A 72,089-nucleotide genomic window follows, 5' to 3' on the forward strand; every position below is an offset into this window, starting at 1 on the left:
GAGTACAACACAGCACAGAAATAACAAGGCTGAGCAAAGGATCTTTAATTCCCGCTGCTGATGGCCCTGCTGAAAGGTTACTATAATTTTAACAACTTGAAACATACTTAATCTCAAATGGTATGATTGCTGCCATTTTAACAGAAAAGGCTGAGAAGGCAAGGCTCTGGGGTCCTAACGACTGACAAACAATTCCTTCCAAGGCAGTGGCATTCAGCTTTTAAAGCCTGATAAATCTCCTGCTCTATTAAATTCTGAGCCCATGGAACCTATTAATTGGTGCGTTCCTGCAGCCAGCTGCAGTTTTAATTTGACATGTATTTTATGGATCGTTCCACCTCTGTGCTTGTAAAAGACAGTAGCTTGCTGCATGCCTCAGTAGTTGGATGTTTACTGAGTCTTGTCCATAATTTGGATGAAAAATGATAACTGCTGAAAGGCAATATGTCAAAAGTCTTTGATACAAAGAAACAAGTTGCCATATTAAACTGAAGGATGTTTGTATATGATGTAGTGTTATGCTGGTTGACTTGACTCATTCAAGAATAAAATATCCTAGCCTACTAGTGAATTCAGGCCTACAACTGACTTCATCTGGAATGCTTTAATTGCAGAATTAAAAAAAAATAGGTTTAGATAAAAAAAAATGTGTTATAATTACCTGAGCAGTATGCACAAAATATTTCATGATTATTATTAAATCTCATATGCTGAAACATATTTAACATCTCATTTCAAGCATGAACTGAAATACTTAACAGTACGTGGTCTTAAATAGATCTATGCAATTGTTAGCTCCCTCTCTAATTTTCCATAAATTATGCTATACCGGAAAAGCCTCTGACTGATGGCATATTAGAGAGATGTAGTCCTAAGTAAACTAAATAACTGTTAAGGATGTCAGTCACCAGTAATGAAAATTTAAGAAATAAACATTAATATATTTACTAAGCTGTAATAAAGTATGAATTAGAAAAGCACATTACTATAATAATCCATTTCAGCATGCTTCACACTGGGTGAGATTCATAATCATGGTACCACTGTGCAGGGTAAATGCATAGAAACCAAACTCCTAGAAAAGACCTAACATGCTTCAGTCATAATGGTATAACAGGGCAGAAAAGATATACTGGTGTGCATTATCCTGGCAGGTGTTTTACAGTGAATAAACAAATCTACAATGAATAAGCTATAACAACGGTAAGCTTAGAGATGGACAGATAGCATACTACAGACACCACCAGAGGCTATAACAAATTTTAAATGACAGATATTAACAAGATAGAAACCGTTCTCTGACTTGGCAGTGTAGCCACTGAAGACAAAAGGGTGACAGCAGCAACAATGTATGTGCATGATGTTATAGCCCCCCCCCCCCCAACACACTCACATGTATAGAGAGATAACATATGTACTTGACAACTGCATAAATAAACGAACAGGAATATCTAAGTAGGGACATGCACACAAAAATATGCTTGCACGTTTCCACAAACAAATGTATAGGGAAATGTAAACAAAGGAATAAGCAAATGCAAACACACACATTCTGTCTGTCTGTCTGTCTCTCTCTCTCTCTTTCTTACACACACACACACACACACACACACACACACACACACACACACACACACACACACACACACACACATTCACGCACACATGCGCATGGCACGGGTTGCATAATAGCTGAGTCATCACACAGCTCTGCCTTTAGCCTGTTGATTTAATGTTGATTTAGTACATAAAACTCCACACTTCAATGTGAAAATAAAAATACAAGGTTTGGAAGTATGCTTGAACATGTCTGGATTGTCATTTGAAGAATAAACAAGAATAAAGGTATGGGGAAAATTCTAATCCAGATCCTGAGCTATGTGGAGGGATTGAAAACTGATATGGCTGCCTTGCAACTGGAGGTTAGGGACGCTAGTACTAAAAGCATTAGAGTAACTAAACATGTTGATCTTATGCAAACAAAAAGAAAAGAATATGATAAAAATTTAAGAAATAGTGCTGAAGCAAGCAGGGGAAGTAAAAATACTGCAAAGTACTGATGAGTTGCTAGATAAACAAACTGATGTGGAATGTCATGCCAGAAGAGAAAATGTCAAAATAACAGAACTGAGAGAGGGAATAAAAGCATGCTGTCAAGTATGTATAGGAGTTGATTGCTGGCATAACTGTCGTATGGACTGGTTACACTGTCCATACTGATCCAGTACATCATGTAAGTTATTTACCTGTGAGAGAAGACAGACCCAGAGATCTGATAGTAAAATATCATGATTACAAATTTAAGGAATAGCTAGTAAGAACAGCAGCAAAGTGAAAGTGGTAATTAATTATACCCCTTCAGGTGTAGGGTATGAAGAAAAAATAGCTCCAACTGGATGACACAGTAGCACACTGGGAGCAGCTACCCAAATGGTATACCCAGCTACATTAAAGGTAATATAGAAGAACACTTTTTTCTGAGCTAGGACAGCAGAGGAAATCATTCATATCAGCAGGTCTGCATTGCCCAGAAAAGCCAGATGGTGGTACATGGTGAGAGATAGCTGGCCAATAAATGCAAATGGAAGGCAACTCCCATATGCAGCACAATAAATGAAGATATACAGTGAGAATCAAGAAGAAATAAGAAAGAAGAGGGCAGAAAAGATGATTTGCCCTAACAACGAGGGACACAGATTCAAAAATACTAAAGGAAGGAATAGAGAGAGAGGCCCACCAAAGCACAGAGCAGGAGACGCACAAGATATTTAGGTAATATGAGAATGAATGTTGCAAATTATATGGAATGTATGGAGGATGAATATACAATGGATAGAATGGGAGGAGGACATAAATTAGTGAAACAGTGGGCAATCCCATCCAGGATCAAAATTAAGGTACAGTGGAGAATGCAAGGAGGAAATGGAGGAGGGGAGGGGACGGCAGAGAAAGAGAGAATCAGAGAAAAGGTCTATGGACTGCTGGGTAATCTTTGGTAATAAGAAAAAAAAAACATAATATTTGCTGAGGTAATTAGCTTTGTAATGAAAAGAGGAGAAAGGGAAGAGGGTTCTATGACTTATTTAAAAATGCAACACATATATGTATTTTTTCTTTTCTCTTTTTCTTACAAGAACTTTAGCACATTAGGAGGAGAAACAGGCTGTACCTGAGAAGGAGGACAGGAAATATATTGGACACTCGGGTGGGGAAAATGCATATACTGGGAGGATTTATTAGTCTGGTGAGGTGCATGACCTCATGACTTATAATTTATACTGGGAGATGTATTCAGAGGAGAAATAGGGAGGACCAGAGGAAATGACAGAAAAAGATTAGAAAGGGATGATATATATGAGTTTCAGAGAAAGAAAATAGCACAGAACAATGGAGAGGTTGAAGAAAGAATGAATAGTAGGGAGTGGAAGGAAGACTATCTCTAGAGATAAATTTTGAACATAAATATATTTCTGAATTTGTCTGGTCTAGATTTGTGGGTATGTTGTACAGAACTCTGGTAAAGAAGCAAAAAGATGAATGGTCTCAGACACCATGTTGCTATGAGTGTGGTATGGCAAATGTAGGCCAATTACAAATGCAGTGGGCATGTGTGGGCATCAAGCATCTATGTGGAATGGCTGGGAGAATCTATAGTGGAATATTTTATGAGAAGATTCTAAATTCATGGCAGTTCTGTCTGTTTGGGGTTGAGACCACAAGAAGAAAATTGACGAAGAAATTTTGAAATTTGAGTTTGCAGTGGGGGAAGTTAGGAGGAAACTAACAAGAGCATAGAAAGCATAGATTCTAGTGGAATACAAAAAAAAGGGGTGAAGGCATGGATGAATAAGGTTGAACTAGGGAATAGACAGATGGATAGATTATATATGAATGGGAGCAAATGATGACGATCACATTAAATGAGGGTACAGAAGAGGTGGAAAATGAGGAAAGAAAAAGGTAGAGATTATAAACTGATTAGCAGATAAGGTAAAAGATGATGGTAAAACAAACAAAAGAAATGGAATAATCTGAATATTAGTAGTTAAAAGAAGAATATGAAAAGTGAGAGAGAATGTTGCAAGATGGGGAAAATGATTTAGTAAAAGCATGATACAAGCAGGTGCAGCAGTAGAGTTGTTGCCTCACAGTAAGAGGTTCTCCCGTTCAATTCCTGGCTGGAGTGTGAGGAGTGCCTTCTCTGTGGAGTCTGCATGTCCTCCCTGTGGTTGGGTGGGCATTTGAAAGACATGCATAAATGGGCGTGCCTTCATTGAAGGTTGAACGTCGAGCTGGCACCTCGACGTTCATGAAAATCTACTGACAATCATTAGCGGACCAGAGTTCTGCTGTGGAGACCCCTAACCGGGAAAAGCCGAAAGACAACAACAACATGATACAAGCAAAGAGGAGGGATAATGAAGAATAATATTGAGGATTCATTAATAGTGCATGCACATTGTGCTAAAGCAAGCATGATCACCCAGCTGTGTATGACCATCCACACTGATTATCAAATAAACAAGACTGGAAGCTGTTCTACACATTGAACAACCCCTACTCAACCCCACAACACGTGCTAGCAGCCATGATAAGGTAAGGCAGTGGTCTTGTACTCAGTGTAACCAAAGGAATGTGCACAAAGCAGAGTTCATTAAATGAGCATGCATGCATGGAACAACAACAAATAAGGCAACTTGGAATACATAAAAGGTAGGGGAAGCCTAACAGTACAATGTGTACAAGAAAGGTAGCTGCAGTTGTAAATGGCATTGAGTGAATTAATGCAAATGTGGGAACTTCATTGGCATTGTCACATTACATTGGTAAAGAAACATATGGCAGTGACATCTAGAATGTTTCTCCCTGGACTGCCACTGAAAATTGACTTCATTCCAAGTTGGACTTTCCCAGTAAACAAATGTTAAATAAACAAATGTTAAATAAATAAAAGTTAGATGTTCAGAATGAAGAAAGGGAAGTTGTTTAAACAGACACATAGGTTACAAATGTTTACAAATTAACATGCCTTATATGTATCGAAGTACCGATGCAGTGGTAATATGAAAGCACATAAATAAAAAAATGGGAAAATTAACAGACACATAAACATACTGACCATACAAGATTTGATTGCGGAAACAGTAACAGTTGTGCCATCAACATGCATGTTGGGAAGGGTAGGGAATGAGATAGTTAATACATCCTATATCAGTACATTGTGCAATCTATAAGGATCTCCCTCAGAAACATGACTGTCATGTTGAACAGACAAATTCATAGAAGATTATGCTGCAATGCAATGGTACAGAGTTATAAATATAACAGAGGAGATGTAATAATGTAGGACATGTGGGGCATATCACTAAAGATATACTAACATGGAAATCCTGGAAGACACAAGTCAGATGAAAGCTGTCCAGTAACATCTGTTTGTGTGTGTGTGTGTGTGTGTGTGTGTGTGTGTGTGTGTGTGTGTGTGTGTGTGTGTGTGTGTGTGTGTGTGTGTGTGTGTGTGTGTGTGTGTGTGTCTATATGTGCACAAATATGAATGCTCAGTGTAGACCTCTGGACAGAATTAAATGTGTGAAAAGAAGACCACTCAAGATAGTTAACCCCAAAGAGAAGTAATCACACCACAAGTATGCCTGATGTCAGTATTACATAATGACAACTGTTACATGCACCAGTTAACTTTATTTTAGAGTGTAAAACAGTTGTGGCTAAGTAATCATTTTATTACGTGTGGACTTCCTGCTGTTGCCACACATGCACAGTTAATGCAGTCTGACAAAATACACATCTGAAGGCAGTATATTATCATGTTGTAAATCAAAATGCCATCTGAAATGAGCATTGTGCAATACATCTGTTATATCTTTTATCACACTGCAAAACATAACTTACAGCAGTTGCGACAGTACCATCAGGTAGTAAGTGACCTGTAGAAATTGCTAGCGATTGTATATAACAGGTGTTCACCGAACTATAACAATGTTGGTGTCCTCCATGTATCAGCCACTACCTCCATTGTGAGGCCATCAGCAGATCCATGCCGCCAGAGGCCAATTCTGAGCTATTTTACCCCAGAACAACAAATAACATTAACTGTTCCACAGCATTGATTACTTATTGTGCTTTGTGCTAACTGGGCATGGTCATAAGAAAGTACATGAATTACAGAATGAACATCACCTACACATCCCAATACTATTATAACACAGGTCCTATTATACTTTGTGAACACTGTATAGCATGGCACACATCAAGATCTGTTGAATAAGTCAGTCTTACCTATAACCATTATATTGTAAAATAAATAAATAAATAAAAGGCATACACCACTGGATTCATCTATGTATAATGTACACAAAGTTCCTCTTGATTTGTATAATAATTGATGATGTCATTAGGGAAAAAGGAGAGAGAGACTGGTTTGGGGAGAGATAACAGAAAAAATATCATAAATATCATGTAAATGTAATGTACCTCAGTCCATGCATGCTGCTATATAAATATTTAGATTTGTCACATCCATTTATGAATTTGAAGCCTAAAACATGTGTTACTGTATACATTATTCTCATCAATGCTATCCACATTATGCAAATAGTGTGACTATTATATGTATACTTTATGCACTGCAACTCATAAAACATCTGTGAGAAATGAGTAAAATGTTATTCTAACTTATTGAGTGCAGAATAATAAACTTTCAAGTAATGCTGACTAATTATTGATGCTTGGATTTAGATATACACACACATCTACATTGACTGAAAGATTGGCTAATGCAGTGTTGCAAGTGCTATTTGAGCAGGTACGTACAGTTTGCATATAGAGATCATGCATCCTCATGTCTGACTCTGTCAAGCAATTATGGACTAATGTCCATAGAATTTATAAAATAGTTTCAGAATCAATTATATTATGAAACGACTATCAGTCATACCTAAACCAGGCTTATCACTTGCTTTTCTGAGGCATTGTAGTCTCTCCTGATGCACCACCATATTTCCTTTTATCTCTACAGGAGCTGTATAGAAGAAAAAAAATTAAGAAACATAAAAAATAACGAACACCTTTTTGTGTTGGCAAGCCATGGCATTGCATTACCTGGTAATTGACCAATATACATAGCAGCTCATATGAGTTGTTGGTCTTAAAATATTCTTCCTATCAGTTAAGGAGGTCTTGCACATACCTTTTCATGGCACTGAAACGGTGACGGGATTGGTCACCAATACACGGGATGACAGTTGCACTTGTCACAGCTTTGGCCATACTATTCCAAGCTTCAAGCTTATACTGTGACATGGTATATATATTTTCTGCAGTAGCTGTCAGCTATAATGTTTAATGAGGAGTCCAAGAAATGTTGAAGTCCTCCTGTTACCACTGCTGTGCTCTAAATGGATCACTACTCTCACCATCACCTGCCATGTCTTCCAAACAATATCAGGAAAAGTGGTAGGGAATTAACACCCATCTCAGATCTCATGTCTACTGATTTGTGTACAAAAACAGGCAACCTAAACAACTACATTTGTGTAGTAGAAAGCATAGTTTTATATGTCTCATTAAGGTGTACTGAGCAGTTTTATGATGGCTGATACATGCAGTTGTAAACCAGTGGACTGCCATCCATGCATTCTTGAAAGTTCATTTCAAGATTTTTGTATGAAATTCTGTATTCATTTTGTGGAAGACTAACAAGAACTTATGACTTATATACATTGTGCAAAGTAACTACATGCCATACATAACAAACATTGAAGGTACACCCATTAATACTGCTCTGTCTGTATCTGTCCAAAGGTACCTTTTTATTGGAACACAGTTGGAAAAGTAATGTGTTTCAGTGCAAAAACTCTGTTATATTATAAACAGCATCATAGTGAACTCCTCATACCTTGACTACAATAAGCCAATAAACCATATACAAGGCGTACGAGTCAGTGACATTACTTTCTTTCTATCCAAACCACTTACTGAAGCGGACAACTGTCAACCACTTTTCCAAAACCAATGATGATGTATTAGCATACCCATAATTGTATTTTTTCAGTTTTAGAATGAACTTAGAACTTAGAATGAGAAATAGCAGTGGCCTATGGTGCTCCATGCTGAGCTTGTCACAAATAAGGAATACAGGCATATAGACATTTCTGTTCCTAAGCCATTTCAGAACCTGTGTGTGCTGGGTTAATGTTTTGTGTTTCATCATTAGAACATTTCTCATTATCATTACAGAAAAATGTTCATGATATGAATGACTAACAAGTATATCTCCACTGTCCACATATTTACAGAATGTCTAGAAGTTTAGATCATAATTTTCTTTTTTCTTCATAAAAGTTGTGTTTTGTGGCATATTGCCTAGGACCGACATGTCTACATAATAACGTAGACCTACATGTCAAACTTCATATGCTTCAGGTAAAACATGCTAATGCTAAATATATTATTCTAGCAACTTCCTAAGTGTGCAGCAGCAATGATCCTAATCTGTCCCAATTTTCAAGCCTTTTTGTACCCATTACTTTTGGTTTGGTCCAGAATTCTTGCACTTAGAGATGGAAAGGTATGATCTTGGGTGGGATACTAAGAGATGAAATAAATGGATAGGCAGGATACAGGTGTTGGATGAACATATCTATCCAGCACAGAAAGAAAACTTTAACTACTTAATACATTGCTCTATTCAAACAACTGCCAGTCTGCTTCAGCATTTTCTAGACCTGAGCATAATCTGAGAACACTATAAAGGAAGTTAGTAAAAACACAAATTTGAAGGGATAATGAGAAAATATGAAGTAAGTTCATAGGTTCAAAGGTATTTACTAGGCTAATGACCACAATATCCTTTTTCAGCCTAGTTTTGCAACCAAATCTCTGACAAGTTCTGGTACCCTTATTAAGTGTAAGTAGAGGGTTTGAGCTGAAACATTTACAGGCAGGTGCCTGGAAGATTAACCATTTACAAGTTGCCAGTGTGCATTAGAGACATAGGTGCCAAACCAAGGATGAATTTCTTGTTCCCCATCCAATTGTCCAAGTTACACTTGAACTGCGTTATGGAGGAACTCTGCTTCACATGGATGGGGAAGCCTGTTCCAGAGATGGGGTAGTCTGTGGTATACATACCTGTCTCTCCAGCAGGTACTATTTATATCATAGGCACGGTTTAAGACTATGTGTGCATCAGACTTCATAACAATGGTGAGAAATGAACCTTCCCATATGAAATAAATTAAACCCCGTGGCCTGTTAAACATATAATAATAACTGTATAATAATAGAGCTCTTAGAATTGGTTTCTGTCACATGATGGAGCTAAGCACAGCAGCATGAGAAGTACAGTGTTAATGAGGCCAAAGGTAAAATCTTCAGTTTTTGCTATAGGATGTGAACTGTTATTTATCATCAGCTAGCACCAGTACACAAGAGTTATGCAAATGCTGAGAGCAGAAATAGGGAGTTTAGTTATAGGCCGTGTGTGTGTGTGTGTGTGTGTGTGTGTGTGTGTGTGTGTGTGTGTGTGTGTGTGTGTGTGTGTGTGTGTGTGTGTGTAGTGTGTGAGTCTATTGTTTTTTCAGATTAAAGGTCTAACAATGGGTTAGCAAAACAGTAGTGAAAATGGGGAGCAAGTGGAGGGCAGGACACAGGGGAAAGAATAAAGGGATGTGCAGGATGGTAGTGGCAGAGCATCATAGCTATGCACTCCTTCATAAGCTAGCAGTGTACTTATAAAAATAATTTAAAGAACTTGGGTAGTCACAAAATAAAAGGCCTGTGACAGCAACTTAATAATATCATATGGCCAGTCTGTCTAAATCCTTTGTTTTTTTGAGAGTGAGGAATGTTCAGGAAAGTATTAAGAATAAGAGTAGTAGGTAGGTAGAGTATCTTAGGTAGCAGGTGCAGTCATATGGGACATACAGGCCAGACAGGGATGGTGATAGACACAGAAAGCTGAGGATACCATAATTTGGGATAAGGGATTTCAGAGGCACTTTCTCCTCATCCAGCTTGAGCGCAATGAAAATCTAGTCCTCACCCTCTGAATTCTCATTAGTATCTTCTGTCACATACACATTAGGCAGTGCTAGATGGGGCATTGATTGGGCTATTTGGTGCAAAATATTTTCCATTATCTCAATTTGGGCATTGAGGCCCCTTTCCATTGTCTCCTTCACCAGCCCTGTCACCTTTTGATAGGTGAGATAATCACCACCTTCACTGGCATTACTCCTGGCGGGAACCAGTGTCCTAAGTGCTGGGTGGCTGTTCTTCTTGTGGTGGTGCCACTGCAGCTATCTGTGAAGTGATGACAGTTTGAGCCCCAGTGGCTGGACTAGCTGTCCATGCAGGTAGTTATTTGCATTTCAGTAGGAATTATAGTCCAAATGTCATTATAAAAAAAGAGAAAGATATAGTGGGGGAGAGCCAACATAGACAAATATAATAACTGTCATCTAACTATAATACATCTCAGTTTATGCATTTTATCACATCAATATTTAAAGATTTTTTAGATCTACACATGAATGTAAAGCCATATATGTGTATTAAACTTCATATTTATCTTAGCAATGTTATATACATTACGGAATGAGTGTGGCTACTACATATATGCATTACATATTACAAATCATGCAGTTCAGAAGGGACACACTCAAAAGGAACTTGGCTAGATTGAAACTAAACAAACCAGAGTGCAACTGTAGTTTATTGCTTTCATTCCTTATTCTAACTTACTCAGAATTAACAGTACATTCATTTTGCAACATTTACATATACCCCAACAAATCATGTGATCCAACAGCTGACATCATTTTTCTTAAAATGATATTGGATTATTACTAATAAAACTAATTTTAAATGTTTTATATTACAAACATTAAAACTAAAAGAAGCTTCAACAGTAACAATACATAAATACCTTGTTACTTGTAATCCTTCTGCCCTTAACAAACATTTAATGTACATAGACTCATTAAGCCCATGTAACTTCTCTACAGATAATGCTATCTGCCACTTTACTTCCATACATTCTGAAACGTTGTTAACATCACCACTAAATGATCTTTTAATTACAAAACCCCAAATACAGAAGTAAAACTTTTTTAAAATTAATACAACTAATGGTATGCATTTCTAATTTATTGTTGCAGTGTTTGTTTCTATTGCTAAGGTATACTCATATATTCTCTGGGAGAAATTCCTTTTGATTTTACCCACATAGAAACCCTTGCAGGAATAACAAGTAGCCAAACATACTACTCCTTCTGCATTACAAGTAAATCTACAATTGAGTGTCAAAGTTCTATTCAACTTACTTAATTTTACACTTATAACCTAATTTATAAATCTGCAATACTTACAGGCATTGTACTTGTAGGTGCCAAAATGCGCAAATAATTTTATTTTCTCAATTATATTGTGTTCAAGAATTGATTTAATATTAGTCTTTTATGTACATAAAGTTTGAATCTTACCAATAATCTGTGATAAGTCACAATTACCAGTAATTATCTTTCAATTACTTGTAATTATGTGACTAATACTACTCATATCTTCTATAATTGGAAGTTGAAAGTCTCATAAAAATTGTTTGTGATTTGTTGTTTTCTCAATTAAATTGATATATTTTAAGAAGACTAGGCTGGAACTTAGTTCAACTGTTTTGAATTACCTCCAGAATTAAAACCCGTAACCTAAGGATATTATAACCTTGGCTAACAAACAATTTCTTTAAATCCACGGGGTGGGCCATGGCAAGACATTTTAGAATTTAAGGAATTACTATTGCAGATTAAATTACAGGCATATTTATTCCCTGGGTTAAATGAATGCTGCTCCATCAAAAGTATATTAAAATTGAGATCTTATATAGGTTGAATGATTGTTTATTCATGTATATGTACCATTTTATGGGTATTCATGTATTTTAATGAGAGGAAAGTAGGATGTTTCTTTAAGTGTTAATAAGACCTATGTTCATGTGGTGTGTTGTTTCACTATATAAATGTTTTATCTAGTTTGATTAACAGATTCTGATGAAGTCTTTGGCTATAAGCTGACGAAAGTGCTTAATCTGTGAATTAAAGGATTTTTTTAGTTCCTTGTGTCCTTTGTGTGCTATTTGGACTAACGTTTTAGTTGCTTGTTTTTTGTGTTCCTGGTTCTTGGTCATGTTGTCTGTTTCACCACCCGGTATGAGTGGCAACAGCGGGATACCACCATTATCCCAACCAGGAGGGAATGGTTCAGATATTGTACTGTTAACGCAACTCATCCAGCAACTTACCGAACAGGTGGGACAGTTGAATGTAAGACTTTCACAATTGGAGGGTTCAACGAACAATGCCGGGAGCGACAACTCCATTGGACAAACCACACCACCAATTTTGCAGAGATATTTTCATGGACAGACTACCGAGGTAAATGGCTTTGTTGGTAGCTTGAACAGAAATAATGTATCTACAAACATTAACATGGCCGAATGGCTAAAAAAGGCACTGAGTCAGAATATGGCTGGCCCGGTTACCAACAGTAGCTCTATTGGTGAACTTTTAGACCAGTTTGAACATAAAGTAATCAAATATAGAAAATTATTGATTGAAAATGAATATTTTGGAGAATGCATTAGACTTAAACTAGTGCCCAAAGGACTGAGGTACTGGAAATATCCGAATGGTTTAACTGGTGATTCCCCTATGTATCGTGAATTGCTTGAACTTTTCGACCAACAAGAGTTTGAGCTCATGGAATGATTAAACATAATTCCAAGGACTTGGACAATTTGTTTAAGTAAGTACTTGAACTTGAAAAGTGCATCAAAGGTGATGGTTCATTTGCTCAGTGTTGTGACAGCTTTTACAAGATACTTGAAAAGGCTGATTGGGTCTCACAGGAGGTGAAGGCTCGGAAGAGTAAAAAGGTGAAAAGAGACAGGCTTGATTACAACCAAGGGCATGCCTATCCTGCACCCGGTAATGGCACTAATGGGCAGAGTTCTGAAGATGAGGTTCAATGCATTTTTCGCAACAGTGATGACAATGATTGGGGAAACCATGCTGTCCCTTTAGAGCAAGCCCCAGTGAGACATTCGGAGAGAATACACAACAGGAACCCAGACAACATTGGACAGAGGCAGGAATGGAGGTGAACGGTGAACAATTTTGGGAGGAAACAGAGGCAGTAGAGGCTTTGGACTTGCAAATGCCTAAGCATGGAACTGCAGTTTCCAATATTGGACCTAACATTATTTTAAATAATAAAGGTGACTTTAAACTTTACAATTATTCAGATGTTTATATTAAAAGTGAATACAGTGATGTGCTTAGTAGGGGACTGAATTTTGTTCCCACAGTTAAAACCAAGTTTGAAGCACTAATGGTTGATTTAAAGATGTTTATGAGAAAACTTAATTTGGCCTTATTCCTTTGTGATAATAACAGGAGCTGTTATACTCGCGAATTGGTACGAAAGAACTTATTTAATCCCCCTTTGAAAATGCCTCTTGCTTTTTCTGAAAAAGTATGTGAGTTTGATTTTAAAAAATTGTTGGAACCTAGTTCCTTTAAGAGTTTAAGCAATTTAATGGATTGTGAATGGAAATTAGTTAAAGGTCTTTGTAGTGACAAGAGCATTAGGGTCATGAAGCCCGATAAGGGTGGGGGGATTGTGGTGATGTCCAAAGTTGATTATGTCAACCATATGAATGGTATGCTTCTAGAGGATAGCATGTATGATGAAGCATCTATCAATTTAGTGAATTTGTCTTATGTGCAAGTTGATTATTTGGTGAAGGATATGTTTAACCAGGGAGCTATTACTATAGATGAATATAATTGTCTTAATTGTAAATACCCCATGGTTCATTCTCTATTTGGATTACCTAAGATCCACAAGTGTGTCTCGGACCCTCCATTAAGACCCATTGTTAATGCTTTGAGGGCCAAAGTACATCCACTTGCTAAATTTATTGATGTAAAGCTGAAAAAATGCTTGGGCCTTCACTCTGAAATTTGTAAGGATTCATGGGGTTTCCTTAAAAAGATTAGGAATATGGCTTTTAAGGAAAATATTGAGTTTTTAATAATTGATGTAAATGTATTTAATGTAATTCTGCATGATATCAGTTCTGAATGGTTCCAGGCGTATATAGTAGGCACAAAACTTTTTTCCAATAATGATGTATATGTTCTTACCTCTTTGATGGATATGGTGCTGAATTGTAACTATGTGTACTTTGAAGGGCAATATTACCATCATAAATGCGGGGTGGCTATGGGGCTGCCTGCACCCCCATTTTTTCTAACATCATTATGCATGAATGGGAAAGGAGGTTTTTGGCAGAGTCTGAATATGAGCAATTTTGGACTAACTATTGTCGTTTTTTGCATGACATTTTCATTGCATTGACAGGGCCTGCTGATCGAATCACTGAGTTTATTGAATATTGTAACAATACCATGTCCTTTCTTTAATTTACTTATGTCTTTCATTCAGATGCTATTCATTATCTTGTTGTTGAAATAAGGAAGGATTATGACAACAGAAGGTATACTAGTAGTATATTTAGAAAACCTACCTACTCCAATTGTTTGTTGCATTTTAGCAGTTGCCACCCCCTATTTCCAAAAAAGAGGAATGGTTAAGGGACGATATGTTAGATTGGCCCGTATGGTAACCAATGATGATATCTTTGAATTGGAAGGGAACAAACTGGCGGAGATGTTTTCGGCACATGGCTATCCTAGTACTCATTTTACAAATGTTTAAAGAAGTTCTTTGTAAAAGGCAAGAAGGTGTCTATCAACCTATTCTTGGGGGTACCCATGACCAGATGGTGAGTCTGGGTAATGGCTATAATGTCATACAAGAAGGATTTCCAAGGGCATTTGTTACTACTTATACCCCTGACAATGAAGGTATTCGGAATATCATTACTAGGAAATGGCATATTTTTGGTTGTTTTGAGGGAATCCTAGAATGTCTGGGGAAGGAACCTAAGATGGTTTATAGGAAAGGAAGATCTATTAAGAATTTCCTTTAGAGTGAGGGGGTGAAAAACTTGGCCCTAGTTTTAGGAGAAAAGGTACTTATAAGTGTGGAACTAGCCCTCAGTGCCCTTCCATATTGGAAGGAGACTCAATTTCGATTAACAGCCAAGTATTTAAATCTTGGTTTCATTGTAATTGTAATACCAAGAGAATTGTTTATATAGCAAAGTGTAAAATGTGCCTTGGGTTTTATGTAGGAAATACCCAGAGACATTTTAGGAACCGGGTATATGAGCACTTATTGGACATAAGGAACCAGAAAAGGACCAGTGCTTTAGCCAAGTATGTGGGGCAATTCGTTGATCATAAATTTTTATTTTTTGCTGTTGAGCAGGTTATTCAAAATCCACAGGGTGGGCCATGGCAAGACATTTTTAGAATTTAAGGAATTACTATGGCAGATTAAATTACAGGCATATTTATCCTCTGGGTTAAATGAATGCTGCTCCATCAAAAGTATATTAAAACTAAGGTCTTATATAGTTTGAATGATTGTTTATTCATGTATATGTACCATTGTATGGGTGTTTATGTATTTTAATGAGAGGAAAGTAGGATGTTTCTTTAAGCGTTAATAAGACCTATGCGCAGGTGATGTGTTGTTTCACTATATAAATGTTTTATTTAGTTTGATTAAAAGATTCTGACGAAGTCTTTGGCTATAAGCTGACAAAAGCACTTAATCTGTGAATTAACGGATTTTTTTAGATCCTTGTGTCCTTTATGTGCTACTTGGACTAACGTTTTGGTTGCTAATTTCTTTAAATTGTCAGTCTCTGTCACAAAGACAGTATCTATGATAATAAGATGGCTTAGTCTAATAAATTGTCCTGTAATCATGATTGTCTTCTTAAAAGATAGATGTTCACAAATATCTCCTTTCTGTATATGTTACAGTAAAAGGATTTATTTTCATTAACCTTGTGGTGCATTTAGTTTAAAACACATTTTGAGGAATGGACCATAGAGAGTTTACAGGATGTGAGATTCTGTATAGCATATATCAGTACAAAGTACACTTGGAATAATTAGAAATATTATTTCACTGAAGCCATGCTTATACATGTTTTTCAACCTGTGTTGCTAAGCTCTTCATATTTCCTTAAATCATTATGTGGCTAATTCTACTGCCGCACGCTTTGCACATGAACTATTTGTTACATCACACACATACAAGAGTTATTTAACTGTACTATCATCAGTGCTATGACTAATGCAGTTGGTACAGATCATGCTCATCTTGTTTAGGATCCACTATACATACTTATGTTGCAACATTTATATTACATAAATTGCAAGTCTAGTTCAGGTTTAAGTACAGAAAAAAATAATAACTTTATTATTAGGTCCAAAATACAGGTATCCCTAACCTGTATCCAGACCCTGTAGTACTTGTGCTGTTTTTCAGAACATATTTCACTAACACATTGAGACAATAAGATAGTTTTATAACAAGTGAACTTACTGTATTCAGTATTTTCCAAAGCGCTGACTAAGGGATATGGCCATCAGTCTCATTTGCAGGACTGATGGCTAAGTCTTTTTGCATGCAAAATAATTTTTTTAGCTTTTGCCTTGGGAAGTAAACTGTTATTCAGTGGCAGCTACCACTGATGGGCCTTGATGTTTTGCAACTTTGAGAAGTTATCCACCCCTGGTAACTATCATATTGACTACACACCCCTTAGAGTTGACCCGGTAATCAGGGACCTAAGGACACGCATAGGTAGTAATCTAGCCTTTGACCATCACGTGTCTACAGTGGTGGGGAAATCATTCTGTGTTGTGCAACTTATAAACAAAGGTATGGGATCTTAGTCCAAGGAAGTCATTGTTCCATTGCATTCAACAGACCTATCACTGAGTACAATGCCCCCTTTGGTATGTACCTAACCAGCCATATCCAACAATTGAAACTTCCACAGAGGTTCCTCACTAAAAGAAAAAAGGGTGTAAGTAAAATGTCCTATGCAGACTACCTCAAGGCCCTATCCCTGTACTCTGTTCTCCTACAGGTTTTTGAGGGGAGATCTAAATCTATACCTGGCATACATGGCATTGTCAGACCCCACGTTGATGGATCTCCTGCATATCCTCAAAAAAAAAAAAACAGCACCAGAATTACCCATTCTAATGACTTAAACCTTGCCTGTGATATAAATAAGACCTGCTGGAGAGATAGGTATGTATCTCAGAGACTACCCTGTCGATGGAACAGGCTCCCCATCCATGTGAAGCAAGGTTCCTCATTAAACTAATTCAACTGGAACATGGACAATTGGATGGGAAACCAGAAATTCATGCCGGTTTGGCACCTATGTCTCTAATGGACACAGGTAACCTGTAAATGGTTCATCTCACAGGTCCATGCTTACACTTATCAAGAGTACCAGAATTTGTCAGAGATTTGGGATGTGTGGCTAGGCTTAAAATGGCCCTTGTGGTCATTAGCCTAGTAAACAACTATGAACCTATGCACAATGCCAAGTGTCTTGCAAAGGATGAAGCAAAAAAAAGAAAAAAAATATATATATATATCGTCAACATGATCCTGCCCTTTCACCAATGCTGCCATGAGTACAGTCAAATTGGTACCTCTGGTACCTAACAGACACTTTTACTGCTTATGCCAGGCTTCAACTGAGTTCTGTGTATGAGAGAGAAACAGCTGGTTCAACTCGTACACATTCCAGAATGGAAACAAAGGATCTCTGTTATACAGGGATTCCAATCCCAAAGCCTGTACCTTCCTCCAAAGGTTCTGACCAAAATGGAAGAGGCATCCCTTAGACTGTGCACCAGGTACATTAAGCCGAATGCTCTTAACTGCGGCAATTTCAAAATCACATAGAACATACTTGACATCAACTTCAAAGCCATGCTCAGTTAACTGGTGAAACAAGCAGTGCCACATGCAATTATAGGCCTTAAGGGATTTATTGGACTTTAAGCAATATACTAGTGCCACTGCTTTTCTGTATGTACCATACTTCACTAGGCCATGTAAGCTATACAATTGATGGCAAGTAACTCCTTTACTGAAGAACGTTCCATCCAGTAACCATATGCTTGCCCGGCTCACATCATATAGGTTATTAAGTGTAGTGAATAGGAGCACTGTGTTATCTTTAGCATATACTGTCTTCAATGGAAACATGTCAAACTCCATATTATGTAGTGTGAGTACTTCATTACTGTCAGTCATAAACATTTTACGCCGCACATGACCTAACTGTTGTTACAGGGCTTTCTTATTGGGTAGACTATGTATTGTGTCTAGGGAGGTAGTTGCTACTGCATCCTGCACTAGTAAACATGGCGTATCATGGCTGTACTCTGCTCTAACCTTCAATTGATGGCAAACAGTGTACTTTTCCACCTCCCCCGGATCACCGGCATGATGGTGTGCTACAGACCTCTCTAGCCTATCACCATTTGGGAGCAATGTAGTTACAGCTCAGCCCTTACACTTTGAGGAGCACTTATACTTACAGCCCCAGTATCTTCTTGAATCCCTGTGATGCTCCAGATGATACAAATAGCCATCAATAACGAGGATTTCCTTGCGTTTATGGGACGTTAAGTTTTTATACATATGTCTGATCACTCCAGGTACTTCCTGTGGCAAGTCAGTCATGTCTGCTTCAGTATGAGGTACAACAGCTTAACAGTGCAAGCCCTCATTTTATCAGCTACACAGGACGTTAACAGATCCGGTCAGTTTAACTATTACATGTCGGATTTGTGGGTGTCGTTCAAGTGAATGTTCGTGCATGTGAATTTTCGGTGTTGTGGGCTCGGGACTTTTAAAGTCAGTCTTATGGGTTTTTGCTTTTGTGAAGTAGACCCCTTAGCATATATATATATATATATATATATATATATATATATATATATATATATATATGTATATTAAGATATAGATTATATTTTATATATATATATATATATATATATATATATATATATATATATATATAGATATATATATATATAGATATAGGTATATATATATGGGATCCATGCAGATGTTCGATTTCACTTCTTCGAATCCACTTCACCGAGTCCACTTGTTCGAAGTAGTGAAACTTCAAACATTGACTTGGGCAGTCACACTATAGCACAGAATGGGAATATTCCCTTTTCCCCACTTTAGTGCAATCTTGGAGTTGGTATATTAAACTAGGGGGGTGTGGGGGTACAGGGGGGCTTCCCCCCTGCAAAAACATGTTTTAGTGTTTTTTATGGGGGGGGTCGCCCAGGGAACTAAACTTCAGCAATAGTGCACTCTCACTGAAGTGAACTTTCGCTGAAGTGTGGGTCTCCTGCTCTATTTCGAAGAAGTGTTCTTTCCCTGTAGAGCAATAGACCCATATATATATATAGATATATATATATATATATATATATATATATATATATATATATATATATATATATATATGTGTGTGTGTGTGTGTGTGTGTGTGTGATAGATAGATATGAAAATGAGTGTGATGATTCCTCTGCTTTATGTCCTTAAATGTTAACAGTAAGGATACTCACTTTCTAAGAAACATCATCCTCACTAGATTTAAACACTGCACCTATAGCATAACATGATTAACAGTTTTTGCCACTTGATCATTTACAAACTACCTGCATAGAAAGACATGTACATTCACTCAGCTTTGTACTTCTGAACTTTACATTTAGACAGCAATATACCCATATTAACACACAGTTGTCATATGTCCTGTCACATAACAAGTATTTCTAAATTTGATCTTCAGACGTGGGATTACAAACAAATGTCTGCAAAATAAGATTGTGCTTTCTCCTTTTGTATGTATTACTTCAATATAAACCCTTTGAACCATTAATGTATTACATTTTGCAATAAGTTTAAATTTTTCTGTATTTCTATATTGTATGTATTGATTTTATTTATTTTTATTTTATTTTTATATTTGATATGCCTTGCAGTCATGTTGCTATCACAGGCACAATCTTCATACAAAATTTTAACTAAAATGTGTATTGAGTTTCTCTCCTAATTCAGTGACTGTACATGAAACCTTCTGAGTAAACCTTTTCTCTCTGACACCCATTGCAAGTGCACTTCTCATAAGAAGAAGTGCTAGTCAAGTAATTGAACCCGCAGAACTGCTGAGTCATGTTTGCAAGGGAGTTCATAGCTAAAGTTCTCAATATTCCTTTTTGTACTGCTGAGGAATGTACACAGCATTGTCTAGGTGCTAACACCACGTTTACTTTTCCAGCACATTGAGACAATTGAGTGATTCAGGAATTATAATGAGGTGACATCTGATTTACATATTCAAAATGTCCAGAAGGGTTAATCTGTACCATATAAGCAGATGCTGGTGCTATGGAACTTCCATCATGCTATGGAAGATTGCTTGGTTTCCAAAGTGCTGCCAGACCAAACTACTGCTGCTGATTGTTAGAACTGTTGCATTTACAATATTTTTTTGGAGAATTTTCTTAAAATCAGTAAAGTTATGTAATATTTTTCGTAAGTATTGCATGCAAATTCTTATTTCAAATGCTTTTGGTTGTACTGCATATTGCCTAACTTTGCAAAGTTGTGTTTGTAATGACCGTATAACAGTTGTAATTATAGTGCACTTTTAATTCCATTTCATGAGTATCTGGCAACATTCTCAGGATGTTGACGTATGTCTGACTTGTGAAGCATATATAGGTTGTTGTTGCATTAAACAACTGTTATCTGTTTATGCTGTTCTACCCTTGCAGCATTTTTGTATGTTTGACTTTTCTTCTATATCCCTAGCATCAGTTTTCATTTCATCCTTTAGTCATATGCTATTGCCATTTAAAGAGGGCACTTGGAGATTGTACGGGTCTTGCATCAGCATAATTCAGATTGCTTTATTTCACAATTTATATGGTGATGCCCGTATAATGATTTTTTCTTTTTCTAGTGTGTGATCATCCTATAACCATTCAACCCCCTGCTCTGTTGTGTGTTGTATCTGATATAGTTTTTTTTTTTTAATTTTATAACTTATCCAGTGGGTTATGGCACCAAAATCAAAGATGAAGGTGTCAGTCCCATGGAAGCCTCTATTTTTAGATGTTGAGAATGAAGTCATAGTCCAGGGCCTCTTTTTCCATGGGGCATGGATCTTAGATCTATATTTATCTAACAAGCTCATCCTTGATAGTGTCTGGCAGCAGGTTGTGGTTGATGCAAGTGCTATGCATGGCCAGGTCTGTGACTACAAGACTTTCATACATAGTGACCGTGATATGATTGTCAACTGTAAAGGCTCCAGGGAGCTTAGTGTTTAAGGACATCTGGCTTTGAGGTTCAATGACCACCTGCAAATGTTATAGGTATAGGTATATATACACACACACACACACACACACACACACACACACACACCCACACACACACACACACACACACACACACACACTTTACTCTAAAGGTTATTTGCATTTGTATTTGTTATTACTTTATTCTGGTTCAGGAAGCATATTGTGATTTTTTAGTTGTATTTCTTCTGTTTTTCTGTTTCCTTGATGCATTCACAGCTGAGACTGTCATTAGCACTATAGAGTTCCAATTGCTTGATGTTGGAGGTTTAGTAGCCTCTGATGAAGATGACAGTGATAAACAGGCATAGTCTGAGATTGCAGAGGGTAAGCTTGAAAATGGAGGGTGTGGGTCCCTCATCCCTTCCCCACAGTCTGGAAGCAATCAACATGTCTCTGCATATGAATAACACAGTACCATCTGAGAGATTTACAGGTGGATGGGGACACAGCTGATCAGGGTAGTATGGATAGCACAGTTGTGGAGTTGGATGAATCTATCCCTAGCCATCATGAGGGTGAAGTACCATACAAGGGTGTCAGCAGAAGTGCTCAGGGGAACCATACTTACAAAATTCCCCTGAAGTTGGTGTGTTGGGGTCTGCCACCCTTCTATATATGCAGATCTGTTATGGAGACAGTGACATGTTTCACAAGGACCTCATAAGAGGAAGTACTGCATGTCATACATTCTAATATATGAGACTGCATGAGATATTGGTGTGACTTCTTGGATTAGATGAATAACACACTGGACTGAGCAGTGTCTGTTATGAAATGTCTGTTGGAGGAGGGTCATTATCCACAAAGTAGAATAGCTTGTGCATTATCAGATGTTAGCCATGGTGGCCTTGACAGATAATGTCCCTGCAGTGGTACTAGTTACACTGCTGCATCAGTAGAGGTGTTCACACCCAGACCTGATTGCTTTAGTAGTCATGGTCATAGATATAGTCATGATGAGACATTGTTCATGTTCAGGTAGCAACCAACTTCCAGCTAAGGTCATGGAAATATCAATGCAACTCCTTGCAGAGGTAGATCACATAGTTGGGATAGCAATGATGAACTATCCTTTACCATACGTGGCTCACTCCTATATAGAATGCCAGGGAGTAGTGCTAGCAGAACTGTGGTAGCTGTGCTCATGTAAACATATAAAGTACACTTCAAGTTGCCCATGACATCACACACACACGAGCGTGCACACACACACACACACACACACACACACACACACACACACACACACACACACACACACGCACACGCACACGCATGCACTCACACACACACACACACACACACACACACACACACACACACACACACACACACACACACACACATATATACCCCCGGATTCACGAATCCTCCGTGTAAGACTAAATAAGTCTTACTCGGAGGCTGCAGTTGAACGGTATGACGTCAGCGTGCCATGAATATTCATGAGGGCACACTGACTCAACTGCAAGTCAAACACGGACCATGCAGGAAAGCAGGGGGCGTGTCCGACTGCCAAGCAGTCTAAAGGTCCACACCCCTGCAAATGTCCGAAATGCCAAATGTCAACACACAAGAGCGAGTCCGCTCAAATGTCCATGTACCCAACACCACACTCCCTAACATTGTAAACCCCCAGCACAGTTATAAAAAGTAAAACATTTAATTTTTTTTTTCTAATTCCCGATATAGCTGCCCGTATTTGCGCATGTGTGCGCGGGTGTGCCCATTGCTTAGCTGCAGTTAGCAATCCCGACATGGAAGAGCATAAGAAGGAATGTTTATGCAAATTACACCAAATAGCAATAGCATAATGGTAGAGCGTTTGCACAAAGAGGAGGCATTCATGGTTCGATTCCCACCACTCCCCTTCCTATTTATGTTCTAAATTAGTATATGAAATAATTCTTGACATATATGATTAAAATTTTACTAAAAAGCATTGAAATGGCCTATGTATCAGTGAACAAAATATATATTTATAAAGGATCCTGACATATAATTGCCCATAGTTAAGCAGCGCTTTATCCAGCGCAATAAAGTTGCCCGCAGTTAAGCAGCGCTGTACCCAGCACAATATAGTTGCCCGTAGTTAAGCAGCACTTTACCCAGTGCAATACAGTTGCCCATAGCTAAGTAGCACTTTACCCAGTGCAATCGGTTTGTGTGGAGGTGCACCTCGCGCCAACCAGAGCACTGTAGGGCAACGTGGAGCAACGTAGAGCAAAGTTGCTTAAACACAGCCACACCCCCTAGCCTGTCTGGACAGTAGTAAAATAAAATGTAATGACAAGGTTCGAACACAGGACTCTGTACACCATAATCAAAGTACTGAACCACTAAGCCATGACAGCATAGGATAAACAGCCACTGTTAACATACATATACTTATAAATGGTAGATTAACCATTACTAAGCAGGTCTGCAGTCAGCCGAGAATTTTCAAAAACGGCCAGTCACAAAAAAGTGCGGGAAATGTGGCATATTCAAGCCACATAGGCGGGAATACTTACCATAACTGATTGTAGCTCCCATCTGCAGTTAGAATGGCTGGTACTGGAGAGGGTACACGCTTCCGAGCGCAACGTTGGGGCATCAAGGAGTCGAAATACATGGTTTGGCTCCTTGTCCACCATCATGAGTCAAGACTCCTGCAGGGCCAGTTCCAAGGGACGGAGTACAAGGCAGAGGCTTGGAACCAGTTAGCTCATGACCTCACCAGTGTCACAAGCATTCCTCGGACTGGTGAGCAGGTCCGTCACCACCATGCAGACCTGAAGAGACAGAAGCAATACCTACTGAACCAATGGATACAGGAGCCCTTGGGATGCAAGATGCCCCACAACTGAGTAGGTAGTCATGGAATGCAGTATGTAAGAAATGATAATTGATTCTGTATAATGGATAGGTATGTCTCAATATCCCTTCATTTACTTCACAGCTGCAGGTGTCTGTGCTGCGAATCAGCAAGCCTATGCAGATAGGCTGCTAAGGCTGCGCCACCAGGCAGGTTAGTGATTATTCTGCATGTATTGTTATATAAAATAGGTGAGAGAGCCTGAAATAAAGTGTTGTAGCCCAATAATACAGCCATAAAATGCCCTGAATAAGTCCTCTGCATGCTTTGTTATATAAAATAAGTCAGAGAGCCAGAAAAAGAGTGTAGTAACTCATTAAGAAAGGTAAAATATGTCCGGAATAATATCTCTGCAGGTACTGTCATATAAAATAAGTGAGCGAGCCTGAAAAAGAGTGTTGTAACCTATTAATAAAGGTATAATATGTCTTGAATATGTCTTCCATATGCACTGTAATATCAAATAAAGGAGGGATCCTGTGGAAAAGTGTGTAATGTAATTAATAAAGGTATAAAACCTGGAGTGTGTCTGTGTCACTTACATTGAAATGTTGTTGTACCCTTGCATTATACAAATAGTACTGTTTTAATAAGTGCTGGCAACCCACAGTTGGGCAGTCCCATCTAAAGTGGTTGATGGAAGTGCTAGTAGCTGTGAAGCATATATACAGTCCTCAACAGTCAGTTACTGGCTGGCATGCATACGTAAATCTGGCACACAAGTAGCTCGTTAATTTGTTCCCCAGAAATGTGAGTGTGCTACACGAAATACAGGGTTCTGTACAAATTGAACTGAAAATGTCATGTGAACACATCCAGATATGTAGATAAAGAAATATAAATAAAATCAATAAATATGTAACAGTAACATCTGCATCTTGGATAGTTAGTATGTCAGATATAGGTCAGGTATATAATGAACTAGCCAAACCCATTACACAACCTAATGCATGTTGGCAAGTGTAATAATACATGTAGGGGATATACACCTGCAGTCACTAGGAATGTAGTGTAGACTAACAAGTACTTATAAGATGTTAATTGAGGTTTCTTTGTACACCCTACTGTATGTGCATAAGCCATGCAATTCCACACCTCAATGGATATGTGTAATCTCAAAACATTTGTTGGGACATATGTCCTATTGTTCTATAAATATCTGCATTCACTTTGATGCATGTTCCCTGTTCAAACATCACAATCATGGTGGCCTGTTCCTACCAATCATCCCTGCATGCTGTTGGAATGTCCACTGTCATTCAATATATGCATGTGTTATGCTTGCTGTTCAACTGTTGGAACCTTGGTGTGATGGGTTAATGGGAATATTACTGCATGCTGTTACAACTAATTTGGAATGCTGTTGTTTATGTTGTAATTAAACACACCTAATCACAGAACATATGGGAAGGCCAGTCCCAGCAGACCCACCTGTCCCTCCTCAGCTGGCGAGTGCATCTGGCATCAGCAGGTCTGGTGCCCAGCCCGGGCTCCCCTCCTCCGTTGGTCCTGTGCCACCTTTGGGTGGAAGCACTGCAGGGGATGGGGCTCGTCCCCCCCGTGCAAGTGTGGGTGGAGAAGGGTCACCTGTCACCCTTTGAATGGTCCGGGTTGTGGTGCGTAGGGAGAGCCAACATTCAGTCACTGATTCCCTAAGCCAGCTCGAGGCGAGAGTGGCGCATCTCACGGGTGAGCCTGCCCGTCCTACGCAGCCCCCAGCACAGCCACCCTTGGGGCTGTGAAGGTGCAGTGGTGACTGCCCATGGGTGGGGATCTCAGTTCCACTGTTACCATCTGTGGGCTCATGGGCTTGCGATTTCCAAACATCAGTCCCTGTCAATTGTGTTCACCCACCCCATGTGTCATACACCGACCCTGTATGTGTCTTGTTTGTCTTGTCTGTTTACCTCCCCAACCTTTGTCTTGTCTGTTTACCTCCTCAACCTACCTTCCCAAATATACCTACTTCCTCTACCTCACTTTCCACTCTCACTTGAAAAAAAAAAAAGGGCAATCTGTGCCCACAAAAAAATTACGCCCCATACATAGCTGCCCATTTCGCACACATGTCCGCTGGACATGTAAACTGATAATTATAATTGGCAGTACTACATACTTTGTTGTCCTCACCCCTCTCCCAGGGGTGAAAGGTTTCAAATTTCACTCCAAATTTATTTCATATGCACAGCTGTTGCTGGTAAAGAAATGGGCAGCTATGGACCTTCCCTACACCCATCCTGCACATCCTGAGCTTGTTTTCCTACTGTCTTTCCCTCTTTGTGCCCCCTTTTTTACCACTTTCCTATCTCCCCATTTTCTTTTCTTTCAAAGAAATTAGCGTGGGGGTTAGCGGGAGTAAGCACTTTTAAGCAGTAGTAAGCGGGTTTAAGCGAGTGTGCGCATGTGTGTGCTTAGCTAAGCATCGCTAAGCGCCACGCAAACCCGCTTACAACTGCTTAAAAGTACCTTAGTCACTCTGTCAGGGCCCTTGTTCTGCTCAGCAGCAAAATAAAACACCTCTGTCAGTCTCGAACCCCAGACTTTGGATACACTAACCTGCATGAAGTACCACTAAGCCACAGCAGATATACAATAACATGGTGCTGAAATAAATATATCATGCATTACAATGAGGGAATGCAAAGGGAAAATAGGAATGCCATAACACAAATCTTGTTCTGTGGGTCTTTACCAGCAGTTGTTGTGGAATTGCATGACATGACTGTGAAAAGAGAACCAGCCATTCTCGCAGGGAATAATGTTACAGTAGCACCTTACAAACCCCACACAGTATCAGACCAGGATAAACACTGGCATAGTTGAATAGGGCAGAGGCCAGACTTCCCAAATGTGACTGCTTTACAGGGATGTCCCTGATTCGTAAACAAATGTTAGCTGTGCCCCTCTGAATCACTCTGAAAAGTACTAACAATAGGCAGAAAAGTGGGGAATAACACTTAATGAATAATGTCAATAAGTTAGAGTAGACACTGCTTGCACGTCAGAAAAGGTGTAGTAATACTCTCAACTGAAATATGTCTGTAATATATTACAGGTGTATCTCACTTATATGTACCTTTCCCTGAGGCTGTTCAAATATATACCTGAGAGTATCTGAGGCCTGGCAGAGGCAGAAACACACAGGCATATCAGCATGTCTGCTGTTACACACTCTGCAAATAGCTTTGGAAGGAGTTCCACAAGCACGGCCTTATGTAGGAGTACAACACAGAAATAGCAAAGGGTGTAGCCATGTACTGCTAGCAACCAACTGTGACAATGCCATTGTTCCAGTGCTGAAAAGACTGGTGTGGTGCACAGACAAAGAATAATAGGCTAACCTCTGGCTACCATCTGGACATGTCCACAGGTGGGAGCTACGCAGACAGACTACTTGCCTTGATAGACTAACAGGTACACAGCAACCCTGTATGTTCAGCAAGATAAACATCACACAATAATAAATAATGCTCTCTGCAGTTCTGCACCCCTACCCAAAAGTACTATATACCTGTGTATTCAGGCAAAACCAAGGGTGTAGGTAGGCATGCTCAGTACTGTAATATTTCCAGTTGTCTTGAGCAGCCTGTGCTAATGTCAACACAAACAAACCACAAACTGTTCAGAAGTGAGCAACTTAATAATTACAGTATAGCAGTTCACAAACAGTGCATGTGCCAGAGGAATACATTGCAATAACTAATTTTGTATGGCAGTTAATTGTCTAATTCAAAAAGAAAGTACATACTCCCATGTATCCTGTGTTAGCATTTGGAGGGGTGAGTAAAAGTCTACACTGAGAAGCGTGTACTGGAAGCAGCAACATTCAGGTTTGAGTACAACATGCATATCACTGGCTACAACCCTAACTTCAGATATGAGGCATATACCAACTTTCTGACTGACACAACGGTGTCCAGAGCAAACAAGCGTGGGCCCCACCTTGGAAAGCTGAAAGGGCTACACCTACCTAACCTAGCATTTTATAGCAGTGGGCTGCAATCACAGTGAGTACTGCAATTAACACACAGCAGGCTGCATGCAATTACTAAATGGTGGGCACCAGTTGGTGCAGAGGCTGTCACATGCACATGTGCAGATACCTAGAAAAGCAGGCTGTACCTGCTGTCCACACATGCAATAATATCATTGCAGGAACAGAGAGATAGCGAGAGAGAGACAGAGACAGAGACACAGACAAAAGAGACAGAAACAGAAACAGACAGAGAACCCCCCCCCCCAAAAAAAAAAACAGTAACAACAGACGGAGCAGAAAAATACAAAGGTAAGGTATGTAATACATATGTATTTGCCGGAATGTAGTAGATGTTCTTGCAGAGTACTCTACATACTGTGAATCATCCATATGTGGCAGCAGTATGTATCTATATGTATCTGCACATGTGCATAGGGCAAGGGACATACTGCAACTGTTAGTGAAGGGTGGACATATATATGTTGTTGAAGGTTGTTATGTGCATATCTATGTAGGTTGTAGTGTGTGGCATAGGAAACAGCATGCAGTGCTGGTATATGTCATGTGGTGGTTAAATGCTGTGGGACTGATTTGTCAGATCTGCTGTGTTACAGCCAGTGAGGCCTGCTAAAGCTACATGGGCTGAGGACACCAAAATGCATTCTGCACAACACTGTGCAATATTATGACATAACTGTATATCTCACAACTGTCGCATAATTGATATACCCACCATGAAAGGTGGACTGTACATGTGCCTATATGTACATCTATATGTACAGCAATGGATATTTAGATGTATGTGTGTGTGTGTATATATATATATATATATATATATATATATATATATATATATATAGAGAGAGAGAGAGAGAGAGACATGGGGTCATATGTACCACAACAGGTGCGTGTTGACCAAGGCATGGACTGAAGACCAGTGTCGATACTGCAGTGCCATCCCTCCTTTCCAAAACACTGTACCCATTAACTACCACATAGGTGGAAATCTACCTAACACTGAAGGTGTGATAAGGGAACATGGGACACAGATGGACAGTAGCCTCCCATTTGATAATCACAGTGCCACACTAGTCTTGTAATCTGTCTATGTGGTACGTGTCATCACAAAAGGTGTGTCATCTAGGGAAATATAGGTCAGTGTTCCCCTCTACTCATCACAATGCCCCGTGTGGTATGTACCTCACATGACAACTACAACAAGTGGAAAGGCCACAGACATACCTCACAAAGAGTAATACTGGCCTCAAACAGATGCCATATGCAGACTGACTCAGAAAACCACAGCTAGACTGTGTTGCATACCACCCACACAGAGGTGACCTCTGCCAGACATACAGAGGTATGTCACACCCATAGCTGTTGGACAACCACCATGTCAGCATATCACAATCCCTCCGGGCTACACACACTAGGACCCTAAACCTCATCAGCTCACTAAACAGCACATGCTGGACAGATAGGTTCCTATCTCAGAGATATGCCATACTCTGGAATAAACCATCTATCAGTAGCAAACAAGGCTCCTCATTAGCAGAAGTCATAAATACCCCTGATGATTGGGAGATAGGTAATACACCCCGAGAATCACCTCTGTGGTTCTGGTTGACAGGGGCAAGTGAAATCATATTACATGTGTGTCAAAGGCCAGGGTAGCATATGGCTAGGCTGCTCTAGACCCTAGGGCCAATAGCGTATTACCTACCTATGACACAATGCACACACACATGTACTCAGTGCAATACCTGCTATGTGAGGTTGAATGAGTGTGGCGGTGAATGTGTGCAAGGTCTGTAAAGGTGTGATAGGTTAGTGTGAAGTCGTTTCTGACATGGTAGTTTGTGTCCTAGCTGTGAGGCCAGCAAAAGATGTGTATGTTATTGCTAGGCAGACATAGTAGTATGGCATACGTTGTGATGTAGTTCCTTGTTGACTACTGTGGTGTCCCATTGTAGGCTAAAGCAATACATGTATGCTTAGTGAGTGGTACTGCTGGTGAATCCAACTGCCATATGAACTGTAGTACTACCTGAAGCTGTAGGCCTAAACAGCACAGTATGGTGTATGTTCACATTGCTTGGAAACACTGTCTTGTGTGTTTCCTGTAGTCTGCACAGATTACATACCTCAGGCATAAGGTTTTGTAAGTAGTGGCACACAGTACTGTATGGTACACAGGTAAAGCTCATCTGGGTTGGCATACATTGGTGTGTTGTATGTTTGTCTGATGTGTGTATAATTATGCCTGTACCATGCCCGCAATCATATGTGTGTTACAGGGTATACGTGTGTATCTAGCAACATGTATACTTTGTTACAGCAATATGCCACCTATATTAACAACTGTGCACATATGTTAGTCAGGGGTATGGCATCAATGACTAGGGTGGTTTACTGGTAATACTGTAACTGTACTTTACATTCATTGCAATGGATGACATCTGTCTTCATGCATTAGCTTGATATATACCCCTGTGGCGAGGTTGTGCATTGTGTCACAAACAGTGTGCCGGGTACTGGTGTATAGTGGTTTGATATATAGAGTGTGCCAGGCACTGTCAGTCAGTTGTGGCCTGAGCACCAATATGTGGTATTGAACGTGTGTATCCTCTGACAGACAAACAGATGCTATATATGGCAGTTAAGTGATATCTGTAGTTAAGGGTGTAAAGTGTGCCACAGGACTCGCTCACACATATTGTTCATTTCTCTTTCAGGGCGATGGCCCACCAACGTAATCCCTGTTACACAGCAGCAGAGGAACAGGAAATCCACCACAGCCTGGTACAGCACTACTTCCTGCTGTTTTCCAGAAGCAGCCAGCACCAGCATGAGCGGACTGCACTGTGGCAAGATCTGTTCATTGGGTAAATGACATAGGCATGCATAACCAGACATATGAGCAGGTACGCCATCACTGCAGTGATTTAATTAGACATGTCTGGCAGCGTGCGTCTGATATCCATAGACAACAACTTGCCACAGGTGGTGGGGTGGCCATTCATCCCCCCTCACCAGAGTGGAGGAGCTGCTCCTAAGCATGGTGGCTCCTGGCCAACAACGGCAACAGACATGTGTCGTCATGGAGGCCGGAGCCACCCAGCATGTTGACATGGAGCGTGCAGGTAACATGCCCTATCTGTAGACTACTGTTACCTGTACTGTTAGATTATGCATATGTGAGATGTGTACTGTGTGTTTAGCAGTTGTGCTGCCTAGTGTTGTGCAATACTGATATTTGGAATATTATCTGTACACCTGTGACTGTTGACTGTTGTTCTACTGTAGTTTAGTAAACCCACAGTAGCAATGCCAAAGTTGTGGCCACTGACAAACTTCTCATATTCTTGTAGGTCCCTCTGGTGTGACAGCAGGGCAGACGATCCATTTTGGTGAGTGTGTTATAACTTTAATATTGGTAATGAAATGTGCATGTCATAGGTGAGGTGTAGGCCATGTACACGTAACACACCTACTCATAATGCATGCTGTGCATGTTTGCTGTAAGACATTGAAATCTCAGTAATGTCAGCAGCTGCCTCAAGCACATGCAATACACAGAGCATCAGACACACTTGTGGCAATACCATACTGCACATTGGATAGGCATAGTTGGTACAGATGTACACAACATAACACGTTTGTCATACTCAGTACACCTCAACATGCTACACATGGCGTAACCACACACCCACTGTAAGGTCACACTTCAGTATCCCACATGTCATCCATACAGCACACATGATATACCTGAGGGGTAGAGGCCTATCATGGGGCTGTGCAACACTCTTCAACACAAACACAGTCATGTTAGGCAATGCTCCCTATTGGGCACCTCACACACCCATGTACAAAGTGGCTGTGTAATTGTGAACGTAGCCACGACACTGCAATTCAGGTACAGCATGCTAGGCGGTGGTCTGTCACACATTAGTAGCCTTGAGTGACCACATGATGCATGATGATGATGGCTCATGGTACTACACCCCATCCAGTTACAGTGACCACAGTACTACACATAGCAGTCATTGCTTTGCACCTCAATGTTGTGTGTGTGCAAACATATGCACCTATACACAATATGCATAGCATGTTCTGTGTGTGCAAACATATGCAACTATACACAATATGCATAGCAGTCGCCATCTGTACAAAGTGATACATATATGTCCTGGAATGCTATTGGGTGTATAGGTCACATGACAAACATTGGGTATGTGTGATGTTTAATGTTGCAGTCATGTAGCATGCCATGTCATGGCTGGCACTGACATATCTGCAATATGTCCCACACTCACCATAACCACTGTACAATGGCCATGTCGAGCATTGGTATTCCATCACGTATACATGCACCACTCATCCCGTGTGTGTACATAGCATGCATCTGCTACACCTGTGCCCACAATTATCTGCTACAGACACAGACACTGTAATCAGACATGGAATTCTATGTGACACACAGATAACACATGCAGCCATGGTATGTATACCTGTGAGTGATGGTGCACAGGACATTGCAGAGCTTATAATACTTGCACAGCAATGTTGTGTCCTTGTACACATTGTGTTCCAGGGTGTAGCCAATCACTGAACAACTACACACATGCATCAAAGCCATGTATACTGTTATTAATTAGGGCTGTCTACACTCGCACTGCATGGTCTAGAGCAACACATATTCTGCATGCTGACACGTGTGAGGTGACTGTTTGCCTTGTGATACTGTCCCCCACCTTCAACCACTATTGAGTATGTTTTGGATTGCTGGTGTGTGTGTGTATCTGCTGTAGTGAGGAGTGTATTTGTGTGCATGTGTGCATGTGTGATAACATGATGTACAGATTGCAAAGGGTGTTTCCTGTCTTCCTCTCACAGGTGCTGAGGTTGGGTTGGCTGAATGCAGCAGGGAACCTGAAGTCACTGCCACAAATAGTGGAGATGATGATACATGTATTGTGGCACAGGCAGGTTTGACAGGGTCTGTCGTTGGTTTGCCAATCAACAGTACACAGCTTTCCACCCCATCTATGCGCACACTCATACTGCCAATACATCTCTCATCAGCAATGGCCTTAGCCGAGGGACAGCATACATTTGACATTGACCAGGATAGTGTGGTATCCATGGTGCATGTGTCCCCTCACGGCAGCCATACCCAGATTCCTGGAATGGTACCACATAAGCGGATGTCCAGGGGTTCTCGTGGGAGCACCGCTGGTCATAATATCCCTGGCAGACGTACCCTCACAGGTCTTACAACCTCAGTTATGTTCTGGGATGTAATGAAGGCACAGGCATGTATGGAATGGTACACCAGACAGGGACTAAGGGTGCAGAGGGCCCATAACACCACTATCAATGACAGTATCCGTGACCTTGTCAGTGCCATCCGTAATTACACCGAGGTCATTGATAGACGTTGGGGGGAGACATTAGATGCCCTCCACAATGTGTTTTCCATGAGCTAGGACCGTGCGGGATGGATGAGACGTCGACGCAGACGTATGCCAGCAACATCAATAGCTGGCAGTCATCGCGGATGACCTATAGATCACAGCTGCTCCCATAGTGGCAGTACCAGCCCCAGCAATGCTGGGGCTGGCCTGTTGATTGACCATCCTAGTAGACCATGTGCACGTGGCTCTGGCCAGTCCCAGCAGGGACATGGGTCCAGTTGACATACCTCTGCCTCTGATGATAGTACCCAATCAGGCTTGGTACCCGATACTGCCCGTAGCACCCCTGCCAGGCACAGGTACCATGTCCGTGCCCAGAGATAATGATCTTTACAGCCTGGCAGGTAAAGTCTGTGGCTGTCCCACAACCTCCCATATATGGCAGCCACATGGTGGAGCTGTGTGCATGCAGACACACACACATAAACCAAACACCTAGGGCTCACACATACACACACACACATTACATCAACATTGGCCCATGCTGTACTGTTGTCCCTCACACACACACACACACACACACACACACACACACACACGCACATACATGTCGATTGGATGGGTCAATGTCGGGTTCTGGCAAACCAACAACACACCCTGTGGATATGATGAAACCTGTGCCACCTCCTGTCATCTGTAACATTGATGCAGGAACAGGCTAACATGGTGCTGATGAACAGGGTGACATTATAGCAGTGTAGCAATGTTAGCATGTTGTCAACAGGAAAGTGTAATGATATCCTTGTAGGTATATCTGAGCGGCATGATGCATCAAAGCTATGATTGTCAATGTAGTATTGTTTACACCAGTGTTAAGTCTGAGTATGTATTGTCCTCCCATGTGCCACTTGGCCGAAGTATATAGTGTTGCCAGCATGTGTTAGTGAGTGGACAGTACGTGTGTGATGTGTGCAGTACAGATTAGCAGGTGTACATCTGTGAACATGGTGGGGGTGCACTGTCTGCATGTACGTGCATAGTGGACACATGGGACATGTGACATACCCTGTATTACACAGTGTTAACATCTCATAGCATCTCTCGGTGGCCAGTATGCATTCTACTACAGATTTAGGTTCATAGGTTCATAGGTAGATACTAGGCTATCTGCCCTAGGGCATTTATAAGCCTAGCCAGAGTGTATTTGGTTTCCACCTCCCTATTAGATTAGCCTACTGTGCCTCTGTAAAGTAGGTCACAGAAGGTACCCTTTTAAGATTAGTTTACTGTGCCTCTGTCTAGCAGGGACACAGAAGAGATCCCAGGGGTGAATTTGCGATTTCCCATCCACGCGTCCAGATTTCGCTTGAAGAGGGTCAGCGAGGGGCTATGTCTAACATGAACTGGGATTCTATTCCAGAGTGAGGGGAGCCTCTGGTAAATTAATCTGTCCCTCCAGCATGTCCTATTTATTTTTGTGCTGAGGTTTAGGTCCCTGGAGCGTGTAGCTCTAAGGGACTTGGATTTTTTGAGGTGGAGTATGTCCATTAATTCTGGGTTTGACATGGCTTTGTACGTCAGGCATAGATCACCTCTGAGTAGGCGGTAAGCAACTGAGTACAGCTGGAGTTTCTTTAGTCGAGCTGCATAGGACATCTGTTTGTAGCCCGGTACTTTTGGGATCTCTCCAGTTGCTGCAGGTGTCGGGTAAGGTACATCCCAAAAGGGGCATTGTATTCAATTATGGCCCTGATGAGTGATGAGTAGAGGGGCACAATGACCTCTCTTGATCTAGATGCAAACCCTTTCGTGATAAGGTGGGCTATATAGAAGATCTTTCTAACCAATTTTTTCAACGTGATTATCAAAGGAGAGATTACTATCTACGTTGGTCCCCAAATCTCTAATTACTTCTTCCGTACTTAATGGATTACCACCTATGTGGTAATTTGTGGGCAGCTTGTTTTTTCAAAGGGGATGACTATGCACTTTTTAGCATTTAGCTTGAGGCCGTGGCTCTGGCACCAAGCATTCGTCTCTGTGAGACCCGTTTGGAGGATGCTTGTGTCAGCTGGGGAATCGATTATGGCCCCCAGTTTGCAGTCATCTGCGAACTTTGTCAGCCATAATCCCCCCGTGTTAGCCTGAACCTCAAAGTATATACCGAACAAGAGAGGTCCCAGAACTGAGCCCTGTGGGACACCACTTGTAACTGGTTTGGATTCGAACATGACATCTGTGATTCTGACCATGTGAGTTCTATTTCTGAGCCAGTTTGCAACCCATCTTGTGATATAGGGGTTGATATTTAAGCTGGTAAGCTTATTTATGATGCTCGAGTGGGGTATTGTGTCGAAGGCTTTTGCGAGGTCCAAGTAGGCTGTGTGGACTACCTTGCCCTCATCTATGACTTTGGTAACTGTTTCAAAGAAATCAACTAGGTTTAAGAAGCAAAATCCGCCCTTAACAAAGCCAAATTGGGTAGGGTCCAGTGTCTGGAGGCTCCCAATGTCTTTGTTTATGAGTTCCATGATAATACACTCCATAGCTTTACAGACCAGACTAGTCAGGCTTATGGGTGATAGTTTCCGGGGTCTGTTGTGGCACCACCTTTGTGGAGTGGGACCACTGTAGCTGTACGCCATTCTTTGAGTACATATCCTGTAGTAAGGCTAAGTTTGAACAATGACTTAAATGTGAGGGTTCAGTTCTTCTTGGAGATCATGTAAGACACAGCCTGGAACACCGTCCAGTCCCATAGATGCTGTGTTCTTTGCTTTGGAGAGGGCAGCTTTCACCTGTGCATCTGTGATGTCAGGGAGGTTACATTTAGTTGGGATATGCATTTGCTCCTTTGGGGGGGAAGGGGGGGGGGAGTTTGCGCTGAATCTGTCTGCCAGGATGTTGGCTATGTCTGTAGGTTCGGTATATTTTGTACCTTTATGCAACAATTCAGAGCGTATCTGGGAGTTTCCTCCCATGTTCCTGACATAACTAAAGAAGGCCTTGTGATTATCTTTAGTGTCTAGGGAAATTTTTCTTTCGAAACTGGCCTTTGATGATTTTATGAGGGATCGAAGTTTCTTGATAATACTGATCAGAGATGCCTTCCCTTTTTGGGATTTTGCTCTGTCATGTAGTAGCTTCCTCCTTCTGTTGTATAGCTTATTTATGGCCGGTGTCCACCAGGCCGGTCTCCTGTTTTTGGAGGAGTGAGTCTTGGTTTTATTTGGGATAGCATGATCCATGCATTCCTGCAGGTGCTCATAGAATGCATTTGTAAAGGATTCTGTGGCTTGGGCTGTATTATCCTCTGGCCCAGGGGCTTTGAAGGATTCCACCTCAGTCTTGAGAAGTGCAAAGTTGGCTTTTGAGAAATTCTTTGCAGTGATTTCCTTGGCTGGGTGTGGGGACGGGATATGGATGTCCAGGGAAATTTGTTTATGGTCTGATCTTACCAATGAGGGGTTTACCTCTGGTGTGGAACATAGAGTCCCCATGTTGGTGATGACCTGGTCCAATATGTTGTTCCCTCTTGTGGGAGTGGTGACCAGCTGTTCCATTGCGTTAGAGTTTATAAATTCAAGGAACCGTTGGGCGAGGGTGTTTGGGCTTGAGTAGTTTTCCCAGTCAATGTTTGGGTAGTTGAAGTCACCCAATAATATAGTGTTTGGAGAGACCTTCATATTCTCCAGTGTTCTCAGGAATGCCAAGTGGGGTTCCTGTAATAGGGAGGGTGTTCTGTAGCAGGCTACAAACTGAATGGCAGTTTTGCCTGCTGTTAGTTGCACATGGATGGTTTCCGATGCTTTGTTCAGTGCCACTAACCTGGAGGTGTAGGTATCTTTGATGAATATAGATACTCCCCCTCCTTTTGTGCTTTGGTCCGAGTTTTGGGGCCGAAACGCATGGTATGAGTTATAACCTAGTAGTGCTGGGGTGCTTTCAGGAGCCTTGAACCAGGTTTCTGTTACTGCACACACATCGATTTTCTCCATACTGAGGAGAGCCTCGAGTGCATGCATCTTGAGGTTTAGACTTCTGGCATTGAGTAGCATTACCTTTAGTTTTGTTATCCTTGGGTTGTCTATGGAGGTGGGTTTGTCCTTTGAGCCTTGCCTAAAAAAGGCACTATGGGGGTGGCAAGAGCCTTGGCCAGTATACGAAAGCCTAAGGGTGACAGGTGCAAGCCGTCCCTAGCGAAGCAACGTGGCTTGTCGAGCATGTCATCACAGACTGACAGACACTGGATCCCCTTTGAATGACACCAATACTTTAGCCAATTGTTGAAACTGATCATTTTGTCTTTATACTGTGGCATCATTCTTGGTGAGGGCAAGATGCTACTCAAGGTCAGGGTCATACCAGCCTGGGCTACATGGTCTGAGAGCTCCTCTATGTCTCTTTTCATGTAGTCCAGGGAGGTACGACTCATGTCATTCACACCAGCATGGACAATGACGGAGTCATACTTGTACTTGCTTTGGAGTGACCTGAGTGCTTGCGTTATATGGCAGATCCTGGCACCCGACAGGCAGCTTACAGTGACCTTCTCCTTGTTCAGTCTGGTGAGCGGGATGTCAGTGTGCCGGACAATAGAGTCCCCTATAACAAATGTATTTGGTGTGTTGTTTGGCCTTAAGGGCTGTGACTGTGAGGCACACTGATTTTGTGAGATATGTGATTTGTGGGTATTGTTGAGGGGTGGCTGTTGCTTGGATATCTGCTTAGGAGGTCTTTGCTGTTTAGGCAGATTTTTATTTAGAGCCTCAGTATGTTTTATGTGTTTATGTGTTGGGTATGCAGATGCAATAGGTCTGTGTGAGACTGGATTTGTGGTGTGGGTGGTTACCTTTTCCTCCTGACTGACTGTGCCAGTCTTGGGTTGAGAGAGCTCTGCCTCCGTTTTGCATCTCTCACATGTATTAGAGTTTGTTGGAAGGAGGAGAGGGTTGTCTGTGTACATAAGGCAATTGTAACATTGCCTCAAAATTCCCAGATTCACCAGCTGGACTGGAGAGTAACCTTGAAACTGACCCTTGGACATACCAGATTAGTATAGGGAACTGTTTTTTACTGATCAGATTAGGGAAAGGAACTGATTTTTCACTTGATCAGGAAGGACCAATCGGGAGCCTAATACTTATGAGAAGTCAAGGAGGGTGTAGTGCTTTAGTTAGTTAGTGTTTCCTTATAAGAGCTGAGCAAGTACAGGGCTTTAGAAAGAGAATAGAGTGATTACTTTGAGAGTTTGAACAGTTCTAAGGGAAAAAGTGAAGAGCAGACTTGGTGGAGCCCGGAATAGTTTAAACCTGTTTAGGCGGCGCTGCCCGACGCTGCTCAGTGCGCAAAACCGCGCAAAAAGAAAGTTGTAGGGTTTTAAGAGAGAGAGATCAAGGAGTTTGGAATTAACCCAAAATGGCCAATAAAACTACAGCTTCTAGGTGGTAACCACTCCTCCAGGGACAGGCAGGCTGTTCAGTGTTAACCACTCCCACTGGTGAACACAGAGACTTCCCTTTAGCCCAAGCAAGCACTGGCCTTCTAGAAACTTCCAAACAGTTCAGAACAGCAAATCTGTAACTGAACTTTCTTAACTTTCAGAAAGTGGGAAAAAAGCAAGATTTTGTTTTTCTTTTTGTTGTAGCTTAAAGGTAGCAGAGATACACAAGCAGCAAAATAATCACAACAGTGCAATAAATGACCCCACACTTGAGTGCTAGGCCAAAATCAGGTAAAATGCAGTTTTTATTGAAAAAAAATAATTTTAAATTAAGTGCAACACAGGAAATGCAGTAAACAGGCTCTAGATGTGTTCCAAGTACTGTTACTGTTACAGATATAAACTTTAGCAAGCCGGAAAATGCCAAAAAGTAGGCGGCAAAGCAGTAAAACTTAAAAGAAATCAGAAGAAAATACTTAAAATCACAAAAGTGGCTCCTTTTCTTCTCTCAGCGTTTTCTCCCCTTGGTAGCTGCTTCAGCAACAACTAGCAAGCCTGAAAAGACACCGAAAGCATGAGGCAGCTGGGTTTTAAGAGAGACAGATCAAGGAGTTTAGAATTGACCCAAAATGGCCAGAAAACTACAGCTTCTAGGTAGTAACCACTCCTCAATGGACAGGCAGGCTGTTCAGTGTTAACCACTCCCACTGGTGAACACAGAGTCTTCCCGTTAGCCCAAGCAAGCACTGGCCTTCTAGAAACTTCCAAATGGTTCAGAACAGCAAATCTGTAACTGAACTTTCTTAGCTTTCAGAAAGTGGGAAAAAGCAAGATTTTTTTTTTCTTTTTGTTGTAGTTTAAAGGTAGCAGAGATACACAAGCAGCAAAATAATCACAACAGTGCAATAAATGACCCCACACTTGAGTGCCTGGCCAAAATCAGGTAAAATGCAGTTTTTTAGAGAAAAAAAATGATTTTAAATTAAGTGCAGCACAGGAAATGCAGTAAACAGGCTCTAGATGTGTTCCAAGTACTGTTACTGTTACAGATATAAACTTTAGCAAGCCAGAAAATGCCAAAAAGTAGGTGGCAAAGCAGTAAAACTTAACAAAAAATCAGAAGAAAATACTTAAAATCACAAAAGTGGCTCCTTTTCTTCTATCAGCATTTTCTCCCCTTGGTAGGTGCTTCAGCAACAACTAGCAAGCCTGAAAAGATGCCAAAACCACGAGGCAGATGGGTTTTAAGAGAGACAGATCAAGGAGTTTAGAATTGACCCAAAATAGCCAATAAAACTACAGCTTCTAGGTAGTAACCACTCCTCCAGGGACAGGCAGGCTGTTCAGAGACTTCCCTTTAGCCCAAGCAAGCACTGGCCTTCTAGAAACTTCCAAACAGTTCAGAACAGCAAATCTGTAACTGAACTTTCTTAACTTTCAGAAAGTGGGAAAAAAGCAAGATTTTTTTTTTCTTTTTGTTGTAGTTTAAAGGTAGCAGAGATACACAAGCAGCAAAATAATCACAACAGTGCAATAGACCCCACACTTGAGTGCTAGGCCAAAATGAGGTAAAATGCAGTTTATAGAGAAAAAAATGATTTTAAATTTAGTGCAACACAGGAAATGCAGTAAACAGGCTCTAGATGTATTCCAAGTACTGCTACTGTTACAGATATAAACTTTAGCATGGGTACACATGTGTGTATGACATGGTTTGACACTATGCTGTGGGTGATACTGTTACTATCTGTCAATGTTTTGCATTCTGGTAGTATACACAACCTCAACAGCCTGACTATAACCAATCATTAGATGATGTCCTGACAACTGACACACAGATGTAGGGAACTCAGTAACAGTTGGATCCTTCCAGTACTATACTATAACAGTAACCAGTGGTATTGACCGCCACCCATTCCTGCGACCACACCTGTTTGGCATATAACCCTCTTAGGTACATGCAAACACTAGGGATATGTGCATCTACATCTGGAAATGCATGCATTGGCCTACAATGCAGTCTCTGGATGGGACACATATCCTACACAAGGGAATCATACAGACAGATACCTGTTGTCCAACACATGCTGCATAGCTCTAAGCCAACTATAGCATAGTCATCCACATTTACTATACATAGTATCCCGACAGTACCACATAGGTGGTAGCCCCCAACATGTATGTCGGGTACCAATGTGTACATACAGCCAAGTGTTATGTCATCTGTCCTTTGGTATCCGCATATCCAAAGGTATTGTGAAGTCCCTCGGTGTATCACGTAAGAAATTAGGGGCCTATATGCATATCCACAAGGCTGTTGTACACCTATAATGACTGTCCATTACTGCCAGACTTTGTTGTGTATGAACATGTCCGACATATACCCCAGGTATGTACCCTCACTCACACTAGTCTATAGAAACTGTCATGGGTGTATGTGACACAGATGACCTTGGCCAGAGATCACTACAGTGGCCAGCCTTGTCACATACATGCATATGTGACCAATGATCCGAGAAGCAGCGGCACAGTCTGTCAAAGGTAACAAATGTATTCATGTAGTATGCAGGCTTCACACCTATGTACTAATTGAGGTCACATGTACATATATTTATTTGCCACACAGATACCTGATGTGTGCAATGCACATACTGTTTTAATCCTGATATGTCATACCGTAGTAAAAGCAAAATCCACACTGCATTGACCAACAGTGTCACACACTCTCAGCAATTGCAGGGTTCAAACCCCTACCTAACTATGTTATGACATTAGAGACATACGCATTAACACAACATGCTATATGTTTTAGTAGGTTTCTTGCTTCCACTGCTATATTTGTAGGATGCTGACTTCATCAGACTTGCCAAAGAGGAATAAACCTCTTTTAAGGTGTTTGCCTAGTCTCCAAAAAGGGCATTCCCCTCAAAGGAAATCATACAGACACCCCCACACACACACAGCAGGATTCAAACCCCTACTTAACTATGGTATGACACAAGAGACATACGCATTAACACAACATGCTATATGCTTTAGTGGGGTTCTCATTTCCACTGCTATATTTGTAGGATGCTGACATCATCAGACTTGCCAAAGAGGAATAAACCTCTTTTAAGGTGTTTCCCTAGTCTCCAAAAAGGGAATTCCTGTCAAATGAAATCACACAGACACATACACACCCATCAACTGCAGGATTCAAACCCCTACCTAATTATGTTATGACAATAGAGACATACGCATTACCATGACGCAATATATGCTTTATTGGGGCTCTTATTTCCACTGCTATATTTGTAGCATGCTGACATCATCAGACTTGCCAAAGAGGAATTTACCTCTTTTAATGTGTTTTCTCAGTCTACAAAAAGGCCACTCCTCTCAAAGGAAATCACACACACACACACACACACACACACATACACCCCCACACACACTGAGCAATTGCAGAATTCAAACCCCTACCTAACTAGGTTATGATACTGAAAAGATATGCATTAACATGACATGCTATATGCTTTAGTGGGCATTTTCATTTCCACTGCTGCATTTTTGGGATACTGACATCATCAGACTTGCCAAAGAGGAATTTACCTCTTTTAATGTGTTTTCCCAGTCTCCAAAATGAGCATTCTTCTCAAACGAAGTTACCTACACCCCCACATTGCAGGATTCAAACCCCTACCTAACTATATTACGATATTAGAGAGTTATGCATTAACATGACGCGCTATATGGTTTAGTAGGAGTTGCCATTTCCACTGCTGTATTTGTGGGATACTGACATCATCAGACTTGCCAAAGAAGAATTTACCTCTTTTAATGTGTTTTCTCAGTCTCCAAAAAGGCCACTCCTCTCAAAGGAAATCACACGCACACATTCGGCAATTGCAGGATTCAAACCCCTATCTAACTATGCTATGCTATTGGAGAGATATGCATTAACACAACATGCTACATGCTTTACTGGGAGTTTTCCTTTCTACTGCTGTATTTGTGGGATGCTGACATCATCAGACTTGCCAAAGAGGAATTTACCTCTTTTAATGTGTTTTCCTAGTCTCCAAAAAGGCCACTCCTCTCAAAGGAAATCACACACCCACAGACACTCAGCAATTGCAGGATTTAAACTCCTACCTATGTTATCATACTGGAGCGATAGGCATTAACACGCCATGCTATATGCTTTACTGGGTGGTTTCTTTTCTCCTGCTATATTTGTAGGATGCTGACATCATCAGACTGGACATGGTAATGTGTGTGCACTTTGTTTTATGCAATCCCAGGAATGAACCATGTGGGTCAGCAAGTGTTAACAGCTTGAACAGGACTCCACAATTCTTAGCTTGTGTGATCTATCTGTGGACAAATTGCCATTCCTTCATATGACAATACATATTTATGCACAGATTGTTGATTTTGTGGATACGTCATGTGTCTGGGATGTTCATAAAGGGCTATTCAAAGTCTATGCGGGACGTGTGTAGCTCCTTTCAGTGATGTATGTCCTGGGTGGCTGTCTTACAAACAGTCTAGCAGGTTTGGGAACCATGATCTGCCCATGAACATACCACAGTTGGTAGGGTTGTATGTTTGTCGACTTCCAATAGCACTGTTTATGACTTCAATCATGATGGACTCCATGGCCTTACAGATCAGACTTCATAGGCTTATTGGACTATAGTTCCTATGGTCTGTTGTGCACCAACACTTGTGGGGTGTGCCATATGTTGCTGTAACACATTCAACAGTTTTAGATCCTGTAGAGAGGGTGAGGCTCAACAGACTGTTAAGGTGCAGGGTCTGTTTGTTCTGTAGTTCACTCATGACACATATAGGGAAACAATGTAATCCAATTGATGGCATGTTTTCGGCTTTGGGGGGAGCTGTTTACCCATTCTACATGTGATATCTCCTGGTATGATGATAGGGCCTTTTGTCAGTGGGAGGTGGGTATGTATATATGGGCCTGTCTGACAGTATGTCAGCATTGTCAGGTACAGTTGGTCCTGACTCAGGACATATATGAGTGTACATTGCTATTTATGACATAGCTGAAGGAGGTGTCATGGTTCTGTCTGGACTCCTTCACAGATAATCTTTCCAAAACACCAACAAACCTGAGCACTAAACCCCTGTTATACTCTTTTACACACTTAACACCATACTGATCCTTTGTGATCAGTCAACAGAGTATGTCATCATAATATCCTGGCATGTCCAAAGGTCGGGTTCGTGTGTACTCTCCAGTCCAGCTGGTGAATATTGGAATTTTGACGCAATGTTACAACTGCCTTATGTCCACAGACAACCCTCTCCTCCTCCCAACATACTCAGATATATGTGAGAGATGCAACTATATAGACAAACAGGAAGCTGAGCTCTCTCGACAAATGACTGGCACAGTCTATCAGGTGGTGAAGGTAACCACACACACCACAAATCCAGTCTCACATAGACCTATAGCGACAGCAAACAAAATACATTACCACACAAAAACATACTCGGAGGCTCTAAATAAACTTTGCCTAAGCAGCAGAGACCTCCAAGGCAGACACCCAAACAACTGCTACCCCACAACAATACCCACATATCACATAGTTCACAAAGTCAGTGTGCCACACAGTCACTGCCCTTAGGGCTAAACAACACACCTAATACACTTGTAATAGGTGACAGTTATTGTCAGAAACACTGACGTCCCACTCACCAGGCTGAACAAGGAGAAGGTCACTTTGAGCTGTCTGTCGGGTGCCAGTATCCGCCACATAACACATGCACTCAGGTCTCTCCAAAGCAAGTACAAATATGGCTCCATCATTGTCCATGCTGGTGTGAATAACTTCAGATGCTCCTCCCTGGACTACATGATAAGAGACACAGAGGAGCTCTCTGATCATGTAGCCCAGGCCAGTATGAGCCTGACCTTGTGCAGAATCTTACCCTCACCAAGAATGATGTCACAGTATACAGACAAACTGATCACTTTTAACAGTTGGCTAACATATTGGTGTCATTCAAAGGGGATCCAGTGTCTGTCAGCCTGGGATGACATGCTCGACATGCCACGTAGCTTTGTTATGGATGGCTTGCACCTGTCACCCCTGGACTTTTGAATACTGGCTTAGGTTCTTGCCACCCCCATAGTGCCTTTTTTAAGCGAGGCTCACAAGACAAACCCACCTCCATAGACGTTACAAGGTAAAAGAAACTAAGGGTACTGCTGCTCAACACCAGATGTCTAACCCTCAAAATGCATGCACTCAGGACTCTCCTCAGTATGGAGAATGTCGATATCTGTGCAGTAACAGACCCCTGGTTCAGGCACCTGAAAGCACACCAGCACTACCAAGTTATACTTCATACCATGCTTTTCGGCCACAAGACTCAGACCAGCCAACAAAAATAGGGGAAGTATCCATATACATCACAGATACACACATCTCCAGGTTAGTAGCACTGCACAAAGCATCGGGGACCATACATGTGCAACTAACAGTGGGAAAAACTGTCTTTCAGTTTGTAGCCTGCTACAGACCACAATCCCAAACTCAGGAACCCGACTCGGCTATCCTGGGAACACTGGAGAATATGAAGGTCTCTCCAAACACCATTATATTGGGTGACTTCAACTATCCAAACATTGACTGGGAATACTACTCAAGCCCCAACACCCTCGGCCGACACTTGCTAGAATTTATAAACTCAAATGCTATGGCACAACTGGTCACCACACCCGCAAGAGGGGAAAACATATTGGACCTGATCATCACCAACATGGGGACTCTGTTCCACACCAGAGGTATACCCCTCATTGGTAAGGTCAGACCATACATTTATCTCACTGGACATCCATATCCCGTCCCCAACCCCATCCTAGGTAATCTCGGTGAAGAACTTCTCAAAAGCAAGCATCACACTTCTCCAAACCAAGGTGGTATCCTTCAAAGACCCTGGGACAGTGGTAAATATGGCTCAGACCCCTGAGTCCTTTACACACGCATTCTATGGACACCTACTGGAATGCATGGATCATGCTATCCCATATAACAACAAGAATCACTCCTCCAAAGGCAGGGGACCTGTCTGGTGGACCCTGGCCATTAATAAGCTATACAACAAAAGGGGGAGGCTACTACATAATAGAGCACAATCCCAAAAAGGGAAGACATCTCTGATCAGTACTAGCAAAAAAGCTATGATCATTCATGAATTCATTTAAGGCCCACTTCTAACAGAAAATTGCACCAGACACTAAGGACAATCACAAGGCCTTCTTTAGTTATGTCAGGAACCTGGGTGGAAACTCCCAGATATGCTGTGAGCTACTGCATACTGACTGAACATACACTGAACCCACAGACATTGCCAACATCCTGGCAAACAGGTTCAGTGCAAATGTCCCCCCCCCATCCTCACTAAAGAGCAAATGTCCATCCCAACAGAGTGTAGCCTCCCTGACATCACAGATGAACAGGTGAGTGCTGCCCTCTCCAAAGCAGACAACACAGCATCAATGGGACCAGACAGTGTCCCGGCCTGCAATTTACACAAGCGTCATGACGAACGTAACCCTCACATTAAGTCACTGTTCAATATCAGAGTTACTACAGGATATGTACCAAAGGAATGGCGTACAGCAGCAGTGGTCCCACTCCACAGAGGTGGTGCCACAACGGACCTCAGACAATATCGCCCTATAAGCCTAACTAGCCTGGTCTGCAAAGCTATGGAGCGTATCGTCATGGAACTCATACACATAGACATCGGGAACCTACAGACACTGGATCCTACACAATTCAGCTTTCTTGTGGGCAGATCTTGCCTCTTGAACCTGTTCGACTTCTTTAAACAGTTACCAGGTCCATAGACGTAGGGAAGGTTGTCCACACAGCCTACCTGGACCTCGCAAAACCCTTCAACACAATACCTCACTCAGGCATTATACATAAGCTCACCAGCTTCGATATCAACACATATGTCACAAGATGGATTGCTAACTGGATCAGGGATAGCACCCACATGGTCAGTATTGCAGGTGCCATGTGTGACTATACATCAGTTACACATGGCATCCCACAAGGCTGAGTCCTGGGACCTCTCTTGTTCAATATATATTTCTCTGATGTACAGGCTAACACAGGAGGAATATGTCTGACCATGTTCGCAGATGACTGCAAACTGGGTGCCATAATCAACTCTCCAGCTGGCACAAGCATCCTCAAAAAGGATCTCACAGAGATGGATGACTGGTGCCAGAGCCATGGCCTACAGCTAAATGCCATTAGATACATAGTCATCCCTTTTGGGAATAACAACATGCCCACACATTACCACATAGGTGGTAATCCATTATGTATGGTAGGAGTTATTAGGGATTTGGGGACATGAGTAGTTAGTACTCTCGCCTTTGACAATCACGTTGCCAAAGTGGTTAGACAGACCTTCTATATAGCCCACCTTATCCCATAAGGTTTCACATCTAGATCAAGTGAGGTCATTGTGCCCCTGTACTCATCAAGCCCATGCTTGGATACAATGCCCCATTTGGGATGCACCTTACCCGACACCTGCAGCAACTGTAATGGCCACAAAAGTACCTCACCAAGTAGATCTAGGGACTCACACAGATGCCCTGCGCAGTTCGGCTAAAGTAACTCCAGCTCTACTCAGTCGCTTACCGCCTACTCGGATGAGATCTGTGCCTGTTGTTTAAAGCCATGGCCAACCCAGAATTAATGGACATGCTCCACCTCAGGATATCCGAATCCCTTAGAGCTATATGCTCCAGGGACGTAAACCTCAGCACAGATATTAATAGGACATGCTGGAGGGACAGATTCTTATCCCAGAGGCTCCACATAGGCAGAGCCCCCGACTGACCACCTACAGGAGACATCTTGCCAAGTGGATGGGTGATCATATGTTTACCCCTGGGATATCTTCTGGGTCCCTGCTAGACAGAGGCACAATAGACTAAATGTAAATGGGCTATCTTGTGTGACCTACTATTCACAGGCACAGTCTATTAATCTAACAGGGTTGTGAAAGCCAAACACACTCTGACTAGGCTTATACATGCCCTAGGGCAGATAGCCTAGTATCAACCTCTGAACCTATGATAATGTTCGGGATGCACATTGCTTATTGATGATACTGAGTGTAGGTTTTTTATCTTCTTTGCTTTCCCACTTTCTATGAACAACCTAAGTATCTGCAGAACATATTTGATTATGACGGGGTTCCACTATATTATATATGTGTCTGTTGTCATATAACTGTGTGCACAAGGTGGATTGCTGAATATTGAGAGGTTCCTGGGTTAACACATGCAACTGCCGGATATGTGTGGCCCACTGCTGTACTCAGACATGGCCTAAGTGTGTGAGCATGCCCAGTGTGACCTTTCAGTATGTTGCTGTCTGAGGTCCACTACATTTGTTGATGTGTGTGAACATGACCAATATTAACATTTATACTATACGTGTGTTGAAAATCAGGTTCTATTCTTACTGCAGGGCTCACCTTTGTGTCATAACTCGACAGGGATTATGCTGTGCCTGCAGGGTTTCCACAAGATACTTTGCATAGATTTATCAACATTTCTTCATATAGACTGACCACTGAAATGTTGTCATGGTTTAGTGGCTCAGTACTATGAGTATAGTGCACAGTGTCCTGGGTTCGAGGCCTGTCACTGCTTTATATTTACATACTGAGCAGACCAGACTGCTTAAGGGCCAGTAGAGCAAATATGAGCATGTTAGCTTTTGTTTAGCTATGCCAAACTTAGACCAAGCTTGTCCAACATTGCTCAACGTTAACCAACATTGCTGAACATTGACCACAGTTGTGCTAGTTAGTGTGTGCAATTTTGTTTACATATACTGAATGGTGGTAAAAGCTGTTTAGCACTGCTTTATTTTGCTTAACACATGGCAATCATGCCTCAGGTGGTGCTGCAGGGCTACCTATGTCGGATGCTTTTAGAAAAAATATGTATTAATGTATGTGTTTAGTGCTTATTAGATGCTAAAAGGGTTAACACATTTCATTCTGTTTTATGTACAGCTTAGTTTTGTGTGAAACTAAAAGATGCTTTTCTAAAATGACAATATGCTTTCTGAAAACTGCAAGATGCACCCTGACCTAGTATTTGCTAGCACAGCAAAATTCATGTTTATGCCTTTTGGAAATATACTGAGAAACAGGTGATTATCTGCTAGGTCAGGAAATGAATGAATAGAACAATACTGTTTTCTATAATGTTACTGAACTTGAACAATTAGCTCTGTTCGTGTTATGAGAACACGCACAGCTGCAGAAGAACTAGATACAGTCGAACAATGATTGCTTGAAAAAATGAAGTATAATCTGTACTTGCTTTGTGCTCAAATTAGCCATAGTACCTCGAATGGTAACATTGCATAGTGAGAAGTTGTATCTGACCAGTGGTCATCAAGGCCACGTTGTTTTTCTTAGGAAGTTTTTTTTTTATAAACTTGATGTACCAGCAGAAAATCATGGACAAACAGCTGCTATGAAATAATATTGAAAGAACTTGTGATTTGTTACGTCAGCTTAGTAGGCAATACCTTGTAAGAAATGTATAAAGATGGTTTCACTTCCTGATTTTAGTTAGACAAACTCTGTATTAGCACATTTTTGTCTCCTTGCTGCAAGATTAAAGTGCCTTAACCTGAACCTGCCGTGTATTGATCTTTTTGAAGTTTATTTTTCCTTTGACAGATTGGTCCTTTGGACCAGAAACTCTCACTTCGCCTCAGGTCAGATGGGCCAGGTGGCATGAAACCATACGGGGAAGAGACCACATTGGTTCTTCTGCACTGAAAGACCTCCGACTGAATTGTCATTCAAAAGAGGCCAGCCACTGTTCTGATCTGTGACTGGAGGACGAGTATCTGAACGAACCAGGAGACGATCAATCACGGAGGCTCAGGTAAGGTGAGATTTACTTTTTTCTCTTTTAGATCAGGTACTTGATTTGTGTCATCTGTCAGGAGATTTGTTTTGTACAAGTCAGGGTCAGGAAGATTGCAGTCTTGTCATAGATCAGGGAAACAGAATAGGTAAGGCAGTTATTCTAGATAAACTGTGAAAAAAAAGAGAAAAATCGTGGTACCACGTAAAAAGAAGGGTTACGTAACAGCTAAAAGGTTAAAATAAAATGGGAAATAAGTGCACAAAAAGATCCCAAGATCCGCCATTAACTGAAGACGCAAAATATATGTAATTACAACGCGCTGACAATGTTAGGTACTATACAAAATGGGTTAATACATATGAATTTGATGGCAAATTAGAAAAATCCTCACTTATTAAACTTGTCAAACAGCTTAAAACTGACGCAAGAGGTAGGGTAAAAAAGCAACATCAATTAGGCATTCCTCAGGCACACAGGTGGATTGAGGAAGCAAACCATAGGGAGCAAAAAAGTAATAATTAAAAAACAATGTTTCTAGATAAAGAGGATAATAACTTGGTAATAGCATCAGCCCCTCCGCCTCCTCCGCTTCCCCTACCAGAATATAAAGCGGGTGGACAAGTTGGTCCACCTCCGCTATATCCGGCTATCCCCGCAAAGCCAAAACCGTTTGTTAGAGATCCCATCGAGACTAGGTCTCAAACACGTAACTTGAGAGGGGAAATTGAATATCAAATAAATGAAAATTCATGAGCTATGCGTGAAGAAGAAATGTGCCTGCTCATAGAAGTACCAAATCCTCAGGCAGGACAGGAAGGGCAGGACTCAACTCTCCTAGTATATAGACCGTGGACACCGGAAGATATCCGGAAAGCCACAGAGGGAATTCCCCATCCAAAAGTTAATTTTAGAAAATTCTTAGAAGACTTACAGGGTATGAGGTTAAGTTACTATTTGAATGGAGAAGAAGTAGAAAAAGTAGACAGATCGTAGGTCCAGATTGGCACATGATCAGTGGCAACTGGAATCCTCGTGACGCAGAACACAAGCCACTCCCACATAGTAATGCAGAGCTGGATAACAGAGTGAAAGGTCTGACAGACCGAATCTCTGAGAAATTGAAGCCTAGGGCAGACTGGACTTGCATTAATCAATGCATCCAACAAGAAAGTGAAACAGTTGATAGATATCATGCTAGATTATTAGAATGTTTTAACAACCATTGTGGAATGCAGGTACCTGAAGACAAAACACATGATTCCCCATACGAGCAGCAGCTAAAGAATGCATTTTTGAAAGGCAGCATTGCACCCATTAGCAGCTTTATTACAAAGCACATGGTAGATCACTGTACAAGTAGGTTACAGTCATTACCTGAATATGCAAGACATGCTGAAAGGCATTTTAATAACAAAAAGAAAAAGAAAACTCAAGTATTTGCTGTAGAAGATGGAGCTGAAGTTTTTGTAGTACAGTCAGGGAAAAAGAGCAAGAAAAATGCCCAGGGAAACAAACAATCTGATAAATGATCAGAAGAGTTTGAAGAAAGAAAGAAAAGGGGTGAATGTTTTAAGTGCGGGAAAAAGGGACATTTGGCAAGGGATTGCAAGCAAAATAAGAAGGTAGCCATGGAAGACAAGGGGGGTGAGGACTGACTATATGGTAGTCAAGAATCACTAGGAAGGAATAACCAAGAAAAGATAAATGCAAGTGTGATAGAAGGAATAGAGAATGTGACAGAGGAAATAGAGGAAGTGCAGGAAATCACAGATAGTGAAGAAAGTGAAATTTTGGACTTAGCATTATTGAGCCTAGAGCTCTATTTAGCAGACACAAATCCAGAAGTTACACTCCTGGTAGAAGGGAAGGAAGTTAAATTTCTGTGTGACTCAGGGGCATCACGAACCCTGATACATCCTTCCAAACTAGCAGAAAATTCAGAATCACTTGATTACATATTAGTGAAGGCAGCTAATGGACAGCTGTATCAAGAGCCACTCTCCCATAACATAGCAATAACTGACCCTGTTTCAGGGATGACCCAGAAAAGCAAAATTGTTGTTTCTGCAAAATGCCCAGTAAACCTTTTGGGCAGAGACCTCATGCAGATATTTGGCATAGCAGTAGTTCCGACCATGCAGGGTATGGAAGCACAGTGACAAATGGATACTTTTGTAGTGCGACCGGAGGGTAAAACATTTTATTGGTACAGCCAGGACTTGGTTACAACTGGTCCAGGGGCAGTAACCAAAGAACTGATGAACATAGCCATCAGTAAGTCCCCTCCCTTGACACTGATAAACAGCATTTGTTGCATTGTACTCTGTATTACTGTAACACACCAGGACCTGATAAAGAATATGAACAAGAACTGTTTAGAAACCATGCCAACAGAGTAGGATTACGTAATCTGTACTGGGACACAGAAGGGAACAGTGTAGTTAGCTGTTCATTGCCCCAGGAATTCTTAGCGCTTTATAAATCTAATCGATTACCACATGTTAGTTTGACAAAAGACAAGAATGTGAAATGGGCAGACCTAGGAGAAATTGTCACAAAGTGGGAACGACAGACAGAATTAGAACTGTCAAAGCAGGGAGTACAAAAGCAGAAGTTGAATTGGATAACACAGACACACCCAGCTGTACACTTGCAGGCAAGTGAGGACAGCCGAGAAGCACTCTTACTAGAAGAAGAAGAAAAAGCCTTACGAGGCATACCAGAAACACTCTGGTCAACAGGAAAATCAGATGTAGGACTTATTCATACAACAAGACCAGTTACTATCATGCCAAAATCAGCATTTAGACCACAAAAGAGACAATATCCCTTAAGAAAATATGCAGAAGTAGGAATCAAACCTATAATAGCAGCCTTACTTAAGGAAGGCGTACTGATAGAATTTCCCAATTCACCATGTAACACACCCTTATTTCCTGTCAGGAAAGTGAACGAGGAATGGCATATGGTCCAAGATTTGCAAGCTGTAAATGATGCAGTAATACCTAGAGCACCTATGGTGCCAGATCCACACACTCTGTTGAATGATTTAAAACTTCAACAGAAGTATTTTTCTGTGGTAGATATTAGCAATGCGTTCTTTTCGATACCGATACACCCTGACAGCCAACATTGGTTTGCATTTACATTTCAGGGGAAGAGGTACACATACACAAGACTACCACAGGGGTATTGTGAAAGCCCAACAATATTCGCAAAAGAAATGGCAAGTAACTTGGCAGGATTTATCCCACCGAGAAGCAGCCAGATTTTACTTTATGTAGATGATATCCTGCTGGCAGCCCCCACCCAGCAAGAATGCAGGGAAGATACCATAGCATTACTACAATTTTTAGCCACTCAAGAACATAAAGTAAACAAAAACAAATTGCAGCTTTGGAAAAAGCAGGTCAAATACCTGGGATATGTAATATCCAAAGAAGGTAGAATATTAGATGAAGAAAGAAAAATAGCAATTTTACAAGCACCCAAACCGACTACCAAGAAGGAAATGATGTCCTTCCTGGGTACAACTAATTTCTGTCAGAGTTGGATTCTGAACAATGCTTTGGAATCTGCTCCATTGACTGACTTGATATACAAAAAGCCTATGGCAGCACAAGATTTATTACAATGGACACCAGAAGCAGAATCAGCTTTCTGCAGATTAAAGCAATTGATAACATCCTCATCAGTTTTAGGACTAGCAAACTATCATAAATGTTTTTTCCAAACCGTAGATTGTAAGCAAGGTTATATGACATCAGTATTGACACAGCAACATGGGGACAAGCAACACCCCATAGCTTACTATTCATCACAGCTGGACCCAGTGGCGCGATCTCTGCCCCGCTGTGTACAAGTAGTAGTCGCAGCCACAAAGGCAGTACAGGCTTCAGCCTCAGTAGTGTTGTTCCACCCTCTCACACTGAGAGTGCCTCATGCAGTCACGATTATTTTACTACAAGAAAAAGTAGCATATCTTTCTCCTGCTAGACATCTTTCCTGTATGACTATACTATTGAGCCAACCTCACATGACAATTGAACGATGTACAACTTTGAATCCATCTACCTTGCTCCCAACCCCTGCAGATGGTATACTACATAGCTGCCTGCAGGAAATTGAGCAAAAGACACTACCTAGAAAAGATCTCACGGATGTTCCCTTGGATGATGCCAAGGTGACATATTATGTGGACGGCTCGTGTAAAGGGGGTCCCACAGGGCAGAATCTAGTAGGATATGTAGTAGTTTCTGATACTGAAATTTTAGAAACAAAATCTTTACCACACAATTTATCTGCACAAGCAGCAGAATTGATTGCCTTGACACGGGCATGTACCTTAGCAAAGGGTAAATGTGTGAATATTTTTACTGATAGCCAGTACGCTTTTTCTACTGTACATGTTTTTGCGCAACAGTGGAAGAATAGAGGAATGATAACATCTACTGGCAAACCGATTAATCATGCGCAGTTTATTTTGGATTTGTTAAAATCTATTCAGTTACCTCAGAAAGTAGCTATTTGTAAATGCGTAGCTCATACCAAGCAACAAGATAGGATTTCAAAAGGTAATGTGAGAGCTGACACAGCTGCAAAACAGGCAGCTTCAGCTTCAGAACTATTTCTTTTGAGTAAGGAATTACAACCCTCTGAGATTTTAGATTTAGAAATGTTGAAAACAATGCAGACGCTTACTACAAATGTAGAAAAACAGAGATGGATAAAACGAGGAGCAATTCTTGAGAAAGGGCTGTACATCTACAAAGAAGGAAAGCCGATATTGCCATCTAACTTGTTTAGATATGCAGCTTTGTTGAGCCATGGGCAGTGCCATGTCTCAACAGGGGGTTGGTACAGTTAGTGAATCGAGTGTTTACAACATATGGGTTTACAAAGTACACAAAAAAATTTTGTGCGGCATGTCATGTTTGTAATAAACATCATGCACAAGGGGCATTGAAGCCTAAGCAAGGGAGTTTCCCTACACCACCATACCCGTTCCATACCATTTGTATGGATTTCATAGAACTAAACAAATGCAAATATAAGAATTATTGTCTTGTCATTATAGATATGTTTTCCAAATGGGTGGAAGCTTTTCCAACTAAAAATCCAGATGCAGCTACCATTGTGAAAGTTCTCGTTAAAGAAATTATTCCTAGATTCGGCATACCGGAAAAGATCTATAGTGATAATGGCACACACTTTGTAAATCAAACTATACAACAGTTGAGTCGATATTTCAGAATTTCCTTGAAGAACCATTGTGCGTACCACCCACAATCTGCAGGATTAGTAGAGAGGCACAATGGGATTTTAAAAAATAAGCTTAGGAAATTAGTAAGTTAAATACAAAAAAACTGGGTGCACTGCCTGCCTCTGGCACTGTTGAGCATGAGAACTGTTCCAAATGCAAAAGGGTTAACTCCTTTTGAAATACTATTTGGGAGGGCATATTATATACCTCAGTGGAAACCTCTCATGCCTGCAGACCAGGAGGCTGACGGTTCACTAGCAGAATATATGAGAACATTTAAGTAATAAACAACTTTTGCAGTTAAATTCTGTTTCCGATAAAGAACAAGCCAGACCATCGGAAGCAGCAGTAGTCCCAGGCACGTGGGTCTGGGTGAAAGTCATCAAGAAAAGGAAATGGATGACACCGAAGTGGGAAGGGCCGTACCAAGTGCTACTGTCGACACCCACTGCAGTCAAGATCGCAGAGTGATCATCCTGGATTCATTTGACACACTGTAAACTGGTTAAAAACTTTGAACTGGACAAAACTCTTGTTACTGTTACCCAACAAGAACAAAGTGACCAGATACAGAGAAAACAGGAATGAAGAACAACCCCAGAAGTATTGCATGATTATCCTGTTAATCATACTGATAACAATGATTTTTTTTGCTGTGGCCTTTCCTTTTCCCAGCCACACGGGCTGAACTGAATAAACGTGAATCACTCATAGACTGGCATCCAAACTTTAACACTTACCAAGCAATTAAATATGTGTATGCTGAAACTTTTAATATTTCGAATTGCTGGATTTGCACAGCTATACCAACTGCATACGGGGGATTACTAATGACTGCTGTCCCCCTAGGGATCAATGAGACCTGGGAAAATTTGATTTTTGATACTACAACTGTAAAATCACGAGACAAAATAGCATTGTACCTACCTGTTACACAAAAGGGAGTTGTGTGTTTTTACAAAAATGATACTGTTCAGGTAGGTTGGAGTAATTGTATTGTGACTGTTCCTTACAAATGTTATACCAAAGCCAATAATGCAGGTTATATTTGTGATACAAACTATGACTCATATCTAGAGTCGATACATAAAACTGTTGATGAGATACAACGTAACCCTGTTCTTTTTAAACAACTATCTATTATTGATAAGAAAATGTTTCATGCAGGGCAAGTGTATATTAATACCAAGGTAGAAAATTGTTATTTTGTTTGTGGGAAAAAGGCATACAAATGCTTACCTGAGAACTGGTCCGGCAGTTGTTTTTTGGGTTACCTGGTTCCGGCCATACGACACACTGCAGTCTTGACTCAGGGAAGAATTCGAAACGTCAGAGAGGACACCAAGAAAACCGAAAATCCAATCAGAAGGCCTGAAAATCCAATGGGATGAATCGAAGCAGGCTGGAGAAACCATAATTCCATGAGGAACAAAGATAAACTGACACGTATCGACTTGAGTGACACTATTATATTGTGGGCAGGTATAGCCCCTGCATATGGTGCAGTGAAATCAATTTGGGAGCTGAGAAAACTGTCCAAACTTCTTGAAGTAATGAGTAATGCAACTTTTTCTGCTCTCGAATTAATGACTGATGAACTGAATGCTATAAGAACTGTGGTACTTCAAAACCGCATGGCTCTTGACTTCACCCTAGTGGCGAAAGGTGGTACGTGCGCTTTAATAAAAGAGGAGTGCTGTTCGTATATTCCTGACAACCAGCATGAGATAAACGACCATCTTGAGGTGATTCAGCAAATGTCGACCATGACCAAACCAGGCCCAAACCCACTGATGGACTTTTTCCAGAATTTGTTTGGGGGGTGGGGTAGCATCCTAATGAACATCCTGATTGCCATTTGTGTGGGATTACTCCTATTGGGAGTGTGTGTTTGTTGTGGTATTCCCTGCATGAAAAGATTAATCAAAGATTTCATAGACATGTCAGTTTCTGAAACTTTGTATCAAAGTATTGAAATTGAAGAATTGTTGAAGAATGAAACACTTTCATAAGTTTAAACTGAATGACTCTCTTAACTGCAAATCTTGAACAGAAGAGGTTAGGAGAAGAAGCAAACTGTTTATGCTTTTAAAAATAGAATAAAAAGTATTAACAGGGGGGGAAATGTTAGAAAAATATGTATTAATGTATGTGTGTAGTGCTTATTAGAAGCTGAAAGGGTTAACACATTTCATTCTATTTTATGTACAGCTTAGTTTTGTGTGAAACTAAAAGATGCTTTTCTAAAATGACAATATGCTTTCTGAAAACTGCAAGATGCACCCTGACCTAATATTTGCTAGCACAGCAAAATTCATGTTTATGCCTTTTGGAAATATACTGAGAAACAGGTGATTATCTGCTAGATCAGGAAATGAATGAATAGAACAATACTGTTTTCTATAATGTTACTGAACTTGAACAATTAGCTCTGTTCATGTTATGAGAACATGCACAGCTGCAGAAGAACTAGATACAGTCAAACAATGATTGCTTGAAGAAATGAAGTATAATCTGTACTTGCTTTGTGCTCAAATTAGCCATAGTACCTCAAATGGTAACATTGCATAGTGAGAAGTTGTATCTGACCGGTGGATATCAAGGCCACGTTGTTTTTCTTAGGAAGTTTTTTTTTTATAAACTTGATGTACCAGCAGAAAATCATGGACAAACAGCTGCTATGAAATAATATTGAAAGAACTTGTGATTTGTTACGTCAGCTTAGTAGGCAATATCTTGTAAGAAATGTATAAAGATGGTTTCACTTCCTGATTTTAGTTAGACATACTCTGTATTAGCACGTTTTTGTCTCCTTGCTGCAAGATTAAAGTGCCTTAACCTGAACCTGCCATGTATTGATCTTTTTGAAGTTTATTTTTCCTTTGACAGATGCACATACTACACTCCCTATACATGTTTGAAACCAGGTAGTGTAAAGTTAGGCATCCCTTTTACTATACGTGCATGTCAGAGAGAGGTATCATTTCCAGGGTTCCTACTGAACTAGTGTATGTGCTATGCGTTGCCTCTTTGCCAAGGCCAAAGCATACTGGGCACGCCACCTTCTGCCTACTGGGGCAGGCTCAGGTTGTTCCTCCTCCGAGTCACGCTCTGCCTGTGATGGCCTTGGCAATGGTGGGGGACTGTTTGGCCCAGGCCTATGCTGGTCCTGCTGCAGCTGTTTTCATAGGATCATATTATGTAGCATAGCACATACCATGACAATTTGGGTACATGTAGTTGGTGAGTACTGCAAGGCTCCACCAGATGTGTCCAGGCACTGGAACCGTGACTTCAGCAGCCCAAACACATGCTCGATTACATTTTGTGTTTGTGTGTGTGCCTCATTATGGTGTTCCTGTTCAGGTGTGTGTGCATTTCTGATGGGTGTCATCAGCCACAGCTCCAGTGCATAGCCAGCATCCCCCACTAGGTGACCAAGAGGGATGTCCCCATTGGCAAATGTCTGGTACAGCTGTGTCAGATGCCAGATATGGGAATCATGGTAGCTTCCAGGGCAGCCAGCACACACATTCAGTATTATGCCCTGGGCATTACACACAACCTGGCAGTTGATGGAGGGGAAGCCCTTGCGGTTAAAGTAGACCCTACCCCGCTCACCGGCTGGTGCTTTGATGCATATGTGCATGCAGTCTATTGCACCCACTACCTCAGGGTATTCCACTATTTGCTGGAAGAGACGCATATTGCTGGCCAATAATATACATAAACACCGACATGTGCTGACATGGTATCCAGGAACTGGTGCAGTACCCTGGATGCTGATGCCTGTGATATTCCCATCATATCACCAGTTGGTCTCTGGAAGTTACCTGTTGCTAATATTCTTAGGCCAACACATACCTTGGTTTCCACTGGGATAGGTTCCCCTCTGTTGGTTCTGTGTGTGAGGCATGCCCTGCACAGCTTAACAACTTGCTGCATGAGGTCTCTGTCCACTCTATAGCGCTCCACTATCTACAGCTCATGTAGCCCCTGAAAGGTTACCCTGGGCCTGTACACTCTTCTCCGTCTCCTCACTGTGGGTTGTCCAGCAGCATTCACATTGTCACCACCCTCAGCATGTTGCATATGTCACCTTATAACAGCAATGGCAGCCCCTAACATTTCTTTTTCTCACTAAAGCTTTTTCAGTTTTCACTTCTATTAGCTTACTGCAGTGTTGCAGTGTCTCTGAGAGAAATATAGTGGAATGTTGTTTGCAGAGTTTTAAGTGCTGGGCTGGGCTAGTGTACTGTCTGTGTAATTACCTGATTCTGATTGTTTTCACCTGCTAGCTCTACTAGTACTCCCTGGTTAACTTCCTACTATTTGTCATGCTTCCTTTTCCCTTTCTGTTTCCTCAGGGGGGCAGCGTTGCCACATAAGGGCAAACACGCTCACACCAGCTCACACGTGCGCACACATGCTTACACGGACTAAAACTTGCTTACTCTTGCTGAAACGCACGCATACAGGCGCAGACGCGCTTACACAACTTTAAACAACCTTAGACATGCTTACTCTGGCTTAAATGCGTGCACAAAGGCGTGCACGTGCACACAGTCTTACTCAGATATACAGGCGTGCACTCAAACACAAACACGTTGCAAGCACTTCTACAAGAAACTTTAGTGTTATCCACGGCATACACCTTCAATTTCTTGCCTTTAGCTAGGGTACCTGTTGACACACCTCTTCCAGTGATGAGTAACTGATAGCAAACACATGCCACTCTGCTCCAATGAGCTTCACTTCTTTCATACATACCCCGCTCGTGATGTCACCTATCTTCTACTCTGATACTCCTCTTATCCTACTCCTACACTCCACTGACTGTGCTCATTTGCTATGTAAACTTGGGATTCACTATCCTTACCCTCATTTGCATAGGATTGCCTACTAATGCTTGGTTACATCTCTTAGACTGAGCTTCCCCCCTTAGCAACCTCTACTCGGTAGCCATGTTGTCTTCAGCCTGCCATTCTCTTGCATTGTAAATTAGGAATTACAATAAAATCCACATTTGTGGATTTTAATTATTGGTTTTCTGGTTTTTAGAGCTCAGCGCGTTTGCACGGCGCTGCGCTACACTTAAACATCGGCGATCGGGATAAAAAATACTTTTATTTTTATTTTGCATTGGTGAACATTGCCAATGGCCGTATATTTGGCCATTGGCATGCTTCCTCAACTGGATGCAACCTTTATTTGGTGCTGTCACGGCTCCGTTTTGCTATCTGCAAAACGGTACTCAGTTGTCAACTGAGTACATTTCTGCAAATAACACTACTCTTACTCGGACAGGTTCGGATTTCCTGGATCGCAAATTTACCTCATTTGCATAGCTTTCGCCTGCAATTGAGGTGATTTGCATATCCAAGCCCTGTCCGTGTAAGACTCGTTTTAGATGCTCTGTTGCATGCATGCCCCTGCTGGCTGTTCCGGGATCGCTCAGCAGACATGTTGGCTGCATGGAGTCTTACTCTACTCTTAGACCCCGTGCAAGCCTTCGTGAATCCGGCCCATAACGTTTTTCAAAATCAACTTTACATCTGGAGTTACTGGATCTAGCAGTGCATTTTTACTATGGCTCTCTTCACTTACACACACACAAACATGCAGTCATTTAACCCGCATCCCCACCTGGCCATGTAATGACAAATCTGCCCTGCCATTTCTACAGTCATGAGACTTAGGGTTGCCTTTGTCTGAAGGATATAGTGGACAGTTAATGATTGCATAGTCAAATGTCTGTTTTCATCAAAATCTGTATTAAATTTCAGTTTATTTTTTGCTAAAGTTCTTTAGTGTTATCCGTTGTAGTCCTCATACTTGTGGTAGTAATAGTAGTAATAGTAGCAGTAATAGCCATAGTGGTAGTACAGCATTATTCCTTATGCATTACTGCTTGCTCAACCCCTTGCACAGATCATGCTAAGACTGCCCTTCACCCTGATGGGGTTTCTGATGTACAGTGATGAACAGGCTGAGTATGTTTTTGTAGAAAACCTTTTTTCTTTCTACTGTTGGATTGCAACTCCTCATTTTTGTCATAACTATTTATTTTTTTCCTTTGTCATTATAGTATTCTATAACTATGCTTGATCAGTTACCTATGTAGACATTTCCCTACCCTGTGTTGGTTTGTTTGGCATGGGGATTCTATGGCTTGATGCACAGCTTAGAAACATAGTACATATGCAAGGAAGATAATTTTGTTCCATTTAAAAGCTTTATATATGATTTGGTCTGTTAATGTTGCATATAACAGTCATTTATATTACTTATGACATTACTGTATAGTTGTTCAATAGTTTAATTTTACTGACGTACAGTACATAGACACAACAGCCAGCCAGTACATAGGTAAGTAAAGGCACATTTGCATGCATCACTGTCACTGTTTGCATGTGCTTAGCTCCTTTTATTTTTTAATTAAGTGGTAAATGTGTGTGCTATTTGCTGCTTCTTAGGCAGTGCCATGGTTTGTCCATACCTCCATCTGTCATGATTATCACCAGCTGCAGATTCCTCACCTTACCCCTTACCAATGTCTGCTGGCCCTATTGTGGTGTTGGGAATTGTTGTTCATGTCCTGGGGCACCCTGCTGCAACTGTTTTCTGAGTATCATGTTATGTAGGATGGCACAGTCAGTACTTTGGAAGTGTGGAAAGTTCATGTTGTAGGCACCTTCAGATGTATTTAGACATCACAATTGTGGCTTGAGCTAAGCATTCTATGTTGCTAGTGCCTCTGTGTATATTGTTGTAACTTTGTTCAGTGAGGTTGTTTGGGTTTCTCATGGGATTCATGATCCAAAGTTCCAATGCATAACCTGCATCCTCCACTAGATGTTCTTGTGGAAATTCAACCTCTGAAAACCATAGATACATGTCACAGGTGTGCCATATGTTGGAGTCATGGTAACCGCCAGAATGACCTGCACACACATTATCAATACCTTGTGTATTACAGACCCTCTGACAGTTGATGAAGTTATAGTCTTTCTGTTTATGTACCTCTTTTCCAGGTTGAGCTTTTGTTTCATTATGAGTGCAGTCTATGAGTACCTATGGAAAATGCACAGCATTGCATTGTGGAAATGGTAAAGTATTCCTAAGATGGAGGCTTGTAAAACTCTCACTGTCTCCCCTGTGGGTCTCTGAAATATCCCTGTAACTAGTATCTTTAATAGGTTCATAGGTAGGTACTAGGGTATCGGCCCAAGGGCCTAAGTAAGCCTAGCCAACAAGGTTCCCTGGCTTATGCCACCCAAGAAAGTTATTTTCCTGTAAGCCTGTCAAACAGAGCCACAGAAGTGATTCCCGGGGTGTATTTCCTATTTCCCATCCATTTATCAAGATTTTTCTTGAAGAATGCTAATGAGAAACATTGCTTGACATAGATGGGTAGCTTGTTACAGAGTATAGGAAGTCTCTGGGACAGGAATCTATCCCTCCAGCATGTCCTGTTTATTGTGATGACAAGTTTAGGTCCCTAGAGCATGTAGCTTAGAGGATTTGGGATTTCTTTAGGTGTAGCATGTCCAACAGCTCTGGGTTTGACATAGCTTTTTATGTTAGGCAGAGATCACCTTGGAGTAGGCGATATGCTATGGAGTAAAGCTGGAGTTTTTTTGAGACGATCAGTGTAGGGCATCTGTTTGAGGCCAGTAATCCTCTTTGTGAGGTACTTCTGTGGCCTTTCCAGCTGCTTCAGATGTCTTGTGAGGCACACTCCAAAAGGGGCATTGTACTCTATAATGGGTCTAATGAGTGTCGAGTAGAAGGGAGCAATGACCTCTTTTTTCCTAGATGCAAACCCTTTTGTGATGAGGTGTGCCATGTAGAAGGATTTCCTGACTACTGTGGCAATGTGATTATCAAAGGAGAGACTACTGTCCACCTGGGTCCCGAGGTCTCTTATCACACATTCAGCATTAAGTAGACTGCCTCCTATGTGGTAGTTCACGGGTACAGAGTTTTTACCAAAGGGGATGACAACGCAATTTTTGGCATTGAGCTTGAGGCCATGGGTCTGACACCAGGCATCTTTCTCAGTGAGGCCTTTCTGTAGGATGTGCACATCATTTGGGGACTCAACTATGGCTCCTAGTTTGCAGTCATCTGTGAACTTCATTAGCCAAAGGCCTTCTGTGTTAGCCTGTACTTCAGAGAAATAGATACCAAACAGGAGAGCTCCCAGGACTGAACCCTGTGGTAGTCCACTTGTCACTGGTTTGAAGTCAGATTTGGAGTCTGCACCATTTACAGTGTGGGTTCTGTCAGTGAGACTATTGGCAACTCATCTTGTGATGTAGGGATTTATACCTAGTTAAGTGAGTTTAGCTATAATTCCAGAATGGGGGATGGTGTTGAAAGCCTTGGTGAGGTCAAGATAGGTTATGTGAACCACCTTACCATCGTCTACAACTTTGGTGACTGCCTCAAAGAAGTCGATCAGGTTCAGAAGACATGATCTGCCTTTCACAAACCTGAACTGGGTGGGGTCCAGAGTTTGGAGGTTACCAAAGCCTTTATTTATGAGTTCCATGATGATACGTTCCATGGCCTTACAGACTAGGCTCGTCAGGCTAATAGGGCAATAGTTCCCAGGACCAGTCGTGGGTCCCCCTTTGTGGAGTGGGATAACTGTTGCTGTGCACCATTCAGTGGGAACAAAGCCTGATGTGAGACTATGATTGAACATGGTGCTTAGGTGGGGAGCCAGTTTGTTCTGAAGTTCGTGTAAAATGCAGCCTGTGATGTTGTCCAGTCCCATGGATGCTGCTTTTGGCTTTAGAGAGTGCAGCTTTTACCTGTGTAGTTGTGATTACAGGAACTCTGCATTCTTCCTGTATAGCTATGGCCCCTTTAGTGGATGAGAGCGTTGTAAAGTTAGCACTGAACCTATCTGCCAGGATGTTGGCAATATCAGTTGGTTCTGTAATTTTCATGCCATTGTGCTGTAACTCAGAGCAGATCAGGGTGTTGCCATTGAGATTCTTGACATAGCTATAGAATACTTTGCGGTTGTCCCTAGAATCAGTGGTAATTTTGTTTTCGTAGCTGGCTTTGGAGGATCTTATAAAGGATCTCAGCTTCTTTCTGAGGCTGATCAGGGAACATCTCCACTCATGGGATTTTACTCTCTTTTGCAACAGTTTCAGTTTCTTCCTTCTGTTGTAGAGTTTGTTTATGGCAGGGGACCATCAGATTGGCTTCCTTTTTTGGAGGATAGTGTCTTGCTTCTGTTTGGGATAGCACGATCCATGCACTCGCCTAAGTGCTTATAGAGTGCATCTGCGTAGGATTCAGCAGTCGTAACTGTATTGTCCATCCGCATGGGTGTCAAGAAGTTCACCACTTCTGTCTTAAGAAGCATGAAGTTGGCATTGGAGAATTCTTTTACAGTGATTTGCTTAATGGGGAGTGGGGGCGGGATGTGGATATCTAGGGTGATTAGCTTATGGTCAGAGCTGACCAACAAGGAGTTGACTTCAGGTGTGGAGCACCAGTCACTCATGTTGGTAATGACTAGGTCTAGGATACTGTTGCCCCTGGTGGGGGTGTGGATAAGTTGATCCAGGGCATTGGAATTTATGAATTCCAGAAAGGGTTGAGCAAAGGAGTTGGTACATGAGTAGTTTTCCCAGGTAATGGTGGGGTAGTTGAAATCGCCCATTATTAGTGTGTTGGTTGAACCCTAATATTTTCCAGTATATCAAGAAAAGAGGAGTAGGAATTCTGGAACATGGTGGGTGATCTGTAGCAAGCTACAATTTGGATTACAGTTTTGTCCAGAGTTAGTTGCACTTGGATAACCTCGGATGTATTATGCTGAGCAACTAGCCTGGAGGTGTGGATATCCTTAATGAATATGGACACACCTCTGCCTTTGGTGTTCCGGTCCAGGTTAGGTGGCCGAAAAGTGTGGTATGAGTTATAGCCTGGTAATGCATGGGTGCCCTCTGGAGCCTTGAACCAGGTCTCAGTCACTGCACAGATATCTATGTTCTTCATTTTAAGGAGTGCCTTGAGAGAGTGCATTTTGAGATTTAGACTTCTAGCATTGAGTAGCATTACCCTCAGTTTTTGCTTGCCTGTTCCTGTTACGGTGGTGAATTTGTCATTTGAACCTTGCCTAAAAAAGGCTTTACTTAATGTAGGTTCACTGACACTTGCTACACATACCTTAGTTTCCAGTGAAATGAGCTCTCCACAATTCTCATACAGCTTCAAATGAGTATGGTAGATATTCACTATTTGTTTTATAACATCTTTGTAGACCCTGCAGATATTTATTATTTCTATTTCATGTAGTCTATTTGGCACACTGACCAGTTGGCATAACCGTTAATGTCTGCACCTCCCATGCACAAGGTGCAAGGTTTGATCCTGACCTCTGGCCAGTGCCTGTTTGGAGTTTGCATGTTCTCCCTCTGTCTTTGTGGGTTCTTCCCACCTTCAAAAAAACATGCTGAATGTTTCCATCTCAAACTGACTAATGAATGCAGCTGTGGGGAGCAGCACATATTCTACATGGTGCCCTGTAAGAGGAAGATTTGTGTAGACCAACTGCCTTGGGCATCTACTGTGGTGGACAGTATCCTCAAGATAGTAGAACATGGATAACAGACTGCATGCCATGACAGGACTAGTCACTTGATGGTGTAAAATATGGCTCTATGTGATTCGCTCATGTTGACTAATGTTGACAAATGGGCATCGGTAGTTAGCTGTCTGAGGACTCAGTCTACTCCAACCTATGCCAGGAACACTCATGCTAATGATGGGAGGGGTGTACTTTCCCTTATTGGTCAGTGTGTGTGCCCACCATAAAGCCCAACAACTTTGGATCAATAAGCTACTGGCTGGTGTCCAGTTGCTCAGGCTGGGTTAGCCAATCAACCTGCCAAACATGAGCTGAGAATTGCTACACAATGTAGATTCACTGACACTTGGAAGTGGATGACATGATGGTACAAAGGTGGCTGGACATCCTATGTGTCCAAGAGACAAGATGGAAGGGCCACTTGGTTTGGAATCCACAGTCTGCTGCTCAGGAGGAGGACAGGCTAGAAATGGTGTCGGAAATGTGGTGAGAGAGAAGCTTCAGGAGGCAGTGAGGGATGTCATCAGAATTAGTAACAGTCTTGTGGCAATCAGACTCCAGTGTAATGATAGAGCAGTATTCATAATCATGGCCTATGCCCACAGCAGTTTTGTGATAGGTAGGAAAACAGTCCATTCATACAGCAGTTGCAGGACCTACTAGATAAAGCAAGACATGAATTGGTGTTGATAATGGTGACTTGAATGAACATATCGGGACAGACAGAACATGATATGAAATCTGCCAGATGGAACAGGGAATAAAGAATAAGAAATAAAGAAGGACAGGCCATTGTAGACTTCTGTCTGTTAAATGGTTTGATAGTAGTCATACGTGACTTAGAAAAAGAGACAGTCACAAGATTGAGAATTGAGATAGAAGGGATGATAGTGGAACAGGTTAATATCTTCAAGTATCTGGAAGGGGTGGTTGAAGAGAAGGGAAGTCTGAATGAAGAGATCAAATCTAGAATCAGAGAGGCTGCAGCCAACTGGCATAGAGTGTCAGATATTGTGTGTAACAGAAGAATGTCAAAGAAACTGTAAAGTAAGGCAAACAAAACAGTGGTGTGACCAAGACTACTGTATAATGCAGAAGCCTAGGCAGTAAAGGCAGACCAGATGAATAAGTTAGAGGTGGTGGAAATGAAATACCTGGGAAGGGTGGTAGGGTGCACAATGTGGGATAGCCAAAGAAATGAGGAAATAAGAACAGAAGCTAAAGTAGCTCCAATTTCAGTAAATATCAAAGGGAATAGTTCAAGCATATGTACAGAAAAGCAGAAAACAGTCTGTTCAAGAAGATTTGGGACACACCGGAAGAAAATAAGAGAAAGTGAGGGTGTCCGGCAAAGAGGGAATTGGATTGTGTGACAGAAGATTCATGACAGACAGGCATGAGTGTCAAAGAAGGTGGGAGTGTAGCATTTAATAGAGATGGTGACAGTTGCCATGACAACCCAACCCCATTAAGAAAATGGGAAAAAGGGGATTTATGATGATAAAGATGATTTCATTGGTAGGTCAAATGTGGTGTGAACAGCCTACACCTTCTATACCAAGGTCTCAAGCTTCAACAACTTGTATTAAATCCTGCTGCATGTAAAGATTTATAATAGCTGTGGTAACCCCTAAGACTTTTACATTTTTTTAAGAAAAATAAAAGAAATACAAAGATATGATTACAATGTGTGGTTGATTTATTCAGGTATAGATATTACACTGTAATCATATCTATGTATTTCTTTTATTTTTCTGTTTTCTTGGTGTACAGCAACAGGAAAACTTTTAAAAAAATGTAAAAGTCTTAGGGGTTACCACAGCTGTTATAAATCTTTATATGCAACAGGAGTTAATGGGTACAGGACATTTGGACCCCACCGATTCACCCCTGGACGATTTGCCCCCAACCAGTTTGACCCTGGATGGTAGGACCCGAATAAAAAAATAATGTAAGTGAAGTCAAAGCATATCAAAGCATAAATAGAAAAGAAAGAGGAGTGGATTCACGAAGGCTTGCAAGGAGCCAAGAGTAGAATAAGTCTCCATGCAGCCAACATGTCTGCCGAGCGATCCAGGAACTGCCGGTAGGGGCGTGCAACAGAGCTCATAAAATGACTCTTACACGGACAGTGCTAGGATATGCAAATTACCTCAAATGCAGGCGAAAGCTATGCAAATGAGGTAAATTTGCGATCCAGGAAACCCGAACCTGTCCGAGTAAGAGTAGTGTTATTTGCAGAAATGTACTCCATTGGCAACTGAGTACGGTTCTGCAAATAACAAAGCGGAGCTGTGGCAGCTCCAAAAAAAGGATGCATCCAGTTGAGAAAGCATGCCAATGGCCAAAAATACACCATTGGCAATGTTCACCGATGCAAAATAAAAATAAAATAATTTTTTTTATCCCGATCTCCGATGTTTAAGCATAGCGCAGTGCCACACAAATGCGCTGCACTCTAAAAAACAGAAAACCAATAACTAAAATCCACAAACATGGATTTTATTGTAATTCTTAATTTACAATGCAAGGGAATGGCAGGCTGAAGACAACATGGCTACCGAGTAGAGGTTGCTAAGGGGGAAAGCTCAGTCTAAGAGATGTAACCAAGCATTAGTAGGCAATCCTATGCAAATGAAGGTAAGGATAGTGAATCCCAAGTTTACATAGGAAATGAGCACAGTCAGTGGAGTGTAGGAGTAGGATAAGGGGAGTAACAGAGTAGAGGATAGGTGACATCACAAGGGGGGTATGTATGAAAGAAGTGGAGCTCATTGGAGCAGAGTGGCGTGTGTTTGCTGTCAGTTACTCATCACTGGAAGAGGTGTGTCAACAGGTACCCTAGCTAATGGCAAGAAATTGAAGGTGTATGCCGTGGATAATACTAAAGTTTCTTGCAGAAGTGCTTGCAGCTTGTTTGCGCGCATGTGCACGCCCGTACATCCGAGTAAGACTGTGCGCCCATGTACACCTGTGTGTGCACGTTTAAGCCAGAGTAAGCATGTCTAAGGTTGTTTAAAGTTGTGTAAGCGCGTTTGCACCGGTATGCACCCGTTTTAGCAAGAATAAGCAAGTTTTAGTCCGTGTAAGCATGTGTGCGCGTGTGTGAGCTGGTGTGAGCATGTTTGTGCTTGTGTGCGTGGTGCTGCCCCCCTGAGGAAACAGAAAGGGAAAAGGAAGCACAACAAATAGTAGGAAGTTAACCAGGGAGTACTAGCAGAGCTAGCAGGTGAAAACAATCAGAATCAGGCAATTACACAGGCAGTACACTAGCACAGCCCAGCACTTAAAACTCTGCAAACAACATTCCACTATGTTTCTCTCAGAGACACTGCAACACTGCAGTAAGCTAATAGAAGTGAAAACTGAAAAAGCTTTACTGAGACAAAGAAATGTTAGGGGCTGCCATTGCTGTTATAAGGCAACATATGCAACATGCTGAGGGTGGTGACAATGCGAATGCTGCTGGACAACCCACAGTGAGGAGACGGAGAAGTGTGTACAGGCCCAGGGTAACCTATCATGGGCTACATGATCTGGAGATAGTGGAGCGCTATAGGGTGGACAGAGACCTCATGCAGCAAATTGTTGAGCTGTGCAGGCCATGCCTTACACAAAGAACCAACAGAGGGGAACCCATTCCAGGTATGTTTTGAACTAAGAATATTAGCAACAGGTTCCTTCCAGAGACCAACTGGTGATATGATGGGGATATCACAGGCATTAGCATCCAGGGTTCTGCACCAGTCCCTGGATGCCATGTCAGCACATGTCGGTGATCATGTATATTTCCCCAATTCCCGTGAGGTATTGGCCAGCAATATTAATCTCTTCCAGCAAATAGCGGAATACCCTGAGGTAGTGGGTGCAATAGACTGCACGCACATACGCATCAAAGCACCAGCCAGTAAGTGGGGCAGGATCTACTTTAACTGCAAGGGCTTCCCCTCCATCAACTGCCAGGTTGTGTGTGATGCCCAGGGCATGATACTGAATGTGTGTGCTGGCTGCCCTGGAAGCTATCATGATTCCCATATCTGGCATCTGACACAGCTGTACCAGACTTTTGCCAATGGGGACATCCCTCATGGTCACCTAGTGGTGGATGCTGGCTATGCACTGGAGCTGTGGCTGATGACACCCATCAGAAACGCACACACAGGAATGCCATAATGAGGTACACGCACAAACACAAAATGTAATCGAGCGTATGTTTGGGCTGCTCAAGTCATGGTTCCAGTGTCTGGACACATCTGGTGGAACCTTGCAGTACTCACCAACTACATGTACCCAAATTGTCATGGTATGTGCTATGCTACATAATATGATCCTGCAAAAACAGTTGCAGCAGGACGAGCATAGGCCCAGGCCAAACAGCCCCCCACCATTGCCAATGCCATCACAGGCAGAGCGTGACTCGGAGGAGGAACAACCTCAGCCTGCCCCAGTAGGCAGAAGGAGGCATGCTCAGTATGCTTTGGCCTTGGCATAGAGGCAACGCATAGCACATACACTGGCTCAGCAGGAATCCTGGAAATGATACCTCTCTCTGACATGCACATATAGTAAAAGGGATGCCTAACTTGACACTACCTCTTTTCAAACATGTATAAGGAGTGTAGTATGTGCATCCGACATAGACAGCCCAGCAGCACCACCTGAGGCATGATTGCCATGTGTTAAGCAATATAAAGCAGTGCTAAATAGCTCTTACCACTATTCAGTATATGTAAACAAAATTGCATACACTAACTAGCACAACTGTGTTCAATGTTGAGCAATATTGGGCAAAGTTTAGCAATGTTGGTTAACGTTGAGCAATGTTGGACAAGCTTGGTCTAAGTAGGGCATAGCTGAACAAAATCCAACATGCTCATATTTGCTCTTCTGGCCCTTAAGCAGTCTGGTCTGCTTAGTATGAAAATATAAAGCTGTGACAGGCCTCAAATCCAGGATATTGTGCACTACAGTCATAGTACTGAACTACTAAACCATGACAGTATTGCAGTGGTCAGCCTGTATGAAGAAATGTTGATAAGTCTATGCAAAGTATCTCATGGAAACCCTGCAGGCACAGCATAATCCCTGTCGAGTTATGACACAAAGGTGAGCCCTGCAGTAAGAATAGAACCTGATTTTCAACACACATATAGTATAAATGTTAATATTGGTCATGTTCACACACATCAATAAATGTAGTGGACCTCAGACAGTAACACAATGAAAGGTCACACTGGGCATGCTCACACACTTGAATAAATGAGACAAATGTCATGCAACAAAACACTGAAAGGTCAAACTGGGCATGCTCACACACTTAGGCCATGTTAGAGTACAGCAGTGGGGCCACACATATCCGGCAGTTGCATGTGTTAACCCAAGAACCTCTCACTATTCACCAATCCACCTTGTGCACACAGTTATATGACAACAGACACATATATAATATAGTGGAACCCTGTCATAATCAAATATGTTCTGCAGATACTTAGGTTGCTCATAGAAAGTGGGAAAGCAAAGAAGATAAAAAACCTGCACTCAGTATCATCAATAAGCAATGTGCATCCTGAACATTATCATAGGTTCAGAGGTTGATACTAGGCTATCTGCCCTAGGGCATGTATAAGCCTAGCCGGAGTGTGTTTGGCTTTCGCAACCCTGTTAGATTAGTAGACTGTGCCTGTGAATCGTAGGTCACACAAGATAGCCCATTTACATTTAGTTTATTGTGCCTCTGTCTAGCAGGGACCCAGAAGATATCCCAGGGGTAAACATACAATCACCCATCCACTTGTCAAGATGTCTCCTGTAGGTAGTCAGTGGGGGGCTCTGCCTATGCGGGACTGGGATCTCATTCCAGAGTGAGTGGAGCCTCTGGGATAAGAATCTGTCTCTCCAGCTTGTCCTATTAATATCTGTGCTGAGGTGTGTAGCTCTAAGGGATTTGGATATCCTGAGGTTGAGCATGTCCATTAATTCTGGGTTGGACATGGCTTTAAACAACAGGCACAGATCGCATCCGAGTAGGCGGTAAGTGACTGAGTAGAGCTGGAGTTACTTTAGCCGAACTGCGCAGGGCATCTGTGTGAGTCCCTAGATCTACTTGGTGAGGTACGTTTGTGGCCATTACAGTTGCTGCAGGTGT

Source organism: Protopterus annectens, chromosome 7.part0 (genome assembly GCF_019279795.1).
Source record: "Protopterus annectens isolate FY-2018-M chromosome 7.part0, PAN1.0, whole genome shotgun sequence".
Taxonomy (NCBI): domain Eukaryota; kingdom Metazoa; phylum Chordata; order Ceratodontiformes; family Protopteridae; genus Protopterus; species Protopterus annectens.